The sequence below is a fragment of the Salmo trutta genome, chromosome 14 (assembly GCF_901001165.1).
Source record: "Salmo trutta chromosome 14, fSalTru1.1, whole genome shotgun sequence".
Lineage (NCBI taxonomy): Eukaryota > Metazoa > Chordata > Actinopteri > Salmoniformes > Salmonidae > Salmo > Salmo trutta.
In genome coordinates this window covers 2,342,016-2,408,390 of record NC_042970.1, presented here as the reverse complement: position 1 = coordinate 2,408,390, position 66,375 = coordinate 2,342,016, and the positions used below count along the sequence as shown (strand labels likewise).

General features: G+C 46.8%; 1 protein-coding gene and 1 long non-coding RNA gene across 2 annotated transcripts; both read left to right on the top strand.

Moving 5' to 3' along the window:
* The first annotated feature begins 27,922 nt into the window (after positions 1-27,922).
* On the top strand, positions 27,923-30,958 carry LOC115207233 (uncharacterized). The gene is made up of 2 exons (XR_003880944.1): positions 27,923-28,056; positions 29,956-30,958. It is a non-coding gene; the product is annotated as an uncharacterized LOC115207233 (long non-coding RNA).
* A 20,819-nt stretch (positions 30,959-51,777) lies between these two features.
* On the top strand, positions 51,778-53,122 carry ppp1r3db (protein phosphatase 1, regulatory subunit 3Db). The gene is made up of 2 exons (XM_029774071.1): positions 51,778-52,577; positions 52,860-53,122. Exons 1-2 carry the CDS (start codon positions 51,848-51,850, stop codon positions 53,120-53,122), a joined length of 993 nt encoding a protein of 330 aa, XP_029629931.1. The 5' UTR covers positions 51,778-51,847.
* The last annotated feature ends 13,253 nt before the right edge of the window (positions 53,123-66,375 follow it).

Sequence of the window (66,375 nt, the reverse complement as noted above, 5' to 3'; positions counted from 1 at the left end):
GAGACAGATTCATAACTAAAGTGTAGAGGCTCGTGGCAGATGGAGACAGATTCGTAACTAAAGTGTAGAGGCTCGTGGCAGATGGAGACAGATTCATAACTAAAGTGTAGAGGCTCGTGGCAGATGGAGACAGATTCGTAACTAAAGTGTAGAGGCTCGTGGCAGATGGAGACAGATTCATAACTAAAGTGTAGAGGCTCGTGGCAGATGGAGACAGATTCATAACTAAAGTGTAGAGGCTCGTGGCAGATGGAGACAGATTCATAACTAAAGTGTAGAGGCTCGTGGCAGATGGAGACAGATTCATAACTAAAGTGTAGAGGCCCAACGTCCCGTGGTAGATGAAGCCCACCATTCGATCTCATGGAATCTGTTTTTCATCAATATAGCCACGCAGCACACTGAACATCCCCTGTGCTGTCTCTCTCTCTCTCTACGGTGAGTCACGCTCTTATCGACCTCTCTATCGCTCTCTCTCTCTGTCTCTCTCAATTCAATTCAATTCAATTCAATTCAATTCAAGGGGTTTTATTGGCACGGTAAACATATGTTAACATTGCCAAAGCAAGTGGAGTAGATAATATACAAAAGTGAAATAAACAATAAAAATGGACAGTAAATATTACACTCACAGAAGTTCCAAAAGAATAAAGACATTACAAATGTCATATTATGTGTATATACAGTGTTGTAACGATGTACAAATGGTTAAAGTACAAAAGGGAAAATAAATAAACATAAATATAGGTTGTATTTACAATGGTGTTTGTTCTTCACTGGTTGCCCTTTTCTTGTGGCAACAGGTCACACATCTTGCTGCTGTGATGTCACACTGTGGTATTTCACCCAGTAGATATGGGAGTTTATCAGAATCTGGTTTGTTTCAGAATTCTTTGTGGATCTGTGTAATCTGAGGGAAATATGTGTCTCTAATATGTTCATACATTTGGCAGGAGGTTAGGAAGTGCAGCTCAGTTTCCACCTCATTTTGTGGGCAGTGTGCACATAGCCTGTCTTCTCTTGAGAGCCAGGTCTGCCTACGGTGGCCATTCTCAATAGCAAGGCTATGCTCACTGAGTCTGTACATAGTCAAAGCTTTCCTTAAGTTTGGGTCAGTCACAGTGGTCAGGCAGTCTGTCACTGTGTACTCTCTGTTTAGGGCCAAATAGCATTCTAGCTTGCTCAGTTTTCTTTGTTAATTCTTTACTGTGTGTCAAGTAATTATCTTTTTGTTTTCTCATTATTTGGTTGGGTCTAATTGTGTTGCTATCCTGGGACTCTGTGGGGTCTGTTTGTTTGTGAATATTTCCCCAGGACCAGCTTGCTTAGGGGACTCTTCTCCAGGTTCATCTCTCTGTAGGTGATGGCTTTGTTATGGAAGGTTTGGGAATCACTTCGTTTTAGGTGGTTGTAGAATTTAACGGCTCTTTTCTGGATTTTGATAATTAGTGGGTATTGGCCTAATTCTGCTCTGCGTGCATTATTTGGTGTTTTACATTGTACACGGAGGATATTTTTGCAGAATTCTGCATGCAGAGTCTCAATTTGGTGTTTGTCCCATTTTGTGAATTCTTGGTGGGTGAGCGGACCCCAGACCTCACAACCATAAAGGGCAATGGGTTCTATAACTGATTCAAGTATTTTTAGCCAGATCCTAATTGGTATGTCGAATTTTATGTTACTTTTGATGGCATAGAAGGCCCTTCTTGCCTTGTTTCTCAGATTGTTCACAGCTTTGTGGAAGTTACCTGTGGCGCTGATGTTTAGGCCAAGGTATGTATCGTGTTTTTGTGTGCTCTAGGGCAACGATGTCTAGATGGAATTTGTATTTGTGGTCCTGGCGACTGGACCTTTTTTGGAACACCATTATTTTGGTCTTACTGAGATTTACTTTCAGGGCCCAGGTCTGACAGGGCCCAGTTCTGACAGAATCTGTGCAGAAGATCTAGGTGCTGCTGTAGGCCCTCCTTGGTTGGGGACAGAAGCACCAGATCATCAGTAGACATTTGACTTCAGATTCTAGTAGGGTGGGGCCGGGTGCTGCAGACTGTTCTAGAGCCCTCGCCAATTTGTTGATATATATGTTGAAGAGGGTGGGGCTTAAGCTGCATCCCTGTCTCACCCCCCAGCCCTGTGGGAAGAAATGTGTTTTTTTGCCTATTTTAACCGCACACTTATTGTTTGTGTACATGGATTTTATAATGTCCTGCGTTTTCCCCCAACACCCCCTTCCATCAATTTGTATAGCAGACCCTCATGCCAAATTGAGTCGAAGGCTTTTTTTAAATCAACAAAGCATGAGAATACTTTGCCTTTGTTTGGTTTATTTGCTTGTCAATTAGGGTGTGCAGGGTGAATACGTGGTATGTCGTACAATAATTTGGTAAAAGCCAATTTCACATTTGCTCAGTGCATTGTTTTCACTGAGGAAATGTACGAGTCTGCTGTTAATGATAATGCAGAGGATTTTCCCAAGGTCGCATATCCCACGGTAGTTATTGGGGTCAAATTTGTCTCCACTTTTGTGGATTAGGGTGATCAATCCTTGGTTCCAAATATTGGGGAAGATGCCAGAGCTGAGGATGATGTTAAAGAGTTTAAGTATAGCCAATTGTAATTTATTGTCTATATATTTAATCATTTCTTTGAGGATACCATCAACACCACAGGCCTTTTTTGGATTGAAGGGTTTGTATTTTGTCCTGTAGTTCATTCAAGGTAATTGGAGAATCCAGTGGGTTCTGGTAGTCTTTAATAGTTAATTCTAAGATTTGTATTTGATCATGTATATGTTTATGCTCTTTGTTCTTTGTTATAGGGCCAAAAAGATTGGAGAAGTGGTTTATCCATAGATCTTCGTTTTGGATAGATAACTCTTCGTGTTGTTGTTTAGTGTTTTCCAATGTTCCCAGAAGTGGTTAGAGTCTATGGATTCTTCAATTACATTGAGCTGATTTCTGACGTGCCTTTCCTTCTTTTTCCGTTGTGTATTTCTGTATTGTTTTAGTGATTCACCATAGTGAAGGCGTAGGCTCAGATTTTCTGGGTCTCTATGTTTTTGGTTGGACAGGTTTCTCAATTTCTTTCTTAGGTTTTTTCATTCTTCATCAAACCATTTGTCATTGTTATTAATTTTCTGCTTGACATTTTTAGGCTTGATAGGGAAGCTGAGAGGTCAAATATACTGTTTAGATTTTCTACTGCCAAGTTTACACCTTCACTATTACAGTGGAACGTTTTGTCCAGGAAGTTGTCTAAAAGGGATTGAATTTGTTGTTGCCTAATTGTTTTTTGGTAGGTTTCCACACTACATTCCTTCCATCTATAGCATTTCTTAATATTACTCAGTTCCTTTGGCTTTGATGCCTCATGATTGAGTATTGCTCTGTTCAAGTAGACTGTGATTTTGCTGTAATCTGATAGGGGTGTCAGTGGGCTGACTGTGAACGCTCTGAGAGACTCTGGGTTGAGGTCAGTGATAAAGTAGCTACAGTACTACTGCCAAGGGATGAGCTGTAGGTGTACCTACCATAGGAGTCTCCTCAAGGTCTACCGTTGACTATGTACAGACCCAGCGTGCGACAGAGCTGCAGGAGTTGTGACCTGTTTTTGTTGGTTATGTTGTCATAGTTGTGTCTAGGGGGGCATATGGGGGAGGGAATGCTGTCACCTCCAGGTAGGTGTTTGTCCCCCTGTGTGCTGAGGGTGTCAGGTTCTTGTCCAGTTCTGGCATTTAGGTCACCACAGACTAGTACATGTCTCTGGGCCTGGAAACGATTGATTTCCCCCTCCAGGATGGAGAAGCTGTCATCATTAAAGTATGGGGATTCTAGTGGGGGGATATAGGTAGGATGGAGAAGCTGTCTTCATTAAAGTATGGGGATTCTAGTTTTGGGATATAGGTAGGATGGAGAAGCTGTCTTCATTATAGTATGGGGATTCTAGTGGGGGGATATAGGTAGGATGGAGAAGCTGTCTTCATTATAGTATGGGGATTCTAGTGGGGGGATATAGGTAGCACACAGGAGGAAATATTTCTCTGTTGAGATCATTTCCTTTAGAATTTCTAACCAAATGTAAAATGTTCCTGTTTTGATTAATTTAATGGAGTGAGCTAGGTCTGCTCTATACTAAACTAGCATACCCCCTGAGTTTCCCACCTGGTAGTTTGGTGGATGGGACTACCAGCTCTCTGTAACCTAGAGGGCAACCAGTGGGTCCATCTCCTCTATACCACCTGGTAGTGTGGTGGATGGGACTACCAGCTCTCTGTAACCTAGAGGGCAACCAGTGGGTCCATCTCCTCTATACCACCTGGTAGTGTGGTGGATGGGACTACCAGCTCTCTGTAACCTAGAGGGCAACCAGTGGGTCCGTCTCCTCTATACCACCTGGTAGTGTGGTGGATGGGACTACCAGCTCTCTGTAACCTAGAGGGCAACCAGTGGGTCCATCTCCTCTATACCACCTGGTAGTGTGGTGGATGGGACTACCAGCTCTCTGTAACCTAGAGGACAACCAGTGGGTCCATCTCCTCTATACCACCTGGTAGTGTGGTGGATGGGACTACCAGCTCTCTGTAACCTAGAGGACAACCAGTGGGTCCATCTCCTCTATACCACCTGGTAGTGTGGTGGATGGGACTACCAGCTCTCTGTAACCTAGAGGACAACCAGTGGGTCCATCTCCTCTATACCACCTGGTAGTGTGGTGGATGGGACTACCAGCTCTCTGTAACCTAGAGGACAACCAGTGGGTCCATCTCCTCTATACCACCTGGTAGTGTGGTGGATGGGACTACCAGCTCTCTGTAACCTAGAGGGCAACCAGTGGGTCCATCTCCTCTATACCACCTGGTAGTGTGGTGGATGGGACTACCAGCTCTCTGTAACCTAGAGGGCAACCAGTGGGTCCATCTCCTCTATACCACCTGGTAGTGTGGTGGATGGGACTACCAGCTCTCTGTAACCTAGAGGACAACCAGTGGGTCCATCTCCTCTATACCACCTGGTAGTGTGGTGGATGGGACTACCAGCTCTCTGTAACCTAGAGGACAACCAGTGGGTCCATCTCCTCTATACCACCTGGTAGTGTGGTGGATGGGACTACCAGCTCTCTGTAACCTAGAGGACAACCAGTGGGTCCGTCTCCTCTATACCATGTTTCTTGTAGGACGACAATGTCTGTATTTCTGATTTATTTGGTAAAGTCCAGGTTCCTGCTCTTTAGGCCAAAGACAGATGACCTTAGGCCTTGGATATTCCAGGATGAAATGGTGAAGGTTTTGTGTTCCATAAAGTGTCCAATGTTGTTGGTCGTGTGGTTTGGCCTCAGCCCAGTAAGTGTGAGCAGAGCCTGCTGAGCATCTGATACATTTCATTGGCTTGGGCTAGTGTAAGAGCGGGGGTTAGGCCTGTTTGACTGCTCACGGCCTGGGCGTATGTGTGACTTCCATGTTGAGGCCCTCTTTGTGGGGGGGGGGGGGGGGGGGGGGGTCCCGCAAGTCTGTGCGGGGTGTCTATTGATCTGTTCCTCCTGTGTGAAGTGTTGGGGCTGAGTTTGAGAGCAATGTCCTTTAGGGTTCGGGCGAAGATGGGCACTGCTGCCTTGTAGAGGTGGACCTGGTCAAAAAGGCTGTTCAAGTCCAGTGTGGAGTGGTGGACCAGGTAAACATTTGGTTTTGAGGCACAGTCACGGGAAATACTTGCATTTACCTGCTGTAATGTTGCAGTGTGGAAGTTTTCATGGTTGCAGGGTGGAGATAAACACTGGTGCGTTTGGGAAAGTAGAAGAAGCTTTTTCAATCACTCCCTTCAGTGCTGTGGCCACCCTTTTCCTGCTGTGTTCTCAGGTCGTTTGTGCCTGTGTGTATTATTATGTGGCTGGGTGACCCTAGTTGGTCCTCAGACAGAAGGTCTAGGGCGCTGGGTGAACCTAGTTGGTCCTCAGACAGAAGGTCTAGGGCACGCTGGGTGAACCTAGTTGGTCCTCAGACAGAAGGTCTAGGGCACGCTGGGTGAACCTAGTTGGTCTTCAGACAGAAGGTCTAGGGGGCACTGGGTGAACCTAGTTGGTCCTCAGACAGAAGGTCTAGGGTGGGCTTGGTGACCCTAGTTGGTCCTCAGACAGAAGGTCTAGGGCGCTGGGTGAACCTAGTTGGTCCTCAGACAGAAAGTCTAGGGCGCGCTGGGTGTTTGGACACCAGAGTTTAGACACACATTTTCTTGTATATATTTCCAGTTTGAGTCCATGAGGAGTACAATCTGTGTCTTGTGTATGTCCTCGGTTAGTGTGTCAGGAGGACTATCAGGGTAGCTGACAGGGGGGGTACTCAGGGGGGTGGGATCAGGGTGGCTGACTCTCTAGTGGATTGTTCTCTGTCACACGCCATCCCCCCTCACCCTCTCCTCCACCCCCCCTCACCCTCTCCTCCATCCCCTCACCCTCTCCTCCATCCCCCCTCACCCTCTCCTCCATCCCCCTCACCCTCTCCTCCACCCCCCCTCACCCTCTCCTCCATCCCCTCACCCTCTCCTCCATCCCCCCTCACCCTCTCCTCCATCCCCCTCACCCTCTCCTCCATCCCCCCTCACCCTCTCCTCCATCCCCTCACCCTCTCCTCCATCCCCACTCACCCTCTCCTCCATCCCCCTCACCCTCTCCTCCATCCCCCCTCACCCTATCCTCCATCCCCCCTCACCCTCTCCTCCATCCCCCTCACCCTCTCCTCCATCCCCCCTCACCCTCTCCTCCATCCCCCTCACCCTCTCCTCCATCCCCCCTCACCCTCTCCTCCATCCCCCTTCACCCTCTCCTCCATCCCCCCTCACCCTCTCCTCCATCCCCCCTCACCCTCTCCTCCATCCCCCCTCACCCTCTCCTCCACCCCCCCCTCACCCTCTCCTCCATCCCCCTCACCCTCTCCTCCATCCCCCTCACCCTCTCCTCCATCCCCCTCTCCCTCTCCTCCATCCCCCTCACCCTCTTCTCCATCACCCCTCACCCTCTCCTCCATCCCCCTCTCCCTCTCCTCCATCCCCCTCACCCTCTCCTCCATCCCCCCTCACCCTCTCCTCCATCCCCCTCACCCTCTCCTCCATCCCCCCTCACCCTCTCCTCCATCCCCCTCACCCTCTCCTCCATCCCCCCTCACCCTCTCCTCCATCCCCCTCACCCTCTCCTCCATCCCCCCTCACCCTCTCCTCCATCCCCCCTCACCCTCTCCTCCATCCCCCTCACCCTCTCCTCCATCCCCCCTCACCCTCTCCTCCATCCCCCTTCACCCTCTCCTCCATCCCCCCTCACCCTCTCCTCCATCCCCCTCACCCTCTCCTCCATCCCCCTCACCCTCTCCTCCATCCCCCTCACCCTCTCCTCCATCCCCCCTCACCCTCTCCTCCATCCCCCCTCACCCTCTCCTCCACCCCCCCTCACCCTATCCTCCATCCCCTCCAGCAGTCTGATCCTCTCCTCTACTGCTCTGTTCTTCTCTTTCTCTCATTCTCTTTCTTTCTCTCTCTTTCATTCTCTCTCTCTCTCTCTCTCTCTCTCTCTCTCTCTCTCTCTCTCTCATTCTCTCTTTCGTTCTCTCTCTCTCTCTCGCTCTCTCTCTATCTCTCTCTCTGCTCTGCTCTGCATGTGATTTCATCTCCATTCATCTGTATATTCCACACCACTCTCTTCAGAAAATTATGTCCCCTTTAATCGTCGACATTTGTAAGCTAGCAGCTAGCCAGTTGCAGCACTCCTTTTACAGACACCTTAGAGTTGATCCTGGTTAGCCGATTTATCTTGTTATCCTGGCTGCTGCGATTATGGACAGCATGAGTGTAGTTATTCTAAGACGCTGGTTGGTCGGTCAGCCAGCCAACCAGTAAGCCAGTTATTCTGTGATCTTGGTAATCACCAATAGAATGCTGAGTAGATCCTGTGTTTCTTTTCCAGGTAATTAAACGACAGACCTTGTGTCGGAACATCGGCAGTGCTGTTACCATGGAGACTGGCAAGCGAGGCTTGGTGAATGTGATAGCGCCTGGCAGCGGCTCCGTCTCAGAGCAGAGAGAGAACAGCATCAACAACACCATGCCACTCCGGGCTCCTCTAACCACCTTGTTCCTTCACACAGTGCCAGGCCTTTCTTCACACCCCCAGGCTCAGCCAGCTGCCTCCCTGGACTCCACGGCCCTCCGTCTGTCCATCCCTCAGCAGGGTTCCACAGACTCCCTTCCCTTCCTGACTCTCCACCTACCAGCCAGGCTGCAGCTGCACCAGCAGGCCCCACAATCAGGCCTGGGGCCGCATGTGTCCCTGAGGGCCTCTGTGTCTGCGGCCAGACCCTCGAGGTCCGCTGGGAAGCACCGGTGTCCTCACTGCGGCCGGGACTGCATGAAACCCAGTGTCCTGGAGAAGCACCTGCGGTGCCACACCGGGGAGCGGCCCTACCCCTGCACCGCCTGCGGCATTTCTTTCAAGACCCAGAGCAACCTCTACAAGCACCGCCGCACACAGGCCCACGCACGCCTCAACTCCGGGTCAGGGCAGAGGTCGCTCGGATCTCTGGGCAGTCTACAAGGTCACTCATCCCTGGGATCGATGGATAGTCTGCAGGGACACCAAGCCAGTCTGCAAGGTTACTCATCCCTGGGATCGATGGACAGTCTGGGCAGTCTACAGGGCCATTCCTCAGTGAGCAGTCTGGGCAGTCTACAGGGCCATTCCTCAGTGAGCAGTCTGGGCAGTCTACAGGGCCATTCCTCAGTGAGCAGTCTGGGCAGTCTACAGGGCCATTCCTCAGTGAGCAGTCTGGGCAGTCTACAGGGCCATTCCTCAGTGAGCAGCTTGGACAGTCTACAGGGCTATTCTTCCCTGGGCAGTCAGGACAGTCTGCAGGGATACCGTCTGCAAGGTCACCAGGACAGTCTATTCAGTTTACATGGTTCCAGGGATGCCCTCACCTCCAGCCCCTCTCTAGATACCCTCAGCCAGGACCCAGGCAGTCTGGAGAATGGCAGCTCTCTCTCTGCTACCACCACCACCCTCTCCCCCAGCCCTGGCCAGAGTAGTGGGACAGAAGCAGATAGAGACACAGACACAGGCTGGGCCCTGCAGCAGGCTGGGTTAGAGGGTCTCCTCCTGGCTGCTGGGAACCAGAGTTTAGAGTTATCCAAGAGGAGGGGAGAAGCGGAGGATACGAGGGATGAACGGAGAGAGAGCAGGAAGGATAAAGATAGAGAGAAGTCAGTGTTGACCCTGTCCCGCCACCTCCCGCTGCGAAGACAGCAGGCTGCCATCTTGTCTCAGTGGGAGGGTTCTCTGGCTAGGGGGATGGCCCAGAACCAAGACAACTTCCTGTCTAGAGGGAAGTCCCAGAGCCACGACAGTACAGACTCCGGCTACAGCGAGACCTCCAGCCCTGGGCCTGGACCACACAACCACAGCCCTGGGTATGGACCACACAACCACAACCCTGGGTCTGAACCACACCACCACAGCCCTGGGCCTGGACCACACAACCACAACCCTGGGTATGGACCACACAACCACAGCCCTGGGTATGGACCACACAACCACAACCCTGGGTCTGAACCACACAACCACAGCCCTGGGTATGGACCACACAACCACAGCCCTGGGCCTGGGCCTGGACCACACAACCACAACCCTGGGTCTGAACCACACAACCACAACCCTGGGTCTGAACCACACAACCACAGCCCTGGGTATGGACCACACAACCACAGCCCTGGGCCTGGACCACACAACCACAGCCCTGGGTCTGAACCACACCACCACAGCCCTGGGTATGGACCACACAACCACAACCCTGGGTCTGAACCACACAACCACAGCATGGAGTCAGTGGCAGAGTCTATTATGGAGATACACGACCAGCCGGACACCTTCCACAGACAGCCTGATGAAACTAACACCACACACACCCACACACCCACACAGCCTTCACACACACCCACACAGCTAAACGCCACACACACACCCACACAGATCAACGCCACACACACACCCACACAGCTAAACGCCACACACACACCCACACAGCCAAAACTCACAGTGTCTCAGCCCAGGAGCACAGTTTCAGTCCTGGCCCAGCAGAGTCTTGAAGAGAGAATCTCCAAGCTGATCTCAGAGAACGATGCAGTGGTGGAGGACAAACACCTGAACACAGTCCGACCCAGGAAGACCCTCCTGTCCAAACAGGGCAGCATCGACCTGCCAATGCCCTACACCTACAAAGATTCCTTCCACTTCGATATGAAGACCAGCAACAGGCCTCCTACAGCCAGCCCTGGGATGGCCTGGCAGAGAGGGGACAGGGGAGGAGGGTGGCCAGGTCTGTATAGTTCGGTACCTACCCAGACCTCCACCAGCCTGGAGCAGGGGCATCATGCCCCCCTGACCCGCAGTAGCTCCCTGCCCCACAGTGTGGGTCATCAGGGTACAGACAGAGCCTGCTCAGCCTCTCCTCACAACCCCCATCCTCACCAAAGAGACTGGCTATACCTGGGCCGTAAGGGCAGCTCTGGACTACTTTACCCAGCAGGCTTTGCCACCAAGTCTGTGGACCATCGTGCATCAGGCCACCGCATGCTGGTCAGACAGGCGGCCGTGGACAACCTCCCGACGGATGGACCGTTGACGTTAGCAGCAGGCGACAATGTCATTCCCTGCGGTCTTGGCTCAGACGGCGACGGAGGTGCGGATGGAGAGCTGAGTAGAAAGAGTCGTAGGAAGAAGTCCCAGAAGTTTGCCTACAGTAAGTGGTACAAGTATGGAGGAGGAGGAGGAGGGACGTTCACAAAGCTCTACAGCCCAGAGAAGGCAGCTGATTCGGGTGTGTTGAAGACTAAAAGGTCGTTAGCTGGTCTGGAGCCAGAGAGGGTCCTGGGGGTTCAGAGAAGCCCAGATCTGGTGACATCACACGTCTCAAGTAGTGCCACTGTGTGTCTTCCATCCTGCCTCCAAGACAACCTTTCACCTGTCAATCATGTCCACTCATATCAAACACCCAGTCGTCTCCATACCACACCCACTTCCTGTCTCACACCCTGTCATCTCCATACCACACCCACTTCCTGTCTCACACCCAGTCATCTCCATACCACACCCACTTCCTGTCTCACACCCAGTCATCTCCATACCACACCCACTTCCTGTCTCACACCTAGTCATCTCCATACCACACCCACTTCCTGTCTCACACCCAGTCATCTCCATACCACACCCACTTCCTGTCTCACACCCAGTCATCTCCATGCCACACCCACTTCCTGTCTCACACCCAGTCATCTCCATGCCACACCCACTTCCTCTCTCAAACATCCCCTCCAGAGAACCCAGTCAGTCTCAAAAGAAGCGTTTTCTAACAGGACTGACTGTGTGTCTATGACAGTGACCCACCAGGAGAAACACACCAACTGTGTGTCTCAACGATGTGGAAGCCATGTTCCCTCAGAGAGGAAGAAGCAGAAAATTGAGAATAACGTTTGTCTTCTGGAGAGAGGAGGAGGAGGAGGCCTAAACAGCAGCAGTAAACTGACCCAACTCTCATCCTCAGTCAGAGGTGGGATAGCCAAGCCCTTCTCCTCCTCGTCGTCGGATTCAGCCAAGACCAGTTTCCTCCCCAAGTACCAGTTGATGCTTCCTACAGACTCAGGGCCTACGGGCCTCACCCCAACACAACCTACGGGCCTCACCCCGACACAACCTACGGGCCTCACCCCGACACAACCTACGGGCCTCACCCCGACACAACCTACGGGCCTCACCCCGACACAACCTACGGGCCTCACCCCGACACAACCTACGGGCCTCACCCCGACACAACCTACGGGCCTCACCCCGACACAACCTACGGGCCTCACCCCGACACAACCTACCGGCCTCACCCCAACACAACCTAGAGGCCTCACCCCAACACAACCTACGGGCCTCACCCCAACACAACCTACGGGCCAAACCCCGACACAACCTACGGGCCTCACCCCAACACAACCTAGAGGCCTCACCCCAACACAACCTACGGGCCTCACCCCAACACAACCTAGAGGCCTCACCCCAACACAACCTACGGGCCTCACCCCTACACAACCTACGGACCTCACCCCAACACAACCTACGGGCCTCACCCCAACACAACCTAGAGGCCTCACCCCAACACAACCTAGAGGCCCTGTCAGTGTTTCATCAGTCACAGGCTTAGGACAGGGTCAGCGCAGGTCTGCTACACCTGTTTCTGTTCACAGTCAGCATGCCAAACCATCCATAGCATTGGTTCAAAGCCGGTCTGCTACCATCACAGCCACAGCGGAGAAGCAATCTGCCACACCACCCACAGCCTCAGTACAGAGCATGCCCTGGAAACCATCAGTATATGGTCAGTGTGTTACACTCAACACCACTTCCACAGAGGTCAACCCTCTAACTGATGTTACTGCAGAGGTCAACCCTCTAACTGATGTTACTGCAGAGGTCAACCCTCTAACTGATGTTACTGCAGAGGTCAACCCTCTAACTGATGTTACTGCAGAGGTCAACCCTCCGTGCCATACGATAGCAGCTTTAGCATGCCATGCCATTCCATTCACTGAAACCCAGTCGTCCCCATACCATACATCCATAGCATACCCTGCTATACCGTTCACTGTTAGTCACAGCAGCCAGTCAGAGGGTCAGAAAGTGTTCCATGTGAGGACAGCGGACCTCCACATCTGTCTCCAGCTCATCTCAGACGAACAGCTGGCGCTCATAGAGCCTCAGATAGAACGACAGGATATGACATCAGAGCCTCAGACGGAACGGCAGGATATGACATCAGAGACAGGGCCTTCTCATGGTCGCGTCCACGGAGCGATGGATCCAGTAGGAACCACAACGATAAAGGAAGCACTCCAAACCAGTTCATGTATTCTACCTGATGCTGAAACACAGGAGGGGGCAGTAAAGGATGTGACACAGGAAGTCACTGAACCTATGCACCCAGTAGAACCTTCTTCATCACAACATGAGAACAACAGAGGTTTCGCTGGCGATGAAGAGTGGCAGCATTCAGAAGCAGTATGTTGTCATGACCAGGAGCATCTCTTAACAGACACCCTCTCTAGTCCGGGAGCTCCTCTTACTCAGACTGACAGATCAGAGATGATGGAAGCTGATCCTCTAACCAACACAGAGCAGCAACTGTCTCGTAATGATTCACCTGAGCCAGGTCTATCTCCCCAGAACCACCCAGACACCGTCCTAGAGACTCCAGGTCTATCTCCTCAGAATCACCCAGACACCGTCCTAGAGACTCCAGGTCTATCTCCTCAGAACCACCCAGACTTCAACACCGTCCTAGAGACTCCAGGACTGTGTCCTCAGAACCACCCAGACTTCAACACCGTCCTAGAGACTCCAGGACTATATCCTCAGAACCACCCAGACTCTGTCAACATGACTCCAGCTCTGCCTCACAACCTGGTTGCCCAGTCTAGAACTCTCCAGAACCACCCAGACACCAACACGGTCACAATGCTTTTTCAGAACCACATAGACACTAGCAACGTGGCTCCACTGAGTCTATCTCTGCCTCAGAACCACACCACCCTGGTTCCACTGAGTCTATCTCTGCCTCTATTTCTCCCTCCGAGGACACCAGGCGGTGCAGCTTCTGCCTCTCTGGGAGGTGTGGAACCAGCCAGGAGTCAGACAGACAGAGGAGAAGAACAAGGCCTTCCTCTGCACCTCCTCCTTTCTTCAGACAGGACAGTCAGTGAAGTAGTCAGCCCCTCTCATCGGGGCTGGTCTGAACAGGGCGTCAGGGAAGTAGTCAGCCCCTCTCATCGGGGCTGGTCTGAACAGGGCGTCAGGGAAGTAGTCACCCCCTCTCATCGGGGCTGGTCTGAACAGGGCCTTGATACTACTGAGAACAGTGTTGTCATCCTCCCTAGCAGCGCTGTTTCATCTCTCTACAATCATGTCTGGGACAGTCCTGGGGAACTCAACTCAGCTGGACCGCTGGTCTGTACTGGACTGCTAGCTGGGGAACCCAACTCAGCTGGACCCCTGGTCTCTACTGGACTGCTAGCTGGAGAACCCAACTCAGCTGGACCGCTGGTCTGTACTGGACTGCTAGCTGGAGAACCCAACTCAGCTGGACCGCTGGTCTGTACTGGACTGCTAGCTGGAGAACCCAACTCAGCTGGACCGCTGGTCTGTACTGGACTGCTAGCTGGAGAACCCAACTCAGCTGGACCCCTGGTCTGTACTGGACTGCTAGCTGGAGAACCCAACTCAGCTGGACCCCTGGTCTGTACTGGACTGCTAGCTGGGGAACCCAACTCAGCTGGACCCCTGGTCTGTACTGGACTGCTAGCTGGAGAACCCAACTCAGCTGGACCGCTGGTCTCTACTGGACTGCTAGCTGGAGAACCCAACTCAGCTGGACCCCTGGTCTGTACTGGACTGCTAGCTGGAGAACCCAACTCAGCTGGAACGCTGGTCTGTACTGGACTGCTAGCTGGAGAACCCAACTCAGCTGGAATGCTGGTCTGTACTGGACTGCTAGCTGGAGAACCCAACTCAGCTGGACCGCTGGTCTGTACTGGACTGCTAGCTGGAGAACCCAACTCAGCTGGACCCCTGGTCTGTACTGGACTGCTAGCTGGAGAACCCAACTCAGCTGGACCGCTGGTCTGTACTGGACTGCTAGCTGGAGAACCCAACTCAGCTGGAACGCTGGTCTGTACTGGACTGCTAGCTGGAGAACCCAACTCAGCTGGACCCCTGGTCTGTACTGGACTGCTAGCTGGAGAACCCAACTCAGCTGGACCCCTGGTCTGTACTGGACTGCTAGCTGGAGAACCCAACTCAGCTGGACCCCTGGTCTGTACTGGACTGCTAGCTGGAGAACCCAACTCAGCTGGAACGCTGGTCTGTACTGGACTGCTAGCTGGAGAACCCAACTCAGCTGGACCGCTGGTCTGTACTGGACTGCTAGCTGGAGAACCCAACTCAGCTGGACCCCTGGTCTCTACTGGACTGCTAGCTGGAGAACCCAACTCAGCTGGACCCCTGGTCTGTACTGGACTGCTAGCTGGAGAACCCAACTCAGCTGGACCGCTGGTCTGTACTGGACTGCTAGCTGGAGAACCCAACTCAGCTGGACCGCTGGTCTGTACTGGACTGCTAGCTGGAGAACCCAACTCAGCTGGAACGCTGGTCTCTACTGGACTGCTAGCTGGAGAACCCAACTCAGCTGGACCGCTGGTCTGTACTGGACTGCTAGCTGGGGAACCCAACTCAGCTGGACCGCTGGTCTGTACTGGACTGCTAGCTGGAGAACCCAACTCAGCTGCAGTCAACCACAGCTTCACAGCAGGTAGGAACACCTCGTATTCATTTCTGTGTTCTAATATAACACTGATTCCTGGTCAAGTTAAAATATTAATTTTGTAAATGTTCAAAATGTAATATTATTGTCAATACTATTGTGAACTGTAAAGAGGTTTCTGAAATCTTTGTTTGGTCCACAAGGTGTCAGTGGTTCCTTTGAGATCCTCTCTAGATGTTATCACATGTTCTCAGATGTTAAAAGGTCTCATCAGCATCAACAAAACACAACCCTGTTAAAGTAAAGACTCAACTCATATAAAACCTGTTTAGTTTTGGATAAATGTTTTACCTTCTGTAAGTTTAAGAAATATTTCCGTGTGCCTTGTCATTCCATTGCCAAAAACCCCACATATCTTTAAGATATTGTCTAATCGCTCTCCCTCATAATGACGGAGGATAATGAACGTTTACAGAAGTAGGAAGTAATGGTTGACCTACCAATTAGTTAAAGTGATTTTACTGATATACATTTGTTTATGAATTATTAAATAATTCAAACTTGTAATTCCGTTACCAAATTGGAAACAGAATTACCAAACAAGCTGCAGCAGAATCACTGCAACTGAATTGGCTACAATAGGAAATCACAGTAGTAACTAACCACAGTCGGGTCTCCTGTTACTGTCCTCTCTTCCACTGTTATGTTCAGCTCATAGTGTCTCCTGTTACTGTCCTCTCTTCCACTGTTATGTTCAGCTCATAGTGTCTCCTGTTACTGCAGTGTGACAAAAACAACAACACAGAGTTACACATGGAATAAACAAACATACAGTCAATAATACAGTAGAAAAATCTACATACAGTGTGTGCAAATGGAGTAAGGCGGTAAGGCGAGAGCATACAGGTCGTAGTGGTGGGTAGTATGTGGGACTTTGGTGACAATACGGATGGCACTGTGATAGACTGCATTCAGTTTGCTGAGTAGAGTGTTGGAGGCTATTTTGTAAATGATATCACCGAAGTCGAGGATCGGTAGGATGGTCAGTTTTACGAGGGTATGTTTGGCAGCATGAGTGAAGGAGGCTTTGTTGCGAAATAGGAAGCTGATTCTAGATTTAATTTTGGATTGGAGAAGGTTAATATGAGTCTGGAAGGAGAGTTTACTGTCTAAGCAGACACCTAGGTATTTGTAGTTGTCCACATATTCTAAGTCAGAACCGTCCAGAGTAGTGATGCTGGACGGGCGGGCAGGTGCGGGCAACAATCGGTTGAAGAGCATACATTTAGTTTTACTAGCATTTAAGAGCAGTTGGAGGCCACGGAAGGAGTGGTGTATGGCAGTGATGCTCGTTTGGAGGTTTGTTAACACAGTGTCCAAAGAGGGGCCAGAAGTATACAGAATGGTGTCGTCTGCGTAGAGGCGGATCAGAGAATCACCCGCAGCAAGAGCGACATCATTGATGTATACAGAGAAAAGAGTTGGCCCGAGAATTGAACCCTGTGGCACCCCCATAGAGACTGCCAGAGGTCCGGACAACAGGCCCTCCGATTTGACACACTGAACTCTGTCTGAGAAGTAGTTAGTGAACCAGGCGAGGCAATCATTTGAGAAACCAAGGCTGTTGAGTCTGCCGATAAGAATACAGTGATTGACAGAGTCGAAAGCCTTGACCAGGATTGCACAGCGGAGAAAGTACGGTGGGATTCGAAATAGTCAGTGACCGGTTTGTTAACTTGGCTTTCGAAGACTTTAGAAAGGCAGGGCAGGATGGATATAGGTCTGTAACAGTTTGGGTCTAGAGTGTCTCCCCCTTTGAAGAAGGGGATGACCGCGGCAGATTTCCAATCTTTAGGAATCTCGGATGATACGTAAGAGAGGTTGAACAGGGGTTGCAACAATGGCGGCGGATAATTTTAGAAAGAGATGGTCCACATTGTCTAGCCCAGCTAATTTGTAGGGGTCCAGATTTTGCAGCTCTTTCAGAACATCTGCTATCTGGATTTGGGTGAAGGAGAAGCTGGGGAGGCTTGGGCAAGTAGCGGGGGTGCGGAGCTGTTGGCCGGGGTAGGGGTAGCCAGGAGGAAAGCATGGCCAGCTGTAGAGAAATGCTTATTGAAATTCTCGATTATCGTGGATTTATCGGTGGTAACAGTGTTACCTAGCCTCAGTGCAGTGGGCAGCTGGGAGGAGGTGCTCTTATTCTCCATGGACTTTACAGGTTAGGTCCTACTAGTGGACTTTAGTGTCCCAGAACTTTTAGGAGTTTGTGGAGATATGGAAGTCCTTCGTCCAAAGCTTGTTTATTTTTTATTTGTTATGGAACACCATTAGTTCCTGCCAAAGCAGCAGCTACTTTTCCTGGGGTCCAGAAAAACTAAGGCCATTTATACAATTTTAACAACATTACAATACCCTCAGACTGTGTGCCCTCAGACCCCTACTCCACTACCACATATGTACAATTCAAAATCCATGTGTACGTGTGTGTGTGTGTGTGTGTATGTATGCTCCTATGTTTGTGTTGCTTTTCAGTCCCCACTGTTCCATAAGGTGTATTTTTCTCTCGTTTTTAAATCTGATTCTACTGCTGCATCAGTTACCTGATGTGGAATAGAGTTCCATGTAGTCATGGCTCTATGTAGTACTGTGTGCCTCCCATAGTCTGTTCTGGACTTGGGGATTGTGAAGAGACCTCTGGTGGCATGTCTTGTGGGGTATGCATGGGTGTCCGAACAGTGTGCCAGCAGTTCAAACAGACAGCTCGGTTTATTTAACATGTCAATACCTCTCATAAATACAAGTAGTGATGAAGTCAATCTCTCCTCCACTTTGAGCTATCAGAGATTGACATGCATATTATTAATGTTAGCTCTCTGTGTACATCCAAGGGCTAGCTGTGCTGCCCTGTTCTGAGCCAATTGCAATTTTCAAAACCACACGACTGAACAGTAGTCCAGGTGTGAGAAAAAAACCAGGCCTGCAGGACCTGCCTAGTTGATAGTGTTGTTAAGAAGGTAGAAACTAGGGCCTGTAGGACCTGCCTTGTTGATAGTGTCGTTAAGAAGGTAGAAACTAGGGCCTGTAGGACCTGCCTTGTTGATAGTGTTGTTAAGAAGGTAGAAACTAGGGCCTGTAGACCTGCCTTGTTGATAGTGTTGTTAAGAAGGTAGAAACTAGGGCCTGTAGGACCTGCCTTGTTGATAGTGTTGTTAAGAAGGTAGAAACTAGGGCCTGTAGGACCTGCCTTGTTGATAGTGTCGTTAAGAAGGTAGAAACTAGGGCCTGTAGACCTGCCTTGTTGATAGTGTTGTTAAGAAGGTAGAAACTAGGGCCTGTAGGACCTGCCTTGTTGATAGTGTTGTTAAGAAGGCAGAGCATCGCTTTATTATAGACAGACTCCTCTCCAACCTAGATTTAGTTGAGGTTTAGGGTTTAGTGAATGATTTGAAAGAATGCACTGAAAAAAATCTGAAAACAAAACAAAATTTGGAAACTGAAAACATTTACTGAAAACAATTTCTATTTTGGCATCTTAGAAGGTAGAAATTGAGTTATAGTTTTTTCCAAAATGAATGATTGCTATATAGTGGGCTAAAAATAACCCAATTTTGGTAATTTCAACAACCCAGCACTGGGTCAATATTGGAAAAACACAGCATTGGGTTAATTCAACCCAGTGGGTTTGGGTTGTGCTCCTTTGGATTATACACTTGACCCAACTGCTGTAGAGATGGTTGTCCTTCTGGAAGGTTCTCTCATCTCCACAGAGGAACTCTGGAGCTCTGAGTGACCATCGGGTTCTTGGTCACCTCCCTGACCAAGGCCCTTCTCCCCTGATTGCTCAGTTTGGCCGGGCGGCCAGCTCTAGGAAGAGTCTTGGTGGTTCCAAACTTCTTCCATTTAAGAATGATCAAGGCCACTGTGTTCTTGGCGACCTTCAATGCTTCAGAAATGTTTTGGTACCCTTCCCCAGATCTGTGCCTCAACACCATCCTATCTCGGAGCTCTGCGGAAAATTCCTTTGACCTCATGGCTTGGTTTTTGCACTGTCAACTGTGGGACTTTATATAGACTGGGTTCTTGGCAACCTTCAATGCTTCAGAAATGTTTTGGTACCTAAATCAAATCAAAATCAAATCAAATTGTATTTATCAAATGCGCAGAATACAAATGTCATGTCCTGACCATAGAAAATTTGTATTTTCTATGGTAGAGTAGGTCAGGGCGTGACAGGGGGTTTTGTCTAGTTTATTTATGTCTATGTGGGGCTTCTAGTTTCTGTATTTCTATGTTTTTTTGGGGGGGGGGGGGATGATCTCCAATTAGAGGCAGCTGGTCGCGTTGTCTCTAATTTGGGATCATATTTAAGTTGTTGTTTTTCCCACTAGGTTTTGTGGGAGATTATTTTGAGTTAGTGTATGTTGCACCTCTTTGTCACGGTTTGTTGTTTTGTTTATTAGTTTATTTGTATGTCTTGCATAGTTTCACAGTTATAATAAAATGTGGAACCTTGGTCCGCTCCTTCATGCGACAACCGTGACAACAAAAGGTGTAGACCTTACGGCAAAATGCTTACTTACAAGCCCTTAACAAATGCTTTAAGAAGTATTAAGAAAAAATAATTGTTGAGTAAAAAATACAAATAATTAAGCAGCAGCAGTAAAATAACAATAACGATGTTATATACAGGGGGTACCAGTATAGAGTCAATGTGCGGGGGCACCAGTTAGTCTAGGTAATTAAGGTAATATGTACATGTAGGTAGAGTTAAAGTGACTATGCATAGATAATAAACAGAGAGTAGCAGCAGCATAAAAGAGGGGTCTGGGTAGCCCTTTGATTAGCTGTTCAGGAGTCATGTCTTGGTGGTAGAAGGTGGGACATGTGGGACGCTAGCGTCCCACCCGCGGGACACACTGCCAACAGCCAGTGAAATAGCAGGGTGGCAAATTCAAAACAACAAAAATCTCATAATTCAAATTTCTCAAAGATACAATTATTATATCCCATTTTAAAGATAATCTCTCATTAATCCAACCACATTGTCCGATTTCAAAAAGGCTTTACGGCGAAAGCATAACATTAGATTATGTTAGGACAGCGCCTAAACAAGAAAAACCACACAGCCATTTTCCAAGCAAGGAGAGGCGTCACAAAAAACAGAAATACAGCTAAAATGAATCACTAACCTTTGATGATCTTCATCAGATGGCACTCCCAGCACTCAATGTTACACAATACATGTATGTTTTGTTCAATAAAGTTCATATTTATATCCATACACCCCATTTTACATTGGCGCGTGATATTCAGAAATGTTTTGCCTCCCAAAACTTCCGGTGAATGAGTACATCAATTTACAAAAATACTCATCATAAACGTTGATAAACTTTACAACAGTTATTGAAGGAATTATAGATACACTTCTCCTTAATGCAACCGCTGTGTCAGATTTCAAAATAGCTTTACGGCGAAAGCACATTGTTCAATATTCTGGGTACAGAGCTCAGCCATCAAAGCAAGCTATACAGTTACCCGCCAAGTTCTGGAGTCAACTAAACTCAGAAATAGTATTATAAATCTTCACTTACCTTTGCTGATCTTCATCGGAATGCACTCCCAAGACTCCCACTTCCACAAGAAATGTTTGTTTTGTTCGATAAACTCCATATTTATGTCCAAATACCTCCGTTTTGTTTGTGCGTTCAGATCACTAATCCAAAGGCATAATGAGCGAGCGCAAAACCAGAGACGAAAAGTCATAATGTTCCATTACCGTTTGTAGAAACATGTCAAACGATGTTTACAATCAATCCTTAGGATCTTTTTAACATAAATCTTCGATAATATTCCAACCGGACAATAGCGTATTCATTACAGAGGAAAAAGAAGGAGCGGCGCGCCTGTGTGAGAGCGCAGTAAACAACTCACTGGTCCCAGGCTTGAGACAGCTCTTATTCTCTGCCCGGTAACAGTAGAATCATGAAACAAGGTTCTAAAGACTGTTGACATCTAGTGGAAGCCTTAGGAAGTGCAAAATGACTCCACAGACACTGTAGTTTGGAAAGGCAATCAGTTGAAAAAACTACAAACCACTTCCTGGTTGGATTTTTTCTCAGGTTTTTGCCAGCCATATGAGTTCTGTTATACTCAAAGACATCATTCAAACAGTTTTAGAAACTTCAGAGTGTTTTCTATCCAAATCTACTAATAATATGCATATTCTACCTTCTGGGCCCGAGTAGCAGGCAGTTTTATTTGGGCACGTCATTCATCTGAATTTCCGAATACTGCCCCCTGTCACTAAAAAGTTAAGAAACCTTTTGGACCTAGACTTGGCGCTCCGTTACCGCTTGCTGTGTGGTAGCAGAGAGAACAGTCTATAACTAGGTTGGCTGGAGTCTTTGACAATTTTTAGGGCCTTTCACTGACACTGCCTGGTATCGAGGTCCTGGATGGCAGTCGGCTTAGCCCCAGTGATGTACTGGGCCATACACACTACCCTCTATAGTGCCTTGTGGTCAGAGGCTGAGCAATTGCCATACCAGGCAGTGATGCAACCAGTCAGGATGCTCTCGATGTTGCAGCTGTAGAACCTTTTGAGGATCTCAGGACCCATGCCAAATCTTTTCAGTTTCCTGAGGGGGAATAGGCTTTGTCGTGCCCTCTTCACGACTGTCTTGGTGTGTTTGGACCACTCTAGTTTGTTGTTGATGTGGACACCAAGGAACTTGAAGCTCTCAACCTGCTCCACTACAGCCCCGTCTATGAGAATGGGGGCGTGCTCGGTTCTCCTTTTCCTGTAGTCCACAATCACCTCCTTATTCTTGGTTACGTTGAGGGATAGGTTGTTATTCTGGCACCACCTGGCCAGGTCTCTGACCTCCTCCCTATAGGCTGTCTCGTTGTTGTCGGTGATCAGGCCTACCACTGTTGTGTCATCTGCTAACTTAATGATGGTGTTGGAGTCGTGCCTGGCCATGCAGTCGTGGGTGAACAGGGAGTACAGGAGGGGACTGAGCATGCACCCCTGTGGAGCTCCAGTGTTGAGGATCAGCGAGGCAGATGTGTTGCTACCTACCCTCACCACCTGGGGGCAGCCCATCAGGAAGTCCAGGATCCAGTTGCAGAGGGAGGTGTTCAGTCCCAGGATCCTTAGTTTAGTGATGAGCTTTGAGGGTACTATGGTGTTGAATGCTGAGCTGTAGTCAATGAATAGCATTCTCACATAAGTGTTCCTTTAGTCCAGGTGGGAAAGGGCAGTGTGGAGTGCAATAGAGATTGCATCATCTGTGGATCTGTTTGGGCGGTATGCAAATTGGAGTGGGTCTAGTGTTTATGGGGTAATGGTGTCGATGTGAGCCATGACCAGCCTTTCAAAGCACTTCATGGCTACGGACGTGAGTGCTACAGGTCGGTAGTCATTTAGGCAGGTTGCCTTAGTGTTCTTGGGCACAGGGACTATGGTGGTCTGCTTGAAACATGTTGGTATTAGACTCAATCAGGGACATGTTGAAAATGTCAGTGAAGACACCTGCCAGTTGGTCAGTGCATGCTTTGAGCATACGTCCTGGTAATCAGTCTGGCCCCGCAGGCTTGTGAATGTTGACCTGTTTAAAGGTCTTACTCACGTCGGCTATGGAGAGCGTGATGACACAGTCGTCCTGATGCTCTCATGCATGCCTAAGTGTTGCTTGCATCGAAGCGAGCATAGAAGTGATTTAGCTCGTCTGGTAGCCTCGTGTCACTGGGCAGCTCGCGGCTGTGCTTCCATTTGTAGTCTGTAATAGTTTGCAAGTCCTGCCACATCTGACGAGCGTCAGAGCCGGTGTAGTACGATTCAATCTTAGTCCTGTATTGATGCTTTGCCTGTTTGATGGTTCGTCGCAGGGCATAGCAGGATTTCTTGTAAGCTTCCAGGTTAGTGTCCCGCACCTTGAAAGACGCAGCTCTACCCTTTAGCTCAGTGCGAATGTTGCCTGTAATCCATGGCTTCTGGTTGGGGTATGTACGTACAGTCATTGTGGGAACAACGTCCTCGATGCACTTATTGATGAAGCCAGTGACTGATGTGGTGTACTCCGCAATGCCATCAGAGGAATCCCAGAACATGTTCCAGTCTGTGATAACAAAACAGTCCTGTAGTTTAGCATCTCCTTCATCTGACCACTTTTTTATAGATCGAGTCACTGGTGCTTCCTGCTTTAATTTTTGCTTGTAAGCAGGAATCAGTGTATATGTTAGTCTGTGTGTCTGTATACATGTTCGTCTGTGTGTCTGTATATATACTGGTCCAAAAAATAAAGGGAACACTTAAACAACACATCCTTGATCTGAATGAAAGAAATAATCTTATTAAATACTTTTTTCTTTACATAGTTGAATGTGCTGACAACAAAATCACACAAAAATAATCAATGGAAATCCAATTTATCAACCCATGGAGGTCTGGATTTGGAGTCACACTCAAAATTAAAGTGGAAAACCACACTACAGGCTGATCCAACTTTGATGTAATGTCCTTAAAACAAGTCAAAATGAGGCTCAGTAGTCTGTGTGGCCTCCACGTGCCTGTATGACCTCCCTACAACGCCTGGGCATGCTCCTGATGAGGTGGCGGATGGTCTCCTGAGGGATCTCCTCCCAGACCTGGACTAAAGCATCCGCCAACTCCTGGACAGTCTGTGGTGCAACGTGGCGTTGGTGGATGGAGCGAGACATGATGTCCCAGATGTGCTCAATTGGATTCAGGTCTGGGGAACGAGCGGGCCAGTCCATAGCATCAATGCCTTCGTCTTGCAGGAACTGCTGACACACTCCAGCCACATGAGGCCTAGCATTGTCTTGCATTAGGAGGAACCCAGGGCCAACCACACCAGCATATGGTCTCACAAGGGGTCTGAGGATCTCATCTCGGTACCTAATGGCAGTCAGGCTACCTCTGGCGAGCACATGGAGGGCTGTGCGGCCCCCCAAAGAAATGCCACCCCACACCATGACTGACCCACCGCCAAACCGGTCATGCTGGAGGATGTTGCAGGCAGCAGAACGTTCTCCACGGCGTCTCCAGACTGTCACGTCTGTCACGTGCTCAGTGTGAACCTGCTTTCATCTGTGAAGAGCACAGGGCGCCAGTGGCGAATTTGCCAATCTTGGTGTTCTCTGGCAAATGCCAAACCTCCTGCACGGTGTTGGGCTGTAAGCACAACCCCCACCTGTGGACGTCGGGCCCTCATACCACCCTCATGGAGTCTGTTTCTGACCGTTTGAGCAGACACATGCACATTTGTGGCCTGCTGGAGGTCATTTTGCAGGGCTCTGGCAGCGCTCCTCCTGCTCCTCCTTGCACAAAGGCGGAGGTAGCGGTCCTGCTGCTGGGTTGTTGCCCTCCTACGGCCTCCCCCACGTCTCCTGATGTACTGGCCTGTCTCCTGGTAGCGCCTCCATGCTCTGGACACTACGCTGACAGACACAGCAAACCTTCTTGCCACAGCTCGCATTGATGAGCTGCACTACCTGAGCCACTTGTGTGGGTTGTAGACTCTGTCTCATGCTACCACTAGAGTGAAAGCACCGCCAGCATTCAAAAGTGACCAAAACATCAGCCAGGAAGCATAGGAACTGAGAAGTGGTCTGTGGTCACCACCTGCAGAACCACTCCTTTATTGGGGGTGTCTTGCTAATTGCCTATAATTTCCACCTGTTGTCTATTCCATTTGCACATCAGCATGTGAAATTTATTGTCAATCAGTGTTGATTCCTAAGTGGAAAGTTTGACTTCACAGAATTGTGATTGACTTGGAGTTACATTGTGTTGTTTAAGTGTTCCCTTTATTTTTTTGAGCAGTGTATGTTAGTTTGTGTGTCTGTATATATGCTAGTCTATATATATGTTAGTGTGTGTGTCTGTATATATGTTCATCTGTGTGTCTGTATATATGTTAGTCTGTATATATCAGTCTGTGTGTCTGTATATATGTTAGTTTGTGTGTCTGTGTAAATGTTAGTTTGTGTGTCTGTGTATGTGTTAGTCTGTATATGTTAGTCTGTGTGTCTGTATATATGTTAGTCTGTATATATTAGTCAGTGTGTCTGTGTATATGTTAGTCTGTATATAGTAGTCTGTGTGTCTGTATATATGTTAGTCTGTGTGTCTGTATATATGTTAGTCTGTGTGTCTGTATATCTGTTAGTCTGTGTGTCTGTATATATTAGTCTGTGTGTCTGTATATATGTTAGTCTGTGTGTCTGTATATATGTTAGTGTGTGTGTCTGTATATATGTTAGTCTGTGTGTCTGTATATATGTTAGTCTGTGTGTCTGTGTATATGTTAGTCTGTGTGTCTGTATGTATGTTAGTTTGTGTGGGTGAGCAGTCAGCCACGGCAGGAAGGTGTCGTGTCCTGGCTGAGGGTATGTCCTAAATGACACCCTATTCCCTATTCCCTATTCCCGGGGGCCTTGGGAAATAAGGAATAGGGTTCCTAAAAGTTTGCGGGCATACTGTAGCAGTCTGTAGCAGTCTGTAGCAGTCTGTAGTAGTCTGAAGCAGTCTGTAGCAGTCTGTAGTAGTCTGAAGCAGTCTGTAGCAGTCTGTAGTTGTCTGTAGCAGTCTGTAGCAGTCTGTAGCAGTCTGCAGCTCTCTGTAGCAGTCTGTAGCAGTCTGTGGCAGTCTGTAGTAGTCTGTAGCAGTCTGTAGCTCTCTGTAGTAGTCTGTAGCAGTCTGTATCAGTCTGTAGCAGTCTGTAGCAGTCTGTAGTAGTAGTTGTCTGTAGCAGTCTGTAGCAGTCTGTAGCAGTCTGTAGCAGTCTGTAGTAGTCTGTAGCAGTCTGTAGCAGTCTGTAGCAGTCTGTAGCAGTCTGTAGCAGTCTGTAGCTCTCTGTAGCAGTCTGTAGCTGTCTGTAGCAGTCTGTAGCAGTTTGTAGCAGTCTGTAGCAGTCTGTAGCAGTCTGTAGCAGTAGCAGTCTGTAGCAGTCTGTAGTAGTCTGTAGCAGTAGCTGTCTGTAGCAGTCTGTAGCAGTCTGTAGCAGTCTGTAGTAATCTGTAGCAGTAGCAGTCTGTAGCAGTCTGTAGCAGTCTGTAGCAGTCTGTAGCTGTAGCTGTCTGTAGCAGTCTGTAGCAGTCTGTAGTAGACTGTAGCAGTAGCAGTCTGTAGCAGTCTGTAGCAGTCTGTAGCAGTCTGTAGCTGTAGCTGTCTGTAGCAGTCTGTAGCAGTCTGTAGCAGTCTGTAGCAGTAGCAGTCTGTAGCAGTCTGTAGCAGTCTGTAGCTGTAGCTGTCTGTAGCAGTCTGTAGCAGTCTGTAGCAGTAGCTGTCTGTAGCTGTCTGTAGCAGTAGCAGTCTGTAGTAGTCTGTAGTAGTAGCTGTCTGTAGCAGTAGCTGTCTGTAGCAGTCTGTAGCAGTCTGTAGTAGTCTGTAGCAGTCTGTAGCAGTCTGTAGTAGTCTGTAGCTCTCTACTGCTGTCTGTAGCAGTCTGTAGCAGTCTGTAGCAGTCTGTAGCAGTCTGTAATAGTCTATAGGAGTCTGTAGCAGTCTGTAGCAGTCTGTAGCTGTCTGTATCAGCCTGTAGCAGTCTGTAGCAGTCTGTAGTAGTCTGTAGTAGTCTGTAGTAGTAGTTGTCTGTAGCTGTCTGTAGCTGTCTGTAGGAGTCTGTTGTGGTTGACTGCTGTCTGTAGCTGTCTGTAGCAGTCTGTAATAGTCTGTATCAGTCTGTAGCTGTCTGTAGCAGTCTGTAGTAGTCTGTATCGGTCTGTATCAGTCTGTAGCAGTCTGTAGCTGTCTGTAGCAGTCTGTAGCAGTCTGTAGCAGTCTGTAGCAGTCTGTAGCTGTTTGTAGCAGTCTGTAGTAGTCTGTATCAGTCTGTATCAGTCTGTAGTAGTCTGTAGTAGTCTGTATCAGTCTGTAGCAGTCTGTAGTAGTCTGTATCAGTCTGTATCAGTCTGTATCAGTCTGTAGCAGTCTGTAGCAGTCTGTAGCTGTCTGTAGCAGTCTGTATCAGTCTGTATCAGTCTGTATCAGTCTGTAGCAGTCTGTAGTAGTCTGTATCAGTCTGTATCAGTCTGTATCAGTCTGTAGCAGTCTGTAGTAGTCTGTAGCAGTAGCTGTCTGTAGCTATTGTCTTTTTAATATTTTTCTTATGTCTTATTAAACTGTCTCTAATGTCTAATCATACTGTCTCTAATGTCTCTAATGTCTTACTAAACTGGTTTGTCCTAAAGGAGCCAAGAAGAGCTGTGACAGAGGAGGAGATGAGGAGGAGGAAGACTCCAGAAGAACAAGCCTGAAAGATGAAGAGGTGTCAGAGGAGAGGGAAGAGAGGGAGGAGAAGGAGGAGAGGGAGGAGAGGGAAGAGAGGGAGGAGAGGGAGGAGAGGGAAGAGAGGGAGGAGAGGGAGGAGAGGGAGGAGAGGGAGGAGAGGGAAGAGAGGGAGGAGAGGGAGGAGAGGGAGGAGAGGGAAGAGAGGGAGGAGAAGGAAGAGTTGTTGGAGGAGTGGGAAGAGGTGTTGGAAGTGAGGGAAGAGAGGGAGGAGAGGAAAGAGGTGTTGGAAGAGAGGGAGGACAGGGAGGTGTTCAAGGAGAGGGAAGAGAGAGAGGAGAGGGAAGAGGTGTTGGAAGAGAGAGAAGAGAGGGAGGAGAGGGAGGAGAGAGAAGAGGTTTTGGAAGAGACAGAGGAGAGTGAGGAGACAACAGAAACACCTGGCCATACCTCTGATGGGTTTAGAGGAGAGGTAAGTCAAGAGATGTGTCTATCTGTCTAAACGTCTATCAATCAAGAATACTTTCACTAGAACCTTCACTAGACCTTAACGCTGCTGACAACTGTATGAAACAAAAGCAACATCTCTCCCACACAGACACACAGTATAATCAACAGACATCTCTCCCACACAGACACACAGTATAATCAACAGACATCTCTCTCACACAGACACACAGTATAATCAACAGACATCTCTCCCACACAGACACACAGTATAATCAACAGACATCTCTCCCACACAGACACACAGTATAATCAACAGACATCTCTCCCACACAGACACACAGTATAATCAACAGACATCTCACAGACACAGAGTTACATTTTCCATTACAACATGGGGACTGGCTGGTCTAGGGTTAAAGGTTCCATGATTTTCTCTATTTTTGCCGATTTTTTTATACTGAATGTTATCAGATCTTCAAATCAAATGTATTCATAAAGCCCTTCTTAGATCAGCTGATATCTCAAAGTGCTGTACAGAAACCCAGCCTAAAACCCCAAACAGCAAGCAATGCAGGTGTAGAAGCATGGTGGCTAGGAAAAACTCCCTAGAAAGGTCAGAACCTAGGAAGAAACCTAGAGAGGAACCAGGCTATGAGGGGTGGCCAGTCCTCTTCTGGCTGTGCCGGGTGGTCTAAGACTCGGGCGTCGTGAGTGAGGAATCAAACGCAGGAAGCAGCGAGCACAGGGTAGTGGCTTTTAATAGTTGAAACAGGCGAGCACACACAAGCCACCCCAAACATAAAATAATGAGTCCCAAACACAGGGGAATTAACATGCGGCGCAAAAACAAACGCACAAGCGTAAACCCCAAGCACAACAGGAAAATAATCCCGCACAATGAACAAGCGGACCAGCTAACACTAATAGCCCCGCTAATCACCCCCACTAAGAACAGGTGCACACAATCACAAACAGGGGGGGAAAACAAAAAAGGGAAACAGTGGCAGCTAATAGGCCGGTGACGACGACCGCAGAGCGCCACCCGAGCAGGAGGGGGCGCCACCGTTGGTGGGAATCGTGACAGGTGGAGATTATAACAGAACATGGCCAAGATGTTCAAATGTTCATAGATGACCAGCACGGTCAAATTATAATAATCACAGTGCAATAGGTCAGCACCTCAGGAGTAAATGTCAGTTGGCTTTTCATAGCCGATCATTGAGAGTATCTCTACCGCTCCTGCTGTCTCTAGAGAGTTGAAAACAGCAGGTCTGGGACAGGTAGTACGTCCGGTGAACAGGTCAGGGTTCCATAGACACAGGCAGAACAGTTGAAACTGGAGCAGCAGCACGGCCAGGTGGACTGGGGACAGCAATGAGTCATCATGCCAGGTAGTCCTGAGGCATGGTCCTAGGGCTCAGGTCCTCCGAGAGAAAGAAAGAAAGAGAATTAGAGAGAGCATACTTAAATTCACACAGGACACCGGATAAGACAGGAGAATTACTCCAGATATAACAGACTGACCCTAGCCCCCCGACTCTACCCTTTCTGATATTTCTTCATTTTTATTTTTGGATTATGTTGGTTTTGTATTGTTTTGTTTTCTAGGTATTATTCCTGCACTGTTGGAGCTAGAAACACAAGCATTTCACTGCACCTGCGATAACATCTGCAAATATGTGTACATGACCAACAAACTTTGACTTGATTTTGATAAAGAGATATGTTTGCTATTTGGGACACAGCTCTGGGTCAGTCTGGGTTAGTAGACTATCTATTTGTCTATCTGATGGTCTGTCTGTTTGGTCCTTCTTAAACTATCCAAGACATTGTGGAGCTACTAGAATGACCTGGAACTGTTGCCCTTCCTCCTCATGCCTACATACTAACTATAAAACTCTGATATTTCTCTCTCTGACAGGATGAAGCAGATTCCCGTCACAGCATCTGGACATCGCTGCCACTTTACCGTCGTCTATATCAGACACCAACCAACGTGTCTCACACACTTTCGAAGGTCACTCAGCAACAGATCAACTTAACTTCAGGAAAAGATCCGTCGTATAACCTACAGACCCGCTGTTCAAATGACCCTGAACCCAGCGTGTGTCGTAGCACCCCAGCCTTTAGTGATACCAGCATCTTCAGCAGATCACAGATTTTGCCTAAGACAGAGACAAACAGCGTCCTCCCCTCCAAACTACTTCAGAGCCACAGTGAGACCAGCATGGTGTATACGAATGTGAGTAGGGCAGGACAGACACACCCCTTCCCTACAGTAGACTGTTTGAGCAGGGTTAGGGCCCCTAGAGTAGACTGTTTGAGCAGGGTTAGGGCCCCTACAGCACAGTGTGTGAGCAGGTTTAGGGCCCCTACAGCACAGTGTGTGAGCAGGTTTAGGGCCCCTACAACAGAGTGTGTGAGCAAGTTTAGGGCCCCTACAGTAGACTGTTTGAGCAGGGTTCGGTCCCCTAGAGTAGACTGTGTGAGCAGGGTTAGGGCCCCTATAACAGAGTGTGTGAGCAGGGTTAGGGCCCCTACAATCGAGTGTGTGAGCAGGTTTAGGGCCCCTACAGTAGACTGTTGGAGCAGGGTTAGGGCCCCTACAATCGAGTGTGTGAGCAGGTTTAGGGCCCCTACAGTAGACTGTTTGAGCAGGGTTAGGGCCCCTACAACAGAGTGTGTGAGCAGGTTTAGGGCCCCTACAGCAGACTGTGTGAGCAGGTTTAGGGCCCCTACAGCAGAGTGTGTGAGCAGGTTTAGGGCCCCTACAGTAGACTGTGTGAGCAGGGTTAGGGCCCCTACAGCAGACTGTGTGAGCAGGGTTGGGGGAGTGCAGAGTAGTAGCCTGGTGGACCAAGAGGACAGTAGCAGTAGTGATGATGAAGGGAAACTGATCATTGAGCTTTAGACAGTTAGATTTCCTAAATGGAATACAGACAGACTGGAAGAGGGGAGGAGGGGAGGAGGGGTGGAGGGGAGGAGGGAGGGAGGGAGGAGAGGAGGGGTGGAGGGGAGGAGGGGTGGAGGGAGGGAGGAGAGGGAGGACAGGAGAGGAGGGAGGGAGGAGAGGGAGGACAGGAGAGGAGGGAGGGAGGAAAGGGAGGACAGGAGAGGAGGGGAGGAGGGGAGGATGGAGGAGAGGGAGGACAGGAGAGGAGGGAGGGAGGAGAGAAGGGGAGGGTAGAGGGTAAAGGGAGGAGAGGAATGGGATGGAGGAGGGGAAGAGGGGAGGGGGAGAGGAGGAGGGGAGGTGGAGAGGACCATGGAGAGGGAAGAAGAGGGGAGGAGAAGAAGAGGAGCTGGCCTGAGGAACACTGGCTGGGGTGGGGAACGCATGGAGATTAGCAGGACACTGGCTGGGGTGGGGAACCGTGGGTCATATACAGGACCGTGGGTCATATACAGGACCGTGGGTCATATACAGGGCCGTGGGTCATATACAGGACCGTGGGTCATATACAGGGCCGTGGGTCATATACAGGGCCGTGGGTCATATACAGGACCGTGGGTCATATACAGGGCCGTGGGTCATATACAGGACCGTGGGTCATATACAGGACCGTGAGTCATATACAGAACCGTGGGTCATATACAGGCCTGTGGGTCATATACAGGCCCGTGGGTCATATACAGGGCCGTGGGTCATATACAGGACCGTGGGTCATATACAGGACCGTGGGTCATATACAGGGCCGTGGGTCATATACAGGACCGTGGGTCATATACAGGACCGTGGGTCATATACAGGGAGGTGGGTCATATACAGGCCTGTGGGTCATATACAGGACCGTGGGTCATATACAGGGCCGTGGGTCATATACAGGGCCGTGGGTCATATACAGGGCCGTGGGTCATATACAGGACCGTGGGTCATATACAGGGCCGTGGGTCATATACCGGACCGTGGGTCATATACAGGGCCGTGGGTCATATACAGGCCCGTGGGTCATATACAGGGCCGTGGGTCATATACAGGACCGTGGGTCATATACAGGGCCGTGGGTCATATACAGGGCCGTGGGTCATATACAGGGCCGTGGGTCATATACAGGGCCGTGGGTCATATACAGGACCGTGGGTCATATACAGGGCCGTGGGTCATATACAGGACCGTGGGTCACAGGAGAAACTGATAGAGGATCGAACTGTACATTAATAAACGTCTTGTTTATGGGAATTAACCTGGAGTGACATGCGTTGTATATAAGTGACAGAAAAGCATTTGATTTAATCAATATAGTGTACATTGTTTGATGTTATTTTTCAGATGTTTTTCAGATGTTTTATAAAAATAAAAGTTGGATAAAATTGTATCAGAAACCTCCTTCAGCTGCTCTAGACTCTCATTTACTGTCTTTATTTTATTTTATTTCACCTTTATTTAACCAGGTAGGCCAGTTGAGAACAAGTTCTCATTTACAACTGCGACCTGGCCAAGATAAAGCAAAGCAGTGCGACAAAAAACAACAACACAGAGTTACACATGGAGTAAACAAACATACAGTCAATAATACAGTAGAAAAGTCTATATACAGTGTGTGTAAATGGCATGAGGAGGTAAAGGCAATAAATAGGCCATAGTAGCGAAGTGTGCTCGTATGAACGATATTAGTCCTTAATAACATACATAGAGATTGAATGACGTTATATATGAATAATCTGTCTCTCTCTAGACTGGTTTACATGAATCATTTCAATTATATTACATATTATGTTGCATATTATTAATACCGTTACAATAATGACTGGCTCTTCAAAATTAGTGTACTGACACATCCACAGTCTTTAGTTCTGAGATGTCTTCCCTATCTTCCCTGTGGCTCAGTTGGTAGAGCATGGTGTTTGCAACGCCAGGGTTGTGGGTTCGATTCCCACGGGCGGGGCACTACAAAAAAACAAATAAAAATACATAAAAAATTAATTTAAAAAAAGGTATGAAATGTATGCATTCACTACTGTAAGTTGCTCTGGATAAGGGCATCTGCTAAATGACTAAAATGTAAATGAAATCACTGCTGTTTATAAACTGAAGTTCTCTAAGTCCCACACACACAAATGTGATTTGGTCACATGTAACTTGCTGTTTGAACAGTCAGCATCGCTATAGCGCAACATGTACTATTCATGTTTCAAAATATGAATTGATTTAGGCATTTTAACCGCAGGTATTTTCACTAAACTGTCTCAGTGATTCCATCTCCCTAGCTCACTGAGCAATTCCCTAGAGTCGCCGTCCTCTACCCATAACAGCTGGCATCGCCACAGACAGAGTACTTGCTTTGGTCTAGCAGGGTGGGGTTATATCATCCCATTTACCGCTCAGTCGGTCTACATGAAGAGTGAACACAGAGGGAGAGAGATACCAGCTCTCAGCTATACAGAGGGAGAGAGATACCAGCTCTCAGCTATACAGAGGGAGACAGAGATACCAGCTCTCAGCTACACAGAGGGAGAGAGATACCAGCTCTCAGCTATACAGAGGGAGACAAGAGATACCAGCTCTCAGCTACACAGAGGGAGAGAGATATCAGCTCTCAGCTATACAGAGGGAGAGAGATACCAGCTCTCAGCTATACAGAGGGAGAGAGATACCAGCTCTCAGCTATACAGAGGGAGAGAGATACCAGCTCTCAGCTATACAGAGGGAGAGATACCAGCTCTCAGCTATACAGAGGGAGAGAGATACCAGCTCTCAGCTATACAGAGGGAGAGAGATACCAGCTCTCAGCTACACAGAGGGAGAGAGAGATACCAGCTCTCGGCTACACAGAGGGAGATAGAGATACCAGCTCTCAGCTATACAGAGGGAGACAGAGATATCAGCTCTCAGCTACACAGAGGGAGACAGAGATACCAGCTCTCAGCTATACAGAGGGAGACAGAGATATCAGCTCTCAGCTACACAGAGGGAGACAGAGATACCAGCTCTCAGCTATACAGAGGGAGACAGAGATATCAGCTCTCAGCTATACAGAGGGAGACAGAGATATCAGCTCTCAGCTATACAGAGGGAGAGAGATATCAGCTCTCAGCTACACAGAGGGAGACAGAGATACCAGCTCTCAGCTATACAGAGGGAGACAGAGATATCAGCTCTCAGCTACACAGAGGGAGACAGAGATACCAGCTCTCAGCTATACAGAGGGAGACAGAGATATCAGCTCTCAGCTATACAGAGGGAGACAGAGATATCAGCTCTCAGCTATACAGAGGGAGAGAGATACCAGCTCTCAGCTACACAGAGGGAGACAGAGATACCAGCTCTCAGCTATACAGAGGGAGACAGAGATATCAGCTCTCAGCTATACAGAGGGAGACAGAGATATCAGCTCTCAGCTATACAGAGGGAGATAGAGATACCAGCTCTCAGCTATACAGAGGGAGAGAGATACCAGCTCTCAGCTACACAGAGGGAGAGAGATACCAGCTCTCAGCTATACAGAGGGAGACAGAGATACCAGCTCTCAGCTACACAGTGGGAGAGAGATACCAGCTCTCAGCTACACAGTGGGAGATAGAGATACCAGCTCTCAGCTACACAGAGGGAGACAGAGATATCAGCTCTCAGCTACACAGAGGGAGAGAGATACCAGCTCTCAGCTACACAGAGGGAGACAGAGATACCAGCTCTCAGCTACACAGTGGGAGATAGAGATACCAGCTCTCAGCTACACAGAGGGAGAGAGATACCAGCTCTCAGCTACACTAGCTAGCTAGCTAGCTTCCAGGGAACATTTGGTCAAATTAAAAACAATTTCATTATCCTGCTATAGTAACCGTTTTCGTAGAAAATATATTAAAATATTCTACATTACCTGCTGTTTGTTTACAACATCATCCTCTGCAGCTTCTTCAAATTCATTTTTTTTTTTTTACTGCAACAATAATATAACAATATAACAATATATCAATGTATCAATTTACCAATTAGGCCACTTGGAGGCCACTTGGGCAAGTCGTGAAGGACACCTGGGTGACTTCATACTGAATGTCACGTAGCTTTCTCATTCCTGACGTTATCAGTCTGGAACTTTGCACATACACTGTTTAAACATCACACATTCAGCTTCCTAGCTTCCTAGCTTCCTAGCTTCCTAGCTGAATGTGTGACGTTTCTCTTGCATTTCAAAGATGATGGTACAAAAAAAATGTTTAAAAACGGTTGGTTTTTCTTTGTATTTTCTTTTACCAGATATAATGTATTATATTCTCATAAAGAAAGTATGCATATTTTCCCTGTTTATCTTTCTCCAGATTTCTTGCAATTAAATTGATTTATATCGACACCTTTGCGGCCTGAACGGAGATGTTTTATGTACGAACCGTTCCACGGGGGATACGAGTGTATACGCGGCTGCATTGATTCCTTTTGGACAGTGAGATGAAACGACTCAATATCGCCATCTGCCAGACTTTGGGCGACAGCGTGATCAGCGTCCAGTAAAGACAGGAAAAGGTATTTTAATAATAAATACTTTTTCACAAAAGTAGTGCACTGGGCCTTGTCTAGTATTAGTAGACTGATACAGATGTTTGTAGCACTGGGCAAAAATGTTTTTTGCAGAATCTTGGCTTTGGAAAAAAAAGGTAGTTGTATAACAGCATCTTTTAATGGGGATCCATAATAAACCCCAGGAAGAGTAGCTGCTGCCTTGGCAGGAACTAATGGGGATCCATAATAAACCCCAGGAAGAGTAGCTGCTGCCTTGGCAGGAACTAATGGGGATCCATAATGAACCCCAGGAAGAGTAGCTGATGCCTTGGCAGGAACTAATGGGGATCCATAATAAACCCCAGGAAGAGTAGCTGCTGCCTTGGCAGGAACTAATGGGGATCCATAATAAACCCCAGGAAGAGTAGCTGTTGCCTTGGCAGGAACTAATGGGGATCCATAATAAACCCCAGGAAGAGTAGCTGCTGCCTTGGCAGGAACTAATGGGGATCCATAATAAACCCCAGGAAGAGTAGCTGCTGCCTTGGCAGGAACTAATGGGTATCCATAATATACCCCAGGAGGAGTAGCTGCTGCCTTGGCAGGAACTAATGGGGACCCATTATAAACCCCAGGAAGAGTAGCTGCTGCCTTGGCAGGAACTAATGGGGATCCATAATAAACCCCAGGAAGAGTAGCTGCTGCCTTGGCAGGAACTAATGGGGATCCATAATAAACCCCATTAAGAGTAGCTGCTGCCTTGGCAGGAACTAATGGGGATCCATAATAAACCCCAGGAAGAGTAGCTGCTGCCTTGGCAGGAACTAATGGGGATCCATAATGAACCCCAGGAAGAGTAGCTGATGCCTTGGCAGGAACTAATGGGGATCCATAATAAACCCCAGGAAGAGTAGCTGCTGCCTTGGCAGGAACTAATGGGGATCCATAATAAACCCCAGGAAGAGTAGCTGCTGCCTTGGCAGGAACTAATGGGGATCCATAATAAACCCCAGGAAGTGTAGCTGCTGCCTTGGCAGGAACTAATGGGGATCCATAATAAACCCCAGGAAGAGTAGCTGCTGCCTTGACAGGAACTAATGGGGATCCATAATAAACCCCAGGAAGAGTAGCTGCTGCCTTGGCAGGAACTAATGGGGATCCATAATAAACCCCAGGAAGAGTAGCTGCTGCCTTGGCAGGAACTAATGGGGATCCATAATAAACCCCAGGAAGAGTAGCCGCTGCCTTGACAGGAACTAACGGGGATCCATAATAAACCCCAGGAAGAGTAGCTGCTGCCTTGACAGGAACTAATGGGGATCCATAATAAACCCCAGGAAGAGTAGCTGCTGCCTTGGCAGGAACTAATGGGGATCCATAATAAACCCCAGGAAGAGTAGCTGCTGCCTTGGCAGGAACTAATGGGGATCCATAATAAACCCCAGGAAGAGTAGCTGCTGCCTTGACAGGAACTAATGGGGATCCATAATAAACCCCAGGAAGAGTAGCTGCTGCCTTGACAGGAACTAATGGGGATCCATAATAAACCCCAGGAAGAGTAGCTGCTGCCTTGGCAGGAACTAATGGGGATCCATAATAAACCCCAGGAAGAATAGCTGCTGCCTTGGCAGGAACTAATGGGGATCCATAATAAACCCCAGGAAGAGTAGCTGCTGCCTTGGCAAGAACTAATGGGGATCCATAATAAACCCCAGGAAGAGTAGCTGCTGCCTTGGCAGGAACTAATGGGGATCCATAATAAACCCCAGGAAGAGTAGCTGCTGCCTTGGCAGGAACTAATGGGGATCCATAATAAATACAAATACTGAAATGGAAAAGGAATGAATAGACCATTTGAGTTTTTACAAAGAAATAAGTTGCATTTTAAGAAACTGGAAAACATATCAAGCAAGTATTTTTTATATTCCACAAATATTATCAGATTAACTGTTTTGTACAGATAATTAATCAGACTCAAGTTACAAATGCTGGTAAACACTCAAATACAGTTAGTAAAAAAATATGTCACCAAAGTAGTGCAGTGGGTCATTACTAGTGTTAGAGGTCACAGCGTCTACTAGTCCTGTAAACCATTAGTCTCCAGCGAGGCGGGGGGGGGGACCCTGCAGCACCCCGAACCCCCCCCCAAAACCACTTCCCACGGTTATGTAAATAGCTACATTAATAAATTAACACATAAATAAATAAAAGGATAAATACATACATACATTGATGTAGTATTCAAAAGATATACTATATCTTTATAAAAAACAACTTATTGCATCTGAATATGATTAACCTGTACTGTCTCTCTAGATGAAAGACATTTGGCAACTTACTCAGTCACATCCACACAACAACAAAAAACATTTAAAAAAGGTGAAGAAACTTGTAGCAGTAATCACACATTAGATACACAATCTGTAGATACATGCCAAAACTCATCACATCTTACTCAGGCAACAATAATCATTGAGATTTATCTGGTCTGTACAATATTTTAATGCGGATTGACACCCTTGCATACAGATGTTCTATTTGGGTGCGATCGGAGTTGGATGAGTTGTTAATTCGTATGAAATTCAACCTGTTTACCGTTTATTGTCCTGATTGAAGTTGAGGTATTGGACCGTGGAAGTGGGTGATCACTTCTTGCAGTGACACGGTCTGGTTGAACGGTGTAGGCTGGTGAAGTTGCCCCTAGATTCTGATCCTGGGTCAGTTCTGGATTAGTAGTTAAAGTTAGAATTGGGGGAGCTGATTCTAGATCTGTAACTAGGGGAAACTTCACCCTGGAGTCTGGTTGTACATCCTGGTCCTCAGACCAGACCACTGTCCTCTTCTCAGATCCACTCCTCCTCCTCCTCCTCACCCTGGCCTGTCTGGGGTGCCTGACTACAGTCGATGCCCTCGGCCTGCTGGTGGGAATGAGGGGGGCAGGGTTACAGATGCTAGACCCAGCCCTCACGCTCTCCCCAACCCTCACCCCAGCCCTCACGCTCTCCCCAGCCCTCACCCCAGCCCTCACGCTCTCCCCAGCCCTCACGCTCTCCCCAGCCCTCTCCCCAACCCTCTCCCCTCACGCTCTCCCCAGCCCCAACCCTCTCCCCAGCCCCAACCCTCTCCCCAGCCCTCTCCCCAACCCTCTCCCCAGCCCTCTCCCCAGCCCCAACCCTCTCCCCAGCCCCAACCCTCTCCCCAGCCCTCACGCTCTCCCCAGCCCTCTCCCCAACTCTCTCCCCAGCCCTCTCCCCAGCCCTCTCCCCAGCCCCAGCCCTCTCCCCAGCCCCAACCCTCTCTCCAGTCCCAACCCTCTCTCCAGCCCCAACCCTCTCCCCAGTCCCAACCCTCTCCCCAGCCCCAACCCTCTCCCTCTCCCTCTCCCCAGCCCTCTCCCCAGCCCCAGCCCTCTCCCCAGCCCTCTCCCCAGCCCCAACCCTCTCCCCAGCCCTCTCCCCAGCCCCAGCCCTCCCCCCAGCCCCAACCCTCTCCCCAGCCCCTCTCCCCAGCCCCAACCCTCTCCCCAGCCCTCTCCCCAGCCCCAACCCTCTCCCCAGCCCTCTCCCTCTCCCCAGCCTTCTCCCCAGCCCCAACCCTCTCCCCAGCCCTCTCCCTCTCCCCAGCCCTCTCCCCAGCCCCAGCCCTCTCCCCAGCCCTCTTACTAGCCCTTGCCCCAGCAGTAGACCCAGCCCAAGCCCAAGCGCCCGTCCCAGACCCAGACCCTGTCCAGTGCAGTCCCCTGCCAGTCCCAGACCCGATCCCAAACCCAGCCCTCTCCATAGCCCTTTCCCAAGCCTCACACCCAGTCCCTGATCCAGACCCAGTCCCTGACCCAGTCCCTGACCCAGACCCTGACCCAGTCCCTGACCCAGACCCTGACCCAGTCCCTGACCCAGTCCCAGACCCTGTCCCTCTCCTTCGCTCAGATTCACTTCTCCTCCTTCTCACGCTACTGGAGACTTCATAGAGGGCACCACTAGATCCAGACCCAACACAATTAAATCCTCTGGGAGTCCCAGTCCCTGACCCAGTCCCTGACCCAGACCCTGACCCAAAACTGGGGTTCCTGACTACAGATGATGACCTCTGCCTTCTGGTAGGACTAACGGCTACAGGGTTACGGATGTTCCCAAAAGCCTGCATCCGTTTCAGGTGGCCGATCCCCATGCCAGGGCTCCCACAACTCTGACGCCCAGAAGCCTTCTCCTTCTCAGCAGAGTGGACCCGACTCTCACTGTAGCTCCTCTTGGGGAGAGAGATGCGGCCCCGGTGGTCAGAGAGGGGGTTGAGGCGGGGGGAGGTGTGGTGGGAGGTGTGTGAGCGGCAGGCCCCAGTACAAGGCGGGTAGCGAGCGTGGTGATGTGTGCAGCCAGACAGTAAGGCAGAGGGAGACAGGGAGGAGAGGAGAGTAACAGGGAATGCTCTCTGGCACTGGAGGATGCATTTCGGAGAGCTGAGTCTCCCGTGGAGGGAGGGTGCACCATGGTGGGAACAGTAGCGGCTGGTTGGAACAGAGGACACACTCCCACTCTCCTCCTGAACCGTCTGAATCCGGAGCCATTCCAGCAGCAGTAGCTGCTCCAGGTACCTAAATCCAATCAAAGTGTATTTGTCATATGCACAGGATCCAGCATCATGTACACAGTACAAAAAAAGCACGATAAGAACACTATGGGCCCGATTCAGACTTGAGATAAGTTGATTTATTTAACCTTTATTTAACTAGGCAAGTCAGTTAAGAACAAATTCTTATTTACAATAACGGCCTACCGGGGAACAGTGGGTTAACTGCCTTGTTCAGGGGCAGAACGACAGATTTTTACCTTGTCAGCTCGGGGATTCGATCTAGCAACCTTTCGGTTACTGTCCCAACACTCTAACCACTAGGCTATATGAGTCAAAAAATGTTTGACTTAAGTCCATGTTTTATTAACATAAGTCCATGTTAAGTCAACTTATCTCAAGTCTGAATCGGGCCCTATGTCAATTAAAAATAAGTAAGAAATCATCAAATAACACATTGGTATAAAAAGTAGTAATAAATGTAAGTAAGTAGAGTACCTGTCCAGCGCCATGCCTGCAGGTCTGGAGCGGGGAGGGTGTCTTCCCTCTGGGTGGAAGAACACGGCCAGCTGCCGGAGGCTCCAGGAGTTGAAGGGCGGAGGGAGGAAATCTGGGTAGCTGAACTGACCAGGGCCGTAGCCTCGTGGTCCAGGGAGATCAGGCTGGAAGTCACGGGGAAAGATGACCTCTGGACGGAGGTCGAGGTTAGGTGGGGAGGAGGGGGAGGAGGGGAGAGGGAGCCTCTCTGATTCAGACAGATCTGTGTCTATGTCACTGTATATGTCCCCTTCTCCCTTCTCTTTCCCCCCTACACCCACCTCTCCCCCTTCTCCCACCCTTACATCCCCCTCTACACAACCCTTTCCCTGGCCAGCCAACCCCACAGACTCCTGGGCTGTCCTCTGGCCCACAGGTACGCCTCCAGGCAGGACCTCGGAGCTATGGCTGGAGCTGTGGTTGTGATGAAGGGACGCAGCTTGTCTACTCCTCCTGGAGACAGCCTGCTTCTGTTCTCCGTGATGGCTGCTCTGATCCTCCCTCCTCTCCTTCTCAACCTGAACCTCCCTCTGCTCTCTCCTCTCCCTCCTCTCCTGCTGCTCTCTCCTCCTGCTCCTCTCCTTCCCATCCAAAGCTGATAACAGGGGCGATGAAGGAGGGTCCAACTGGCCCTGAGTGCTGAAGTAACAGACAGTTAGAACACCTCAGACATGGTCATGCATCATATAGAATGATACAGGGTGATACAGGATGTGGTAGTATGAGAAACTAGCTCACCTGAGTTCAGAGGTGTTGGTGTTGTGTTTGACTGAAGGAATGTTTGGTTTGTGCTTCTGTCTTCTTTGCTGCTGCTTCTGAGATCAAAAACACAGTGAAGACCCAGGTCAGTAGCCTATTCCCTATGGGCCCTGGTCAAACGTAGATGATTAAAAAGGGAATAGGGTGCCATTTTGGACGCAGCCCTTGAGAATAAAATTGCAGCTTTTATGACAGTCATGCTGATATCTTTTCAAGCCTAAAAATAGCTAAACTACTGTACAATGGGGATTTACAGTATCTCTGGGCCGCAGCTCTCAGACAGGATCTCTGGGTCCAAGCTCTCAGACAGGATCTCTGGGCCCCAGCTCTCAGACAGTATCTCTGGGCCGCAGCTCTCAGACAGGATCTCTGGGTCCAAGCTCTCAGACAGGATCTCTGGGCCCCAGCTCTCAGACAGTATCTCTGGGCCAAAGCTCTCAGACAGGATCTCTGGGTCCCAGCTCTCAGACAGGATCTCTGGGCCCCAGCTCTCAGACAGGATCTCTGGGCCCCAGCTCTCAGACAGGATCTCTGGGCCCCAGCTCTCAGACAGGATCTCTGGGCCCCAGCTCTCAGACAGGATCTCTGGGCCCCAGCTCTCAGACAGGATCTCTGGTCCCAGCTCTCAGACAGGATCTCTGGGCCCCAGCTCTCAGACAGGATCTCTGGGCCCCAGCTCTCAGACAGTATCTCTGGGCCGCAGCTCTCAGACAGGATCTCTGGGTCCCAGCTCTCAGACAGGATCTCTGGGCCCCAGCTCTCAGACAGTATCTCTGGGCCAAAGCTCTCAGACAGGATCTCTGGGTCCCAGCTCTCAGACAGGATCTCTGGGCCCCAGCTCTCAGACAGGATCTCTGGGCCAAAGCTCTCAGACAGGATCTCTGGGTCCCAGCTCTCAGACAGGATCTCTGGGCCCCAGCTCTCAGACAGGATCTCTGGGTCCCAGCTCTCAGACAGGATCTCTGGGCCCCAGCTCTCAGACAGGATCTCTGGGCCCCAGCTCTCAGACAGGATCTCTGGGCCCCAGCTCTCAGACAGTATCTCTGGGCCAAAGCTTTCAGACAGGATCTCTGGGTCCCAGCTCTCAGACAGGATCTCTGGGTCCCAGCTCTCAGACAGGATCTCTGGGCCAAAGCTCTCAGACAGGATCTCTGGGTCCCAGCTCTCAGACAGGATCTCTGGGCCCCAGCTCTCTGACAGGATCTCTGGGCCCCAGCTCTCAGACAGGATCTCTGGGCCCCAGCTCTCAGACAGGATCTCTGGGCCCCAGCTCTCAGGCAGGATCTCTGGGCCCCAGCTCTCAGACAGGATGTCTGGGCCCCAGCTCTCAGACAGGATCTCTGGGCCCCCAGCTTTCAGAAAGTATCTCAGGACCCCAGCTCTCAGACAGGATCGTATCAATAGAAAGACTATTTAATATATAAATTGTTAATAATGTCATATTGTTTCCTATGGACAGGAGGACGTACCTTATCTGCTGACCGGGTGGGAATGTGAGTGTTGTCCAGACTTGGGATCATCATCTGGGGATGCAAAGGCTTCTTTTGGGTCGTCATCCTGGTGCTATTCAATACATTAGATTTAGGCATAACATAGTGTATCTAGGCTGTGATAGGGCAAAAAAATGTATGAAAAGAACGCTGCCTACACTAGAGGTTTGAATAACCGTAGTATAAATAGGAAAGAAGCACAATACATTTGAAGTTTATTTCTACATTGGTAATATGCTCGATGTATTTAGGTCAGGTCTTCACTGCTATTTAGAACAGAGTAGATAGTACCTCGTCACATGTCTGTCGGTCCATGAACTTTTGGCCCATTCCCGGTCCACCCTGCCAGGGAGCTTGTTGAGTCCAGCTGCAGCGCTTTGCTGCACAACAGTCCCCATCCTGGGTTACGACCGGAGTCCATCCAATAAACGAGAAATAATCTCAGAGATTAAAGCTAGTTTAAAATAAAACATGGCCCAGTTTGAGAAAGATGGAAATTCAGCAGTGTATCAATAATGCACGAGATATAATATAGCCTACCATCAATACAATTATTCAAAAACAAAATACAATCAGCTGAAAAACGAACAGGCATATGGACCGATCAATGAATTCTACCTTCACGTGTAATGGAAAATAGCGGATTGTAAACCTAGAATTAAAGACCCGTTTTGGTCTTCTAAATTTCGACTAAACAGCAGCGCCTGTTTTTCAGGATCTATCCTTTTGTCCGATTATAAAAACGGACAAAAGATTGATAAATGTATCCATGCAGCGGCGTACAAAGCGTCTTCCCTTGTTAAGAAAGCTATTATAATTTCCCACAAATTGCATGTTTTTATTCTATGCATTGCACAATACTCATTTTCGCTATTTTCTACAATTCTTGTTGCGACCAGCTGATTTGATGAACGACTGCAAAGCTTTGTGGGAAATGTAGTGTCTACGTCACACAACAAATCTTTACTACAACAGGTTATAGAAACGGCTCTTTTTGTGGTTATTTGGCGCACTAATGTGTAATATCGCCATTGTCAGCCGCTATAAGAGAATGATCCACAATTATTTTATTTTCCTAAATGTAGCCTAGAGACGTTTTACTGTTTCCCTGTCCCAATAACATGTTAAATAAACACTGTAATTGAATAATATAGAACATGCTGCTGTAGACAACTTGCTACATATGAAGAGTTTCATCACAAAATTGTATATATCCATTTTCAGAAATGTTAGTAAATGAGCTTTTATTGTTTCAAGAAATGAAAGAAAGAAAGACAGAAAGAGATTGGTGTGTATTTTCACTATCTAAACGTGGCATTGGGGTTGTTCAATGACAGACATGTATTTGTTTAAGTTCTATCACTTGATGGTTTCATTTTTAGAGATAATCATGTTTTTTTTGCTAAATACTATATATCTGTCTCACTTTTAGAGAAATCAGTAGTACAGCTGGGTTTTACACAGTCAAATGTAACTGTGCAAATATTGAAAATATATTCAATACAGTAATATGATATCAAATCTGCATGTAAAACATTTCCATTTGACATTTTAGTCATTTAGCAGATGCTCTTATCCAGAGCGACTTACAGTCAGTCAGTCAGTCAGTCAGTCCATTCATCTCCAGATAGCTAGGTGGACCAGTCATAGTCAGTCCATTCATCTCCAGATAGCTAGGTGGACCAGTCATAGTCAGTCCATTCCTCTCCAGATAGCTAGGTGGACCAGTCATAGTCAGTCCATTCATCTCCAGATAGCTAGGTGGACCAGCCATAGTCAGTCCATTCATCTCCAGATAGCTAGGTGGACCAGTCATAGTCAGTCCATTCATCTCCAGATAGCTAGGTGGACCAGTCATAGTCAGTACATTCATCTGCAGATAGCTAGGTGGACCAGTCATAGTCAGTCCATTCATCTCCAGATAGCTAGGTGGACCAGTCATAGTCAGTCCATTCATCTCCAGATAGCTAGGTGGACCAGTCATAGTCAGTACATTCATCTGCAGATAGCTAGGTGGACCAGTCATAGTCAGTCCATTCATCTCCAGAAAGCTAGGTGGACCAGTCATAGTCAGTCCATTCATCTCCAGATAGCTAGGTGGACCAGTCATAGTCAGTCCATTCATCTCCAGATAGCTAGGTGGACCAGTCATAGTCAGTCCATTCATCTCCAGATAGCTAGGTGGGACAACCACATATCACAGTCGAATATACAGGATACAAACATTCCATTCCAGCTAAATGGGTATAAAGCGTTTTGATAAAAATTAAAAACCTCTATGAATAAACAAATCTGAGAACAGTAACATCTGACAACATAATCAATAATGTCTGATGGAAAAATTTTGTCTATTAGTGTTTTGGAAATAATGTCTTCATATAGTCCCATGCAGTTTATATTTGGCTTTGGGTTCATTTCGCTACACCAGCAATAACATCTGATAAATATGTGTATGTGACCAATACAATTTGATTTGATTTGATGCCCCGGCAGCACAGAATGAGACCACTCTACACTAATATCCACCGGGGAGGCCAAATGTCAAAGGTCGAGCAGAGAAAACCTGAAGCAACCCCATGAATATGACAAACAAGATAAACATTCATTGCTGTGTGCACTGGTCAGTCTAATGTAGTTGATAACATACATTCAATCAGCAATGCGATCTAAATGGCTTGCTTCTTTAACCTCGACCAGCATAATACAGTCACATTGTCTCTTCTTCTATGGTTTATAGTGGGAATGTATGTTAGTGTTTACAAACGTTATCATCACAGTGTCATATCTCTCCTCCTCTTTTCTATTTGCCACGTGCGGAATGTCATGCAACTATTGACCTTTAAACCTATGAACACGGCACAATAATAATGCACATTCCTCACACCTACCGTTTAACCTGTGGGCTCATTCTGTCAATGAACACCTTCCTCTCTCTCAACCAATGGGCTCATTCTGCCAATGATCACCTTCCTCTCTCTCAACCAATGGGCTCATTCTGGCAGTGATCACCTTCCTCTCTCTCAACCAATGGGCTCATTCTGGCAATGATCACCTTCCTCTCTCTCAACCAATGGGCTCATTCTGTCAACGATCACCTTCCTCTCTCTCAACCAATGGGCTCATTCTGGCAATGATCACCTTCCTCTCTCTCAACCAATGGGCTCATTCTGTCAGTTATCACCTTCCTCCCTCTCAACCAATGGGCTCATTCTGTCAATGATTACCTTCCTCTCTCTCAACCAATGGGCTCATTCTGGCAATGATCACCTTCCTCTCTCTCAACCAATGGGCTCATTCTGTCAATGATTACCTTCCTCTCTCTCAACCAATGGGCTCATTCTGGCAATGATCACCTTCCTCTCTCTCAACCAATGGGCTCATTCTGGCAATGATCACCTTCCTCTCTCTCAACCAATGGGCTCATTCTGGCAATGATCACCTTCCTCCCTCTCAACCAATGGGTGTAAATTTTGGGATGTATTGATATGTCAACTTACCCTTGTTCTTTCACTTACTGTTTTTCAGGAAAGTTTTCGACAACATCCACCTCCCCACCAGGGGCATCATGCTGCACACAAATCTGAGGGGTGGTCCATGGGGGGGCTTTGCCCCCTGTCCGTAAATTGGAGAATTTAGCATTTTTCAAACACCTGAAAGAGCTTTTTCCTTTTTCAATCTAGAGTCATAATCATTACGCTTAACTATATTTAAAAAAATGTATATTTTTCTGCATATCAAAGCACACCTCTTGAGCTGTCTGTATCCTCCAGATTGGTAGAAACAACCAGTGAGTGATTTAGGTATAGGCGACACGGGCAGCTGAGCAGGGTGGCATCTTGCCGGGGGCAGCATGGGCAGCTGAGCAGGGCGGCATCTTGCCAGGGGGGCGACATGGTCAGCTGAGCAGGGTGTCATCTTGCCAGGGGGGCGGCATGGGCAGCTGAGCAGGGCGGCATCTTGCCGGGGGCGACATGGGGCGTCCGCACCAAAAAATTTGGAATGGGGACATTTGCGTGATCGGTTTTCTATCGCTCATTTGCACGTCACGTCAATGACATCACGTCACCGTGTGGGACTGAAGGAGGCGTTCGCCCAGGAAGTCATACAAGTCATTGGTTGATTGATCCTGCTGTCTGATCTAAAAATTAATGTAGTCATGTTTTGTAGAAATTATTGTGGCCTTTGAGTTCGGTCGATTGCACGATCACACTCGCAGCAAGTAGATACAGTATGGTTGTCCTTGTTCAATAGAGCCATTGGACTTGTCTCAACGATGTTCCTATCTGCAAGGACTTGGCAGGATATCTAATTTCAGTCATATATCCTGGCTTTGTAAATACCACAGCCTGACAGGGGCCGTACTTCCTTGTTCCCACCCTCAAAGGCAGGCTTTTCAAAACAGGGGCGGTACTCGTCGGATGGGGCCACAGTGTCTCCTGACCCCTCCTGTCTCAGCCTCCAGTATTTATGCTGCAGTAGTTTATGTGTCGGGGGGCTAGGGTCAGTCTGTTATATCTGGAGTATTTCTCCTGTCTTATCCGGTGTCCTGTGTGAATTTAAGTATGCTCTCTTTAATTCTCTCTCTTTGAGCCCTAGGACCATGCCTCAGGACTACCTGACATGATGACTCCTTGCTGTCCCCAGTCCACCTGGCTGTGCTGCTGCTCCATTTTCAACTGTTCTGCCTGCGGCTATGGAACCCTGACCTGTTCACCGGATGTGCTACCTGTCCCAGACCTGCTGTTTTCAACTCACTAGAGACAGCAGGAGCGGTAGAGATACTCTCAAAGATCGGCTATGAAAGCCAACTGACATTTACTCTTGAGGTGCTGACTTGTTACACCCTCGACAACTGTGAATATTATTATTTGACCATGCTGGTCATTTATAAACATTTGAACATCTTGGCCATGTTCTGTTATAATCTCCACCCGGCACAGTCAGCAGAGGACTGGCCAACCCTTATAGCCTGGTTCCTCTCTAGGTTTCTTCCTAGGTTCTGGCCTTTCTAGGGAGTTTTTCCTAGCCACCGTGCTTCTACACCTGCATTGCTTGCTGTTTGGGGTTTTAGGCTGGGTTTCTGTACAGCACTTTGAGATATCAGCTGATGTAAGAAGGGCTATATAAATACATTTGATTTGATTTGATTTGATACTCGTTTACAGGTTCATGGAAGCACCATGACTGAGGTGAATGTTCAGTCCTCTATTGACTGAGGTGAATGTTCAGTCCTCTATTGACTGGGGTGAATGTTCAGTCCTCTATTGACTGGGGGGAATGTTCAGTCCTCTATTGACTGAGATGAATGTTCAGTCCTCTATTGACTGAGGTGAATGTTCAGTCCTCTATTGACTGAGGTGAATGTTCAGTCCTCTATTGACTGGGGTGAATGTTCAGTCCTCTATTGACTGAGGTGAATGTTCAGTCCTCTATTGACTGGGGTGAATGTTCAGTCCTCTATTGACTGAGATGAATGTTCAGTCCTCTATTGACTGAGGTGAATGTTCAGTCCTCTATTGACTGAGGTGAATGTTCAGTCCTCTATTGACTGAGGGGAATGTTCAGTCCTCTATTGACTGAGGTGAATGTTCAGTCCTCTATTGACTGAAGTGAATGTTCAGTCCCCTATTGACTGAGGTGAATGTTCAGTCCCCTATTGACTGAGGTGAATGAAGTTAGAACAACGGCTTGTTTCTGCTTTTCTCCTAATTGCATTTTAGAGTTTTTAAATTGTTTAGAAATGCAGTTAATGAATTCAATTTAAAAATAAATAATTGGAGGGGCTGAGGTTCAAATCAAATCAAATCAAATGTTATTTATCACCTGCGCTGAATACAACAGGTGTAGACCTCACAGTGAAATGCTGAATACAACAGGTGTAGTAGACCTCACAGTGAAATGCTGAATACAACAGGTGTAGTAGACCTTACAGTGAAATGCTGAATACAACAGGTGTAGTAGACCTTACAGTGAAATGCTGAATACAACAGGTGTAGTAGACCTTACAGTGAAATGCTGAATACAACAGGTGTAGTAGACCTCACAGTGAAATGCTGAATACAACAGGTGTAGTAGACCTCACAGTGAAATGCTGAATACAACAGGTGTAGTAGACCTCACAGTGAAATGCTGAATACAACAGGTGTAGTAGACCTCATAGTGAAATGCTGAATACAACAGGTGTAGTAGACCTCACAGTGAAATGCTGAATACAACAGGTGTAGTAGACCTTACAGTGAAATGCTGAATACAACAGGTGTAGTAGACCTCACAGTGAAATGCTGAATACAACAGGTGTAGTAGACCTTACAGTGAAATGCTGAATACAACTGGTGTAGTAGACCTTACAGTGAAATGCTGAATACAACAGGTGTAGTAGACCTCACAGTGAAATGCTGAATACAACAGGTGTAGTAGACCTCACAGTGAAATGCTGAATACAACAGGTGTAGTAGACCTCACAGTGAAATGCTGAATACAACAGGTGTAGTAGACCTCACAGTGAAATGCTGAAAACAACAGGTGTAGTAGACCTCACCGTGAAATGCTGAATACAACAGGTGTAGTAGACCTTACAGTGAAATGCTGAATACAACAGGTGTAGTAGACCTCACCGTGAAATGCTGAATACAACAGGTGTAGTAGACCTCACAGTGAAATGCTGAATACAACAGGTGTAGTAGACCTCACAGTGAAATGCTGAATACAACAGGTGTAGTAGACCTCACAGTGAAATGCTGAATACAACAGGTGTAGACCTCACAGTGAAATGCTGAATACAACAGGTGTAGTAGACCTCACAGTGAAATGCTTAATACAACAGGTGTAGTAGACCTCACAGTGAAATGCTGAATACAACAGGTGTAGTAGACCTCACAGTGAAATGCTGAATACAACAGGTGTAGTAGACCTCACAGTGAAATGCTGAATACAACAGGTGTAGTAGACCTCACAGTGAAATGCTGAATACAACAGGTGTAGTAGACCTCACAGTGAAATGCTGAATACAACAGGTGTAGTAGACCTTACAGTGAAATGCTGAATACAACAGGTGTAGTAGACCTCACAGTGAAATGCTGAATACAACAGGTGTAGTAGACCTCACAGTGAAATGCTGAATACAACAGGTGTAGTAGACCTCACAGTGAAATGCTGAATACAACAGGTGTAGTAGACCTCACAGTGAAATGCTGAATACAACAGGTGTAGTAGACCTCACAGTGAAATGCTGAATACAACAGGTGTAGTAGACCTTACAGTGAAATGCTGAATACAACAGGTGTAGGTAGACCTTACAGTGAAATGCTTACTTACAAGCCCTTAACCAATGACGCTTTAAGAAGTTTTTTTTATTAATAATAAGTGTTAAGTCAAAAATAGAAAAGTAAAAAATAGAAAATAAAAGTAACATAATTAAACAGTAGCAGTGAAATATCAAGCGAGGCTATATACAGGGGGTACCGGTACAGAGTCAATGTGGAGGCTATATACAGGGGGTACCGGTACAGAGTCAATGTGGAGGCTATATACAGGGGGTACCGGTACAGAGTCAATGTGGAGGCTATATACAGGGTATTACAGTACAGAGTCAATGTGCAGGGGCACCGGTTAGTTGAGGTAATTGAGGTAATATGCACAGTACATGTAGGCAGTGCAGCAGAGGGAGCAGTCGTGTGGTCGGTGTTAAAGCAGCAACGAGCGAGAAGTTATGTGGTTGGTGAGATAGAGAGAGCAACAAGTCATCAGCTTGGACAGTGGCTCAGAGGGCAGGGCAGCGGAGTGAAACAGAGAACGGTGTCTGGTTAGACACAACGACAATACGCTTGAGGTTACCGTTACCTACTGGTGGACATACAGATCTAGTTCCATGTTTAAATGTTGAGTAGGCTGCAGGTCGTATATTTCCATGTTTAAATGTTGAGTAGGGCTGCAGGTCGTATATATTTCCATGTTTAAATGTTGTGTAGGGCTGCAGGTCGTATATATTTCCATGTTTAAATGTTGAGTTGGGCTGCAGGTCGTATATTTCCATGTTTAAATGTTGAGTAGGGCTGCAGGTCGTATATTTCCATGTTTAAATGTTGAGTAGGGCTGCAGGTCGTATATTTCCATGTTTAAATGTTGAGTAGGGCTGCAGGTCGTATATATTTCCATGTTTAAATGTTGAGTAGGGCTGCAGGTCGTATATATTTACATGTTTAAATGTTGAGTAGGGCTGCAGGTCGTATATTTCCATGTTTAAATAAGCTATTTCCCAATGCATGTAATGTGCATGTGTGAACAAGTTCTTCCAGTCATAACGATGACATAACTAACAGATGACAGTATTGGTCCTCCTATAACCATGACATAACTAACAGATGACAGTATTGGTCCTCCTATAACCATGACATAACTAACAGATGGCAGTATTGGTCCTCCTATAACCATGACATAACTAACAGATGACAGTATTGGTCCTCCTATAACCATGACATAACTAACAGATGACAGTATTGGTCCTCCTATAACCATGACATAACTAACAGATGACAGTATAGGTCCTCCTATAACCATGACAAAACTAACAGATGACAGTATTGGTCCTCCTATAACCATGACATAACTAACAGATGACAGTATAGGTCCTCCTATAACCATGACATAACTAACAGATGACAGTATTGGTCCTCCTATAACCATGACATAACTAACATATGACAGTATTGGTCCTCCTATAACCATGACATAACTAACAGATGACAGTATTGGTCCTCCTATAACCATGACTTAACTAACAGATGACAGTATTGTGTTGGTCCTCCTATAACCATGACATAACTAACAGATGACAGTATTGTGTTGGTCCTCCTATAACCATGACATAACTAACAGATGACAGTATTGTGTTGGTCCTCCTATAACCTCTTCTCCAGATTAATTTCCCACCTCAGAGAGAGCTATCTGGTGGACAACATTAGTAGTCCTACTATAACAGTGTACTAACAGTGTTGTGTTGTCTCTCCTTGTCCCTGCCAGTCCCAGTGTGTATGAAGAGTAGCATGACCAGCGTGGGGAGGTCCAGGGCACTGTCTCCTGGTGGCGTTGGGAAGCAGAGGGAGAGGCAATCGTCTCGTGACAACGACAGACTGAAAACAGTCTCTCCATGCATCAAATGTCAACCCAGAACAGTTTCACCGGGCATGATATGGGGCCCCTGTCAGACCACTACTGAGACCATCCGAGTGACAGACATCTTAGACTCCAAACCAGAGCCAACCAAGGCCCATATCAGGATCCGGCCCCCCAGCCCACGTCCCCCACCACCCAAGGAGCCCATGTTCGTTTGCAGCCTGTCCAGTGACCCTCCCACCCAGCCCATCATAAGACGCAGGGCCCAGTCTCTGCCCTCGGTCCACGAGAGAATCAGAGACCGTCAGGTCCGTTTCCTGGACTCCTTAGGCTTGGAGCTGGAGGATGTCAAGGTGTTCAAGAAGGGGGAGGAGCCTCGTATCCCCGCCCACGTCATCTCCAGACTCCTGATGAGCTCGGAGATTAACTCAGGCCGGTCCCTTGAGCTTTCCCTGCCCTACTTCAAGCCCTGTTTCCCTGAGAACAGGGGCTCCCTGCCAGGGTTTGTTCAGCGCCTGGTGGAGCAGGCGGTCTCTCTGGACCAGGTCCTGTGTTCTGAGCTTGGCATCATCGGCACGGTGCAGGTCCTCAACCTGGCCTTCGACAAGGAGGTGACGATTCACTACTCCTTTACCAACTGGAGGAGCAGTGCTGAGACCAGAGCCTGCTGGGTGGCTACCCTCCACAGGGATCAGATGGAGGGACCAGAGCCTGCTGGGTGGCTACCCTCCACAGGGATCAGATGGAGGGACCAGAGCCTGCTGGGTGGCTACCCTCCACAGGGATCAGATGGAGGGACCAGAGCCTGCTGGGTGGCTACCCTCCACAGGGATCAGATGGAGGGACCAGAGCCTGCTGGGTGGCTACCCTCCACAGGGATCAGATGGAGGGACCAGAGCCTGCTGGGTGGCTACCCTCCACAGGGATCAGATGGAGGGACCAGAGCCTGCTGGGTGGCTACCCTCCACAGGGATCAGATGGAGGGACCAGAGTCTGATTTATTCCGGTTCCGTCTACCCGTCCCACCCTTCATCCTGCTGCCTGGAGTCCAGCTGGAGTTCGCTGTGTGTTACAGAGTGATGGGAGCTGAGTACTGGGACAACAACGATGGGAACAACTACAAACTATCCTGTAACAGCTACACACTCACTGTGCCTCGGGAGTGTGAGGACAGCATGGTGCACTACACCTGACTGGCCACTAGGGGGCAACCAGAGCTGTAGACAGAGAGCTACCGTAAATTCTGGACTATAAGCCGCAACTTTTTTCTCACGCTTTGAACCTCGCGGCTTAAACAATGACGCGGCTAATATATGGATTTTTCCCGGTTTCAATTTTTTACATTTTTTTAAACACATTCTGTGACGTGCTCAGTTTTTTGGCGGCATGAAGCTTTCATTAGACCAATGAAATTGCCGAACGGGTTAAGGTCAAACAACTTTTTTGTTTACTGTTTAGATTAAATCGAGCGCTCTCAAACTTCCCATCATTCTGATTACGGTAGTCATTTTGGCACCCTCATCATGGCAAAGACACGGAGAAATGCATATGATGCAGCTTTCAAGTTGAAGGTGATTGATCAGGCTGTTGGAAAAGGAAATAGAGCTGCTGCACGGGAGCTTGGTCTTAATGAGTCGATGATAAGACGTTGGAAACAGCAGCCTGAGGAATTGACTCAGTGCAAAAAGACAACTAAAGCTTACTGCTCATTTTTTATTTTTTGTTACAAGCCGTGTTTCGTTAAAGCGTATTTATTTTTGTTACAAGCCGTGTTTCGTTAAAGCCTATTTATTTTTGTTACAAGCCGTGTTTCGTTAAAGCCTATTTATTTTTGTTACAAGCCGTGTTTCGTTAAAGCCTGTGTAAAGTTCATTTGTTTCAATGTACCGGTAGACACCTGCGGCTTATAGACATGTGTGGCTTATTTATGTTCAAAATAATATATATTTTTAAATTCAGTGGGTGCGGCTTATATTCAGGTGCGCTCAATAGTCCGGAAATTACGGTAATATATTTCATTTGTAATTTAATTTGACCTTTATTTCACCTAAAGTTAAAAAGGGGACATATGCATCTGCAGTATATTGCTCTGGGGGAGATTGATTGCACAGCTGCACCAAATGGACTGACAATACACAGGTCTGCCTGTAGGACTAAAATACACCTAGATGGTCATTTTTAATCAAGAAAAATTGTCGGGACTTACTTTAACTCTTTATTTCTGTGGTAGTGGAAGAAGTTTAACCTGTTTTACTTATGACAAGAAGTTATAGTCAAAATTAAATTTAGTAAAATAATTGGTCTGATTACTTTGATAGACGACACTGTCAACCTTATTACTTTGGATTGTGGGACAGTTTGATCACATATTTAATCACAAATAACTACACTGTTATACAGTCTCCTACTAGAATACCACAGACTAGCCTACCACACTGTTATACAGTCTCCTACTAGAATACCACAGACTAGCCTACCACACTGTTATACAGTCTCCTACTGGCCTACCACACTGTTATACAGTCTCCTACTAGCCTACCACACTGTTATACAGTCTCCTACTAGAATACCACAGACTAGACTACCACACTGTTATACTGTTAAATGGCGTGGTATTTTAGGGTCAGTTATTACCATACTATATACTAGAATACCACGGCATTAAAATGCAAATCAATTTATAACATTTTTGACATGCGTTTTTCTGGATTTTGTTGTTGTTATTCTGTCTCTCAATGTTCAAATAAAACTACCATTACAATTATAGACTGATCATTTCCTTGTAAGTGGGCAAACATACAAAATCAGTAGGGGATCAAATACTTTTTTCCCTCACTGTACAGGATCAGTTAATACCATACTATATACAGGGTCAGTTACTACCATACTATATACAGGATCAGTTAATACCATACTATATACAGGGTCAGTTAATACCATACTATATACAGGGTCAGTTAATACCATACTATATACAGGGTCAGTTAATACCATACTATATACAGTTAATACCATACTATATACAGGGTCAGTTAATACCATACTATATACAGTTAATACCATACTATATACAGGGTCAGTTAATACCATACTATATACAGTTAATACCATACTATATACAGGGTCAGTTAATACCATACTATATACAGGATCAGTTAATACCATACTATATACAGGGTCAGTTAATACCATACTATATACAGTTAATACCATACTATATACAGGGTCAGTTAATACCATACTATATACAGTTAATACCATACTATATACAGTTAATACCATACTATATACAGGGTCAGTTAATACCATACTATATACAGTTAATACCATACTATATACAGGATCAGTTAATACCATACTATATACAGGATCAGTTAATACCATACTATATACAGTTAATACCATACTATATACAGGATCAGTTAATACCATACTATATACAGTTAATACCATACTATATACAGTTAATACCATACTATATACAGGGTCAGTTAATACCATACTATATACAGGATCAGTTAATACCATACTATATACAGGATCAGGTTAATACCATACTATATACAGGTTAATACCATACTATATACAGGGTCAGATAATACCATACTATATACAGGGTCAGTTAATACCATACTATATACAGGGTCAGTTAATACCATATTATATACAGGGTCAGTTAATACCATACTATATACAGGGTCAGTTAATACCATACTATATACAGGGTCAGTTAATACCATACTATATACAGGATCAGTTAATACCATACTATATACAGGGTCAGTTAATACCATACTATATACAGGGTCAGTTAATACCATACTATATACAGTTAATACCATACTATATACAGGGTCAGTTAATACCATACTATATACAGGGTCAGTTAATACCATACTATATACAGGGTCAGTTAATACCATACTATATACAGTTAATACCATACTATATACAGTTAATACCATACTATATACAGGATCAGTTAATACCATACTATATACAGTTAATACCATACTATATACAGGGTCAGATAATACCATACTATATACAGGGTCAGTTAATACCATACTATATACAGTTAATACCATACTATATACAGGATCAGTTAATACCATACTATATACAGTTAATACCATACTATATACAGGGTCAGTTAATACCATACTATATACAGTTAATACCATACTATATACAGGATCAGTTAATACCATACTATATACAGGGTCAGTTACTACCATACTATATACAGGGTCAGTTAATACCATACTATATACAGGGTCAGTTAATACCATACTATATACAGTTAATACCATACTATATACAGGGTCAGTTAATACCATACTATATACAGGGTCAGTTAATACCATACTATATACAGTTAATACCATACTATATACAGGGTCAGTTAATACCATACTATATACAGGGTCAGTTAATACCATACTATATACAGGGTCAGTTAATACCATACTATATACAGGATCAGTTAATACCATACTATATACAGGGTCAGTTAATACCATACTATATACAGTTAATACCATACTATATACAGGGTCAGTTAATACCATACTATATACAGTTAATACCATACTATATACAGGATCAGTTAATACCATACTATATACAGGATCAGTTAATACCATACTATATACAGGGTCAGTTAATACCATACTATATACAGGATCAGTTAATACCATACTATATACAGGGTCAGTTAATACCATAATATATACAGTTAATACCATACTATATACAGTTAATACCATACTATATACAGGGTCAGTTAATACCATACTATATACAGGGCCAGTTAATACCATACTATATACAGGGTCAGTTAATACCATAATATATACAGTTAATACCATACTATATACAGTTAATACCATACTATATACAGGGTCAGTTAATACCATACTATATACAGGATCAGTTAATACCATACTATATACAGGGTCAGTTAATACCATAATATATACAGTTAATACCATACTATATACAGTTAATACCATACTATATACAGGGTCAGTTAATACCATACTATATACAGGGTCAGATAATACCATACTATATACAGGATCAGTTAATACCATACTATATACAGTTAATACCATACTATATACAGTTAATACCATACTATATACAGTTAATACCATACTATATACAGGGTCAGTTAATACCATACTATATACAGGGTCAGATAATACCATACTATATACAGGATCAGTTAATACCATACTATATACAGTTAATACCATACTATATACAGTTAATACCATACTATATACAGTTAATACCATACTATATACAGGGTCAGTTAATACCATATTATATACAGGGTCAGTTAATACCATACTATATACAGTTAATACCATACTATATACAGGGTCAGGTTAATACCATACTATATACAGGGTCAGTTAATACCATACTATGTACAGGGTCAGTTAATACCATACTATATACAGGGTCAGTTAATACCATATTATATACAGGGTCAGTTAATACCATACTATATACAGGATCAGTTAATACCATACTATATACAGGGTCAGTTAATACCATACTATATACAGGGTCAGTTAATACCATACTATATACAGGGTCAGTTAATACCATACTATATACAGGGTCAGTTAATACCATACCATATACAGGGTCAGTTAATACCATACTATATACAGTTAATACCATACTATATACAGTTAATACCATACTATATACAGGGTCAGTTAATACCATACTATATACAGTTAATACCATACTATATACAGGGTCAGTTAATACCATACTATATACAGGATCAGTTAATACCATACTATATACAGGGTCAGTTAATACCATACTATATACAGTTAATACCATACTATATACAGGGTCAGATAATAACATACTATATACAGGGTCAGGTAATACCATACTATATACAGGATCAGTTAATACCATACTATATACAGTTAATACCATACTATATACAGGGTCAGTTACTACCATACTATATACAGTTAATACCATACTATATACAGGGTCAGATAATACCATACTATATACAGGGTCAGGTAATACCATACTATATACAGTTAATACCATACTATATACAGGATCAGTTAATACCATACTATATACAGGGTCAGTTAATACCATACTATATACAGGGCCAGTTAATACCATACTATATACAGGGTCAGTTAATACCATACTATATACAGTTAATACCATACTATATACAGGGCCAGATAATACCATACTATATACAGTGTCAGGTAATACCATACTATATACAGTTAATACCATACTATATACAGGGTCAGTTACTACCATACTATATACAGTTAATACCATACTATATACAGGGTCAGTTAATACCATACTATATACAGGGTCAGTTAATACCATACTATATACAGGGTCAGGTTAATACCATACTATATACAGGGTCAGGTAATACCATACTATATACAGTTAATACCATACTATATCCAGGGTCAGGTTAATACCATACTATATACAGTTAATACCATACTATATACAGGATCAGTTAATACCATACTATATACAGGGTCAGTTAATACCATACTATATACAGGGCCAGTTAATACCATACTGTATACAGGGTCAGTTAATACCATACTATATACAGGGTCAGTTAATACCATACTATATACAGGATCAGTTAATACCATACTATATACAGGGTCAGGTTAATACCATACTATATACAGTTAATACCATACTATATACAGTTAATACCATACTATATACAGGGTCAGTTAATACCATACTATATACAGGGTCAGTTAATACCATACTATATACAGGATCAGTTAATACCATACTATATACAGTTAATACCATACTATATACAGGGTCAGTTAATACCATACTATATACAGGGTCAGTTAATACCATACTATATACAGGGTCAGTTACTACCATACTATATACAGTTAATACCATACTATATACAGGATCAGTTAATACCATACTATATACAGGTTCAGTTAATACCATACTATGTACAGGATCAGTTAATACCATACTATATACAGTTAATACCATACTATATACAGGGTCAGTTAATACCGCATGCCACCGCCATGCTTCACGGTTGGGATGGTGTTCTTCTGCTTGCAAGCATCCCCCTTTTTCCTCCAAACATAACGATGGTCATTATGGCCAAACAGTTCTATTTTTGTTTCATCAGACCAGAGGACATTTCTCCAAAAAGTATGATCTTTGTCCCATGTGCAGTTGCAAACTGTAGTCTGGCTTTTTTGGCTTCTTCCTTGCTGAGTGACCTTTCAGGTTATGTTGATATAGGACTTGTTTTACTGTGGATATAGATCCTTTTGTACCTGTTTCCTCCAGCATCTTCACAAGGTCCTTTGCTGTTGTTCTGGAATGGATTTGCACTTTTCGCACCAAGTACGTTAATCTCTAGGAGACAGAACGTGTCTCCTTCCTGAGCGGTATGGAGGCTGCGTGGTCCCATGGTGTTATTACTTGCGTACTATTGTTTGTACAGATGAACGTGGTACCTTCAGGCGTTTGGAAATTGCTCCCAAGGATGAACCAGACTTGTGCAGGTCTACAATCTTTTTCTGAGGTCTTGGCTGATTTCTGTTGATTTTCCCATGATGTCAAGCAAAGAGGCACTGAGTTTGAAGGTAGGCCTTGAAATACATCCACAGGTACACCTCCAATTGATTCAAATGATGTCAATTAGCCTATCAGAAGCTTCTAAAGCCATGACATCATTTTGGGGAATTTTCCAAGCTGTTTAAAGGCACAGTCAACTTAGTGTATGTAAACTTCTGACCCACTGGAATTGTGATACAGTGAATTATAACTGAAATAATATGTCTGTAAACAATTGTTGGAAAAATTACTTTTGTCTTGCACAAAGTAGATGTCCTTACCGACTTGCCAAAACTATAGTTTGTTAACAAGAAATTTGTGGAGTGGTTGAAAAACGAGTTTTAATGACTCCAACCTAAGTGTATGTAAACTTCAGAATTCAACTGAATGTATAGAGGTAAATTGACTATATAAATACCATATTACCAACGTGCAGGGATGGAGGGAGATATGTATAGGGGACAGGGATACTGGAGTGATGGAGGGAGATATGTATAGGGGGAAGGAGACAGGGATACTGGAGTGATGGAGGTAGATATGTATAGGGGGAAGGGGACAGGGATACTGGAGTGATGGAGGTAGATATGTATAGGGGGAAGGGGACAGGGATACTGGAGTGATGGAGGTAGATATGTATAGGGGTAAGGGGACAGGGATACTGGAGTGATGGAGGGAGATATGTATAGGGGGAAGGGGACAGGGATACTGGAGTGATGGAGGGAGATATGTATAGGGGAAGGAGACAGGGATACTGGAGTGATGGAGGTAGATATGTATAGGGGGAAGGGGACAGGGATACTGGAGTGATGGAGGTAGATATGTATAGGGGACAGGGATACTGGAGTGATGGAGGTAGATATGTATAGGGGGAAGGGGACAGGGATACTGGAGTGATGGAGGGAGATATGTATAGGGGGAAGGGGACAGGGATACTGGAGTGATGGAGGTAGATATGTATAGGGGACAGGGATACTGGAGTGATGGAGGTAGATATGTATAGGGGACAGGAATACTGGAGTGATGGAGGTAGATATGTATAGGGGACAGGGATACTGGAGTGATGGAGGGAGATATGTATAGGGGGAAGGAGACAGGGATACTGGAGTGATGGAGGTGGATATGTATAGGGGGAAGGGGACAGGGATACTGGAGTGATGGAGGTAGATATGTATAGGGGTAAGGAGACAGGGATACTGGAGTGATGGAGGTAGATATGTATAGGGGGAAAAGAAACAAGGATACTGGAGTGATGGAGGTAGATATGTATAGGGGGAAGGAGACAGGGATACTGGAGTGATGGAGGTAGATATGTATAGGGGGAAGGGGACAGGGATACTGGAGTGATGGAGGTAGATATGTATAGGGGTAAGGAGACAGGGATACTGGAGTGATGGAGGTAGATATGTATAGGGGAAGGAGACAGGAATACTGGAGTGATGGAGGTAGATATGTATAGGGGGAAGGGGACAGGGATACTGGAGTGATGGAGGTAGATATGTATAGGGGGAAGGGGACAGGGATACTGGAGTGATGGAGGTAGATATGTATAGGGGGAAGGGGACAGGGATACTGGAGTGATGGAGGTAGATATGTATAGGGGAAGGAGACAGGGATACTGGAGTGATGGAGGTAGATAGGTATAGGGGGAAGGAGACAGGGATACTGGAGTGATGGAGGTAGATATGTATAGGGGACAGGGATACTGGAGTGATGGAGGGAGATATGTATAGGGGGAAGGAGACAGGGATACTGGAGTGATGGAGGTAGATATGTATAGGGGTAAGGGGACAGGGATACTGGAGTGATGGAGGTAGATATGTATAGGGGTAAGGAGACAGGGATACTGGAGTGATGGAGGTAGATATGTATAGGGGAAGGAGACAGGAATACTGGAGTGATGGAGGTAGATATGTATAGGGGGAAGGGGACAGGGATACTGGAGTGATGGAGGTAGATATGTATAGGGGGAAGGGGACAGGGATACTGGAGTGATGGAGGTAGATATGTATAGGGGGAAGGGGACAGGGATACTGGAGTGATGGAGGTAGATATGTATAGGGGAAGGAGACAGGGATACTGGAGTGATGGAGGTAGATAGGTATAGGGGGAAGGAGACAGGAATACTGGAGTGATGGAGGTAGATATGTATAGGGGTAAGGTGACAGGGATACTGGAGTGATGGAGGTAGATATGTATAGGGGTAAGGGGACAGGGATACTGGAGTGATGGAGGTAGATATGTATAGGGGTAAGGGGACAGGGATACTGGAGTGATGGAGGTAGATATGTATAGGGGTAAGGTGACTAGGCAACAGGATATGAGATAAACAGAGTAGCAGCAGCATGTATGTGGGTGTGTACAGTCAGTATAAATACATATTCATAATATGTGTTAGTGAGCAGATGATGGAGTGTGTGTGTGTGTGTGTGTGTGTGTGTGTGTGTGTGTGTGTGTGTTGGAATGACAGTGTGTGTGAGTGTGTATGGCCTGTGAGTCTCCATAGAGACGGTGCAAAAACAAAAAGGTCAATGAGGATACAAGGTTAACTCAGATAAACAGCGATGTTTTTTGGTTCGTTTTTTTGTTCGCTTTGTTTCGTAGCGGGGCAGCAGAGTACACTAATTAAATAATTTGTTCAGGATATCACTTCAGCGAGTCGGATTACCTAAAGTCCCGTGATTGACTGTCTGAAAAACAACCAGAGGATGACACCCAGACCATGTACTACTGCACTGTACCCTCCCTATTGGTCTATGCACTACTACCTCCCTATCGGACCACCAACCACTGTAACCTCCCTATTGGTCCACCAACTACTGTAACCTCCCTATTGGTCCACCAAGTACTGCACTGTACCCTCCCTATTGGTCCACGCACTACTGCACTGTAGTCTCCCTATTGGTCCATGCACTACTGCACTGTAGCCTCCCTATTGGTCCACCAACTACTGCACTGACTCCGTACCTCTGCACTGTAACCTCCATATCAGACTCCATACCTCTGCACTGTAACCTCGATATCAGACTCCATACCTCTGCACTGTAACCTCCCATATCAGACTCCGTACCTCTGCACTGTAACCTCCCATATCAGACTCCGTACCTCTGCACTGTAACCTCCCATATCAGACTCCGTACCTCTGCACTGTAACCTCCATATCAGACTCCGTACCTCTGCACTGTAACCTCCATATCAGACTCCGTACCTCTGCACTGTAACCTCCCATATCAGACTCCGTCCCTCTGCACTGTAACCTCCCATATCAGACTCCGTACCTCTGCACTGTAACCTCCATATCAGACTCCGTCCCTCTGCACTGTAACCTCCCATATCAGACTCCGTCCCTCTGCACTGTAACCTCCCATATAAGACTCCGTACCTCTGCACTGTAACCTCCATATCAGACTTCGTACCTCTGCACTGTAACCTCCCATATCAGACTCCATACCTCTGCACTGTAACCTCCATATCAGACTCCGTACCTCTGCACTGTAACCTCCCATATCAGACTCCGTCCCTCTGCACTGTAACCTCCCATATCAGACTCCGTACCTCTGCACTGTAACTCCATATCAGACTCCATACCTCTGCACTGTAACCTCCATATCAGACTCCGTACCTCTGCACTGTAACCTCCCATATCAGACTCCGTCCCTCTGCACTGTAACCTCCCATATCAGACTCCATACCTCTGCACTGTAACCTCCCATATCAGACTCCATACCTCTGCACTGTAACCTCCATATCAGACTCCGTACCTCTGCACTGTAACCTCCCATATCAGACTCCGTCCCTCTGCACTGTAACCTCCCATATCAGACTCCGTACCTCTGCACTGTAACGTCCATATCAGACTCTGAACCTCTGCACTGTAACCTCCCATATCAGACTCCGTACCTCTGCACTATAACCTCCATATCAGACTCCGTACCTCTGCACTGTAACCTCCCATATCAGACTCCGTACCTCTGCACTGTAACCTCCATATCAGACTCCATACCTCTGCACTGTAACCTCCATATCAGACTCCGTACCTCTGCACTGTAATCTCCCATATCAGACTCCGTACCTCTGCACTGTAACCTCCCATATCAGACTCCGTACCTCTGCACTGTAACCTCCCATATCAGACTCCGTACCTCTGCACTGTAACCTCCCATATCAGACTCCAAACCTCTGCACTGTAACCTCCCATATCAGACTTCGTCCCTCTGCACTGTAACCTCCATATCAGACTCCATACCTCTGCACTGTAACCTCCCATATCAGACTCCGTCCCTCTGCACTGTAACCTCCCATATCAGACTCCATACCTCTGCACTGTAACCTCCCATATCAGACTCAGTCCCTCTGCACTGTAACCTCCCATATCAGACTCCGTACCTCTGCACTGTAACCTCCATATCAGACTCCATACCTCTGCACTGTAACCTCCCATATCAGACTCCGTACCTCTGCACTGTAACCTCCCATATCAGACTCCGAACCTCTGCACTGTAACCTCCCATATCAGACTCCATACCTCTGCACTGTAACCTCCCATATCAGACTCCGTACCTCTGCACTGTAACCTCCCATATCAGACTCCGTCCCTCTGCACTGTAACCTCCCATATCAGACTCCGTCCCTCTGCACTGTAACCTCCCATATCAGACTCCGTACCTCTGCACTGTAACCTCCCATATCAGACACCATACCTCTGCACTGTAATCTCCATATCAGACTCCGTACCTCTGCACTGTAACCTCCCATATCAGACACCATACCTCTGCACTGTAATCTCCATATCAGACTCCGTACCTCTGCACTGTAACCTCCCATATCAGACTCCGTACCTCTGCACTGTAACCTCCATATCAGACTCCGTACCTTTGCACTGTAACCTCCCATATCAGACTCCATACCTCTGCACTGTAACCTCCCATATCAGACTCCATACATCTGCACTGTAACCTCCCATATCAGACTCCATACCTCTGCACTGTAACCTCCCATATCAGACTCCATACCTCTGCACTGTAACCTCCCATATCAGACTCCATACCTCTGCACTGTAACCTCCCATATCAGACTCCGTCCCTCTACACTATAACCTCCCATATCAGACTCCATACCTCTGCACTGTAACCTCCATATCAGACTCCATACCTCTGCACTGTAACCTCCCATATCAGACTCCGTACCTCTGCACTGTTATCTCCATATCAGACTCCGTACCTCTGCACTGTAACCTCCATATCAGACTCCGTACCTCTGCACTGTAACCTCCCATATCAGACTCCATACCTCTGCACTGTAACCTCCCATATCAGACTCCATACCTCTGCACTGTAACCTCCCATATCAGACTCCGTCCCTCTGCACTGTAACCTCCCATATCAGACTCCATACCTCTGCACTGTAACCTCCATATCAGACTCCATACCTCTGCACTGTAACCTCCCATATCAGACTCCGATCCGCTGCACTGTAACCTCCCATATCAGACTCCGTACCTCTGCACTGTAACCTCCATATCAGACTCCGTACCTCTGCACTGTAACCTCCCATATCAGACTCCGTACCTCTGCACTGTAACCTCCATATCAGACTCCATACCTCTGCACTGTAACCTCCATATCAGACTCCGTACCTCTGCACTGTAACCTCCCATATCAGACTCCGTGCCTCTGCACTGTAACCTCCCATATCAGACTCCGTACCTCTGCACTGTAACCTCCCATATCAGACTCTGTCCTTCTGCACTGTAAACTCCCATATCAGACTCCATACCTCTGCACTGTAACCTCACATATCAGACTCAATACATCTGCACTGTAACCTCCCATATCAGACTCCATACCTCTGCACTGTAACCTCCCATATCAGACTCCATACCTCTGCACTGTAACCTCCCATATCAGACTCCATACCTCTGCACTGTAACCTCCATATCAGACTCCGTACCTCTGCACTGTAACCTCCATATCAGACTCCGTACCTTTGCACTGTAACCTCCCATATCAGACTCCATACCTCTGCACTGTAACCTCCCATATCAGACTCCATACATCTGCACTGTAACCTCCCATATCAGACTCCATACCTCTGCACTGTAACCTCCCATATCAGACTCCATACCTCTGCACTGTAACCTCCCATATCAGACTCCATACCTCTGCACTGTAACCTCCCATATCAGACTCCGTCCCTCTGCACTGTAACCTCCATATCAGACTCCGTCCCTCTGCACTGTAACCTCCCATATCAGACTCTGTCCCTCTGCACTGTAACCTCCATATCAGACTCCGTACCTCTGCACTGTAACCTCCCATATCAGACTCCGTCCCTCTGCACTGTAACCTCCATATCAGACTCCGTACCTCTGCACTGTAACCTCCCATATCAGACTCCGTCCCTCTGCACTGTAACCTCCATATCAGACTCCGTCCCTCTGCACTGTAACCTCCCATATCAGACTCCGTCCCTCTGCACTGTAACCTCCATATCAGACTCCGTACCTCTGCACTGTAACCTCCATATCAGACTCCGTCCCTCTGCACTGTAACCTCCCATATCAGACTCCGTCCCTCTGCACTGTAACCTCCCATATCAGACTCCGTCCCTCTGCACTGTAACCTCCCATATCAGACTCCGTCCCTCTGCACTGTAACCTCCATATCAGATGGAATCAGAAGGTTAAGTGTTTAGTCCATCTGCTCTGATGGATTGTGTTACATGTGTTGCTGTTGTTTTTCTTCTTCTTCCACAGTCATTACAGGCTAAGACCCAAAGACCCAGTTTCTCTGGAAGGTATTTTGTTTTG

Bases quoted from the DNA above. Each gene is read 5' to 3' on its own strand.
- ppp1r3db (XM_029774071.1), top strand. From the start codon at position 51,848: ATGAAGAGTAGCATGACCAGCGTGGGGAGGTCCAGGGCACTGTCTCCT. The intron at 52,578-52,859 runs GTGCTGAGACCA...CACAGGGATCAG, and splicing joins CTTTACCAACTGGAGGAGCA to ATGGAGGGACCAGAGCCTGC.